Source organism: Jatropha curcas, chromosome 6, assembly GCF_041381405.1.
Source record: "Jatropha curcas cultivar XTBG-Jc1 chromosome 6, XTBG_Jcur_1.0, whole genome shotgun sequence".
NCBI classification, from domain to species: Eukaryota; Viridiplantae; Streptophyta; class Magnoliopsida; order Malpighiales; family Euphorbiaceae; genus Jatropha; species Jatropha curcas.
This window is the reverse complement of record NC_143156.1, coordinates 28,154,281-28,226,369: the sequence shown is the minus strand read 5'-3', so window position 1 is coordinate 28,226,369 and position 72,089 is coordinate 28,154,281. Positions and strand designations below refer to the sequence as shown.

Here is a 72,089-nt window from a genome sequence, read left to right as displayed (position 1 = left end):
TTTTTGAAGGTTTCACCATGGAAGAAGATCCTAAGGTTTGGACAAAAGGGTAAGCTAAGTCCTAGGTTCATTGGTCCATACGAGATTGTTGAACGCGTAGGACCATTAGCCTATCGCCTAGCATTACCTCCAACCTTAGATCGAATCCATAATGTATTTCATGTATCCATGTTGAGAAGATACAGATCAGACCCCTCACATGTGTTATCAGCAGACGAGATTGAAATTCAGCCGGATCTCACGTATGAAGAAGAACCAGTTCAGATCCTAGCCAAAGAAACTAAAGAATTGCGGAACAAGAAAATAGCATTGGTGAAAGTTCTTTGGAGGAATCATAAGACAGAAGAAGCAACTTGGGAAGCAGAAGAAACCATGCGACAACAATATCCGCATTTGTTTACAACAGGTAAACTTCGGGACGAAGTTTTTATTTAGAAGGGGAGAACTGTAACATCCTCTTGAGTTGAGTCGGGTTGAACCAAACCTGGTTGGGGTAGAATGGATGATAAGTGGACTTATTTGCATGGAAAGTTTAGGACTTGTTTGCCTCCAAACATATAGCTTGGGTAGTAAGTTGTAGCCTTTGTATACTTGAGGTACCAATTAGAGAGTTTACACAGCCAAATCACTTCTTCTAGAGTCTACCCGTTCCAATCATTTTCACTTTCCTATTTTCACGTTTTTCATTTTCTTCTTACGTTTCCCTTCCATTTCCTTGCACTTCTCATGCACGTTACGCAGTAAGTCCACTCCAAGTAAGTAGAATTCCTTGAAGTTATATGTTATTCACTCTTTAATTGAGTTATATTGGAGATGAGTTATGAGAATTCTTGTGTATAGGAGAAGAAAGTTCAAAAGTTGCAGAAAAGAGAAGCTAAAACAGAGCCCCAGCTTTGTGGCAAGACAGGTTTGATATCTCTTGTTTTTTTCCCATGTTCTTTGCATGAAAAATTGTGTGGAGTGTTGCTCATGAGATCATATGTTGCTTATTATGGAGTGAGAGGATTGAAAATGATGTGAAAACAGGGGATGGAATGAGTTTATGAACCAGAGTTTGCTGGAAATTTTACCAGCAACTTCATCTTGATTTTGACCCCAGTAAATGATGGAACTAGGAATTGTCATAGAAGAGTTATTTGTTCCTCTATGTGTTATCTTTATGTGGGCTTTTGAATCACTCAAGTTGAAGTTGTATATTGAGAGTTATGGCCAAAAGAACACAGACTGCACAATCTGGAAACACGTCGCGCGCCCGCGCGGTCTGGAAAGCAAGTCGCGCTCGCGACTTGCACATGCGCGGTCGCGACTTTGGCCAAAAACTCTCTGACTCTCAAATGGCACATTTCGCGCTCGCGAACTCCACAAGCGCGCTCGCGACTTCATCTCGCGCTCGCAACTTGTGCTGCGCGGTCGCGACTTGAGCCAGAAACCTCTCTGACTCTCGATTGCACTTCTCGCGCTCGCGAGGTTTGAAGACGCGCTCGCGACTTCTCCCTGGGAAGCATCTCGCGCTCGCGACTTGTTCCTGCGCGCTCGCGACTTGTGTTTTCATGCATTTTGGACTTCATTTTCTATACAATTACATTCCTTTGCTCAACATGCATGCATCCAATCATTGTAAAACAAAAATATAATATAAGAACATGGATTAAAACAACATGTAAGCATTTATATGGTGTGAAATCAAATTAATATGATGAACTATGACGTTGTGAAACCATTTATGTGCTATTGTGTTACATTGTTGACATCCTAATCTTAAGCTCCATTGAGGTTAGGTAGAAACCATGTAGATAAGGCTATGTCGCGACATAGAATAGCAGATCTGCGCCCCATACAGTTTGGAACTCCGGCTACAGGCCGTTGAGTAGATATGATTAAACCGTGCGGTGCAAATCCGGTTAGGGGCACCAAAACGGACAATATTGGCATAGGCGAATCCGGTTCGGGGCCTATAGCATACAATTTCATCCAGTTTCATACAGTTTATCTTATCACTTCGGTTTCACTATAACCTTATGGAGCCATACAGATATTTTAACTTGCTATTGCTCGAATCAGACAGTAAAATAAACAGTAAGAAAGATCATCAATGTGAATGAAATCCGTATGTTATGTGTGATTATATGTACTTACATAATTCTTTCTGCATATATGTGTGCTTAATTATGTCTTTCTATATTGAGATATCCACTGAGCTGTATTAGCTCAGCGAGTTACCTGTTTAACTCGCAGGTTTTGAGACTGGTCTATAGAGCGACAGTGTACAACTGCAGCAGTTCATCTGTAGAAGACACGGTCTTCAGGGTAGCTCCCTATTTTGATATGTATCTTTTATTATTCTTTCATGGCATGTACAGGGCACACAGTTGGGCCCATCTCATTTTGAACACTTGTATAATATATATAAATATTCAGTACACTAGTAATGTAAACTTCATCTGTAGATATATATATAAATATTCAGTATGATGATATCAGCATGTCTAATCATACAGTCAACCAGTGTTGTAGCATCTCGACTCGGTTTATTCGGGTTAACGGGTGGACCGGGAAGGGGTGTTACAATTTTATTTAGGAGAGAGATAAACATAGAAAAATGTATTTTTTATTAATACTCTTTTTTCTTTATGTTTGTATGATTTGATTTGATATATTTTTTAAAAATAAATTTTCAAGTAGAATAAGTTTCTAAATATAAATTTTTGAAATTATGTTACACATAAATATTCTGTCATTTAATTTTTTTTTTTTTTTTGTAGTTCTTTCTATGGAAAAAAATAATAAATGATAAAGTGGTGTATATAAGAATATTTAATTAATTTTTTTCTTCACTTTCTTTTTCTTATAGACGATTATCTAAGATAAAAAATAGTTACCTAATAGTTTTTATTATAAAAAAGAATATGTGATATTTTTCTTTTATAATACTCTTAGAAATAATTGGATTATGGCATCTTATACAATAATAAGAATAATAAATATTTAATTGATTTAATAGTTTATGTGAAATTTGATATTTCTTTTAATCTTCCCTTGAATATATTTGCGTGAAATATACACACACACACATTTAAACCATTTATCCCATATCGAATAACTAAGAATAGAGAGAGAAAGAGAATGGTAAGTAGAAAAGAATTCTACAATATACTTTGTCAATTCTATAGTTAGTTGGAGTCATTCAATATGTTCAAAAATATTATTATTAGATTAATTAATTAAATATTATATTAATTAATGGTCTAAGATTTCTTCAACAAAAGAGAACTTAATTATATCCCTTTGTAATTTTAGGGATATTTTCTAATTTTAAGGATATTAAAATATCAGGTAAAAGTGATTTAGGTTGATTTTAGTTTGCACAGATAAATTGAATTTTTTTTATTCGGTTTTTATTTTTAGTGAAAGGCTTAAATTGAACAACCTAAAAGTGCATGTAAAACCGATTGAACTAATTAAATTTTGAACTATATTTAATTTGAGGCTGTTTTCACTTTGAAAATTCACTTTAATTTTGATTTAATTCGGTATAGTTTTAAATTAAAGTGATTGTGTATTCACTACAAAAAAAACACCATTTTGCGACCGACCAATCGGTCGCAGAATGCCAAAAATCGATCGCTAATTTCACTTAGCGACCGATCTGAGACCGATAGATATCGGTCGCAAAATCGCTCGTCGCAAAGATTTTTGCGACCGATGTTTTCGTCGGTCGCAAATTAGCGACCGATAAAATCGGTCACAAAATTGAATAATTGGTCGCAAATTTTGGTCGTGTTTCATTTGGAAACTCTGTCGCAAATTGGTCGCAAAAAAATCTGTCGCAATTTTAAAATTCGGTCGCAAATTGTAAATTTAAAATTTTAATTTTTGGTAGCAAATCGGTTGGAAAATTAAAAAAATAAAAAAAATTAAATATTATTATGAAACCATAATTTTTTTCGCACCTGTGAAAATTGACATATATACATATATATCACACACGCAATTCAAGAACAATATAAAAATGTAATTTTTATTGTACTGAACAAAATATCAAAATACAGAAGAAAAAATAAAAAGGTCCAAAATCAAATCTACGCTGCTGCTCATCTGCACGATCCGATGTTGGATCGCCGGGAGGAGTACCTGCTGGATGTGCTGTAGTGCCAGGAGGGGTGACCAAGGTATCGTCTGCAGCATCGGGATCAGGAGCCGGTAGTGGCTGCTGCTGAGACGTTGAAACATTTCGGTCTGTAGCAGGCACAGGATCAGAGGAAGAAGTACCAGCACCGGGCTCACCGGACAGCCGCATCACATGCACTCTAAGTTCTGCAATCTATCTCTGCCGATCATCAAGTTGAGCCCGTAATTCAGTATAGTGCTTGTCAGTGTGCTCAGGCTGTGGTCCTGCGCTGGCTGTAGAAGCGTGAGCTGCTGAGCCACAGTAAAACTGTGATGCCTGAGACCCGATGCCATATACCTTCCTCTTCTTCTCGCCCCCTACAGCCTCGAGATAAAGTGCTACCTCGTCAATTCTTGACTCAACTTCAGATTCATCAGTCTGAGAAGAAACAAGATGCTCCCAAGCTGTAGTATAGTTCTCCTGAAAACAAAAAATTAATTAATCAATGCAATTGCAAGCTTTATTATATTGAACTTTGTACATCATCGCAACGAGTAGAGGGTAAATGTAAATATTATTCATTGTTACTTACATTGACGCTCAACGCACGTCTGTCGACAAACGTATTACGATCGTGGTCCTTTGTGTGAGTGTATGTAAACACCTCAATCGGGTTTGGCTCATGACCTAATTGTTTAGCCTGTAATGAATTTTTATGCATGATATATTAATATATATATAGTGTCCTTTCATTAAACATCAGTTTCATATAAAGGGATTAGTTCACTTACTAATAATCGAGCTGTCTCTATAGCAGATATTGATTCGCCTGTGTGTCGAGAAGGTCCTGCTCCATTACCGCCAGTCTCACTGCGCCTGTTTTGTGCAAATATCTCCCGCTTTCTCTTGAATGCAGGATCCTCCCAAGCCTTTTGTCAGCTCTCCCATATCTCCTGAGACACGCACTGCTGCTTCTTGCCGCTTCTTCTCATCCTATAGGTGAAGTCAGCATATCGATCAGTGCATATCTTCTCCCAGGCCACTTTCAAATGATAATAATAATAATAATAATAATAATAATAATAATAATAATAATAGTAACAATTTAATACAATAATAATAATAATAATAATAATAATAATAATAATAATAATAATAATAATAACAGTAACAATTTTAATAACAATAATAATAATAATAATAATACTAATAACAACAACAACAATAACAATATTATTTTTCAAATAATAACAATAACAATAATAATAATAATAATAATAATAATAATAATAATAACATTAACAACAACAATAATAATAATAATAATACTATAACAGTAACAATTTAATACAACAACAATAATAATAATAATAATAATAATAACAACAACATTAACAATAATAATAATAATAATAATAATAATAATAATAATAACAACAGTAACAATAATAATAAATTGCAAAAAACACATAAATCGCAAAAAGAAAAAAAATTCGAAAAAAAATAAATTGCAAAACTTATTACCTCAAAACGGTGGCGAACGGCGTTGAGGAGTGACCAGATCTGCAATGGAGCAGCGGTGGCGGCGTCAGGCGAGCTGGAGCGGTGTCAGGAGGGGTTGGAGCGGCGCTGCGGACGGGGGAGAGGAGAGGAGAAGGAGAAGAAAGAAAGAAGAAGAAAGAAGAAGGAGGGCGTCTGGCGTTTAAAGCCCTAAATTTTGCGACCGACGCATCGGTCGCAAATTTTAATTCTGCGACATCATTTTGCTTCGCGACAAAATTGCGACCGATTTGCGACTCAAACTATCGGTCGCAAATAATCGGTCGCAATTCTGTCGCCAATCGGTCTCAGAACTTATTCCTAATTTTAAAGCGCGTAATTTTGCGACGGAAATATATTTAGTCGCAAATCGGTCGCAAATTCGTAGTGCAAGGGTCGCAAACTGAAAACCAAACTCGCGGAAATTTTCAGCGCTAAAATCTGCGACTGTTTGTCTATAGGTCGCAAAGCGGTCGCAAAATTGCGACCGATTTTAGTCGGTCGCAATTTGGCGTTTTTTTTTTGTAGTGATTCTCACCTACCTAAAATTAGTTTCAAAAGTTATAACTGATTTTATTAAGTAAAGCCACTTGATTAAAGATTGTGAAGCAAAATTTCTTTATAATATCATTTATAATGATTTTCTTATTTGGCCAAACAAGTAAAAAATTAAAATTTTTGTGATTATTCATAGATCCTATGAAATATTAACGATTTTATTTGAATCTTATTTGGTCTAAATGAATTATATATAATTTAAATATAAATTTATATTTTTCTATATTTAGTATAAGTGAAAATTCACTGGAGTTTAGATTTTTTTATTTATTAAATCGATTATCTTTGAATTATTTTTTTTAAATTGATAAATTATTGGTTAAAAAATAAAGCTAATTTAATTATTAAGGATATATATTTTCTATTTAAATATAAATTCTATAGGATAAATTTATATAATATATAAGATATATATGGTAAGAACATAAAACTTTAAGAATTTTAATTTTGTTGGTTGAAAAAATAAAGATAACTTACGTTTGAATAAAAAAATTCATTAGTTTGAAAAAAAATAAGAATAAACATCATTGACTTTTGTGAATATAGTTTGTATTAGTTAATTGAAATCTGTATTCTCTTGACAATTAATACATGCAAAATGTTAGTTAATTTACTTTAGCAACGGATAAAAATTCTATTGCTAATCTGTATAAAAATACAAACGAGGGACAATGAGTTCCCAAAACGCCCCTATGAACTTTTGATTTAATTGGTTAATTAAAAATATCATCAAGGATAATTTAGTCACATTCTAATTATGAAAATTTAATTTTATTAGTTGAAAAATAAAAGTAGTTTAACTTTGATTAGTTGTGTTAATTTCCTATTTGAATCTAAATTCTATTATGAAGTTTAATCTAATTCTTAATAGAAGATTATCCAATTAATACTTTAATAATTTATTGGTTGATTCGGAATTTAATATCATTAATGTTAAATTATCCAATTTAATATTATAAATTCAATCTTATTCTAATTAGAATTTGTCCTTTAATATCATTCTAATTAGGATTTCGTTATATCATAACACTATATATATATATATATTTTTTTAGTTTTAATTACTTTTGACTATCAAGAATTTATTTCTTTTAACTATTAAGAATTATTATATAAAGCCTTTGTCAATTTAAAATTATTGAGTTTGTAATCATATTTTCTTCTTGTGGTAAGTACTCTTACATATTTTTAATTTTAATAATTGATTAAAAATATTATTAAGGATAATTTAGTCTTATTCTAATTAGAAAATTGTTAATTTTATTGATATTTTATTGTTTGATTAAAAATATCATTAAAAATAATTTAATCCTATTCTAATTAAAAAAATTTTAATTTTATTGATTGATTAAAATTATATAATAATTTTTAATTGGATTACTTATATTAGTTTCCTTAATCAGATTATTTTAATTAATTAACAAATCTTGTTTGTTTCGTTGGTTTCTACAAACAAGTTAGAAACGGAATACATTTCCGTTTGTAAAGTTATAACCTGAATTGATTTTTATTAATTAACAGAATTTTCTTCTTCTTCCGTTGCTAAACGTTGGGAAATGGATACACAAATAGTTTAGCAATGGAATTTTTATCCGTTGCTAAAGTTATAACCATAAATTGATTATCTGCATTGTATCTTTTTATATTTTCTTCCTTCTTTTATTTTATATTTTACTAGGACTGTAAAATTAATATTTGTTAAAATAATATCTTTTATTTTTTATTTTTTAATTTTAAGTATTTCGATAGAAGTAAGGTAACCATAGAAATTTCAATATTCAAATTATAATATAATAGTAAATCATAATTTTTTATATGTAGGAATTCTAAATTTTATTTGAGTTTTATTGATTGATTAACAATATCATTAATGTAATTTAGTCTAACCCTAATTAGAAAACTTTTAATTTCATTGATTGATTAAAATTATATAATAATTTTTAATTAGATTGGTTACAACTATTCAATTAAACATATAAAACTAGGAAATATAAAAATAGAAAACCGAAAATTTTTTTTATAACCTGACCTTAAAATAAAAATCAATTATCAAATAAAATTGAAGATTCAATTAAGAAGCACGAAGTATATGTCAAAATATTTTAACTCAATTGATAGAAAATTATATAAATTTATTTTATATTAATAAATTACTAAAAAATTTAAAATAGTTCAAATTAAACTATTAATAAAATAATTAATTCAAAAAAAATAAAAAAATTCAATTAAAAGAATTAAAAATCAGTACTTATTATTTAAATTTATTATTGTACTTCCAATAGTTGAAGATAAGACGTATGAGTAATATCTTAATTATGAATAATTTATGAATGATAATATAACTCGGTTAGGAATCTTATTAAAATACCAATTTACTATAGACTACCAATATAAATATTTAATACTTATAGAAAAAATCACCATAATAATTTTATTTTTCTTTGTCTATAGAGTTTATTATTATATGTCAAAAACTTTTCTTCTATCATTTTACTTTTTAATTTTAAAGATATTATTTTACCTGAGTTATGATTATTTTTACTTTCCATATCGTTTCAATCATAAAGTTTTATTTTGTCATTCAATTTTGATTTTTTTTTCAATATTCATTCATTTTGTCTACATATATATTATAATATTTACAATAAAAATATTGACTAAAAACACCTAATTAATATACTTATTTTTTTATTCAATAATTTATTATCATTTTTATTATATTATAGAAAAATCAATAAATTATATTTAGAAAAAATAAAAAAACGAGTAGGAACAATGAGTTCAACGTGCAAAGCACGTTCTTAATACTTGTGTTACTAAAGTTACAAAATTGATAATTGTTTGACTCCCAATAATTTAACTTATGATCCACGTGGAAACTAAAATGCGGCTCGGGGGGTGTGAAAATAGGTTGGCGTGTCGGGTTGGACACAAACTGTCTTAATACGTGATACGATTAAGGTCAATATAAATACGACCTGCTTAATAATCGTGTCAAATATTTAAACATAAGTACGACACAAAAATTAAACGAGTAACATAAACACGATACCTGTAACCCGTTTAATTAAATAGCTCATATATGAGCCAAAAAAGTCAATCAAATTTAATTAAATGGATCATATACGGATCAAAACACGACAATTATAATACGTATAGCCCACATAACCCTCTCTCTATATATATAAATTACATTTTTATCTTAAAATAAATAGTTAGACGGATTAGATGAGTCAATTCGTAGCACGATCCGCTTAAAACTTGTGTCATACGTGGATCACTCATTTATGACACGAATTTACTTGAACTCAACTTTAATCCGTTTAATTTTGATATTAAACAAATTGTATTCTCGCGTCATAGACCATGTCACACCCTGACGAGAGCATTTCACACTTCAGAAATGGAAAATTTTGAAGGCTTGAAATATCAACATTCATTAATATTTATGATTGGAGAAAATATGAGCCGTCAAAAAAGCCTGCCATAGACTTGTGCAAGTCTTTTTGGTGGGACTCTAATGGCTAACTTATCAAGGAGTTTAGGACTGGGGGCAAACAAAGACTTGAACAAGTCTTCAATAAAGCCATTCTCACCTGCAGGGTCTAAATACTTTTAAAAGTCTCTGAGGGTCTATGCAAATTGCACGTAATTTACAACTCTTTAGCAAAATGTTTGAAGACAAAAATGAAAAATTGATGTTAACTTCACTTCTTTGCTGGTTTTGCAATAGATTACAAACAAAAAGATATCCAATGTTAATTTCACTTCAATTAAATCATACTTGAAGAACAAAAAAGTGATCTCAAAACTGTAACAAACAAAAGCGATGGATATAGTCAGTGGCGGAGCCAGAATCGAAGACAAAGGGGACAAAAATTTTTTTTTTTTTCAGAAGTTAGGAAGCGCTAAATTAAAAAGTATTATATTTTAAGAAATAAAATTGAAAATTTTTAGAAATTTAGAGTTGAATTATTAAAAAAAAATTACTGAGGTGTCACCCCTGATATTCCGTCCTTTCGTCACTGAATATAATCATACTTTAATCCAAATCAATTAAGTCTAAACCTGAGCAACCAGCGAAAATGAGGATTAAACACAAAAGATTGTTAGATATCTTTTCTTTTTTTTTTTTTTTTTTTTCTTTCTTCTCTTTGCTTCAATTAAGGATTGTTCTTCTTCCTCAACAAGTACTTTCATGGAACTAGGCCTTTGCTAAAGCAAGTGAAATCCAAAACAAATGAGGGCAACTGAATTGCAATTTTTAACAGCTTAATTGCAATTGTTCTTCCTTCTGATTTGCTAAATTCATTTTGGGTCATGCCCACCCTACAAAGCCTCATATTTTTTTATTTGGTTTCACCTATTCCTCTGCATTTTATCATCTCTTAAACTGCAAATAAAAGCATGTTTAATTTAAACAATGTGACTTTCTGTAATGTCATCTTAAATAACTTTTTGAATGCTCTATCTCGTGTGTTAGCTGAAGTGTGTTAGACGATCAATGAATAGTGTTACACATTTGCTTGCAACTCAAGCCTATATTTGATCTACGAGAGTGGGGTCATGTCCCTCTCGATTTTATTTCCAATGTTGTAAGATTTGATTCAGTCCAATTTAAATTTCCTTTTTATCTTTCAAAACAAAAAAAAAAAAAAAAAAAAAAAAAAAAAAAAAAAAACAATGTAAAATATTAATATATTGAATCGGCAACTAATTTATTAACTTCAAAAACTTTGGAAGAATTTGATTTTATAATTAAAAGACATGGCCAATATATACGAGCTCAAAAATAAGTGAGTTTAATTATAAGTCCTTTGATTACTATTATTATTTTTCAATATGAGATTCACTTCTTAACCATTGATTTGGTTTCTTTACCTTTTTTTTTTTTTTTAATTTTTAGTATGATAAAAATAACTTTATACAAATATTACTTTATAATATTTAAAATGTAAATTGAAGTAAAATTCAAATATTTTACAAATTCTTATAATATGTGGAAAGAAAACACAGTAAATAAATAACTGTTGGCATTTCACTAAACTGGTTTCTGTCTCCCATGCCTATGAATTGTGAATTTCTCTAAGGGTCCATGAGATGTAAGTTGTTGGGAGTGCTTGTCTCATACCAAAATTCCAAAGGGACAGAGTTAGGTGCCCTAATTTATTTCCCAAGAACCAAACAGATTTGCCGGCATGGACTTAGTTTTGACCTTTGTCGATCAATCAGCGATCAGAAATCACCATAATCTTTCAAGATTTTTATATTCAACAATAAAGAATAGTACAAATTTTGGAAATTGATATTGCATTTTCTATAATTTTCCTGTCACTAGAAGGAATCGAAAATACTTTTTAACTTCATATTGTTTGTAATTTGCATGGGATGGGGCCAAAATGATAGCATTATTTTGTCCATTACTAAAGAAATTTAGTTAAAAAAAGTTGGATAAAGATTATATTCATATAAAAGTCTGGTTTTCCAAATCCAATCCTATAAGCTGGTTTGATTTTGGGTTTTATTTTATATTTTTAATTGATTATCTTTTAATTTGTTGTTGAGGTTTGATTTTAATATTAATTATTTATTATTTAAATATTCATAGAATTGGAATTAAATTAAAATAAAATTAATAATATCATAAATATGATTATTTTTATTCATATGGATCCATATGAGAATTTATAATACTTAATATTATTATTAATGAATTATATTTTTTAAAAAAATCCAATAATAGTAGCAAATGATTCTTTTTTATTCTCTAGAATATAATTTAAATTATCAAACCAAATAATAGGTAATTAATCACTTCCAATTTCAATTTATCAATTCTTTAATTGCAATAAATTTCATTTTATACCTTAATTATATGAGTAATTTCATTAGTTACAATTTAAAGAACAATGTTTTATCATGAATCTTTCTACATTGTTAATTAATTAAATTAATTAATTTTTCAATCTTGTAAATACAAATTAAGTGTAACACCCTCCGCCCAGTCCCGTAAGACCCGCCGACGGATGCCACATTCGGTGCCGGAGACACCGTCTTAACTTAACATACAAATCATAAAATTAGATTATGAATTAGAAGTAATTGAGTATTCACAAATTTAGCGAGTAATATGTTTTTTTTTTTTTTTTATAGATAATCATTTCATTTCGTTTTCATCTCTTTTTTTTTTTTTTTTTTTTTTGAAAAATAGATTGGGAAAAAATCCTACAGAAATACTGTAATAATTTCCCTTTAAAAACTGAGCTCGCCAAACATGTGAATACAAAATACTCCCAAATAAACTCCAAACTCCCAACATCTCCAAATAATCATCATAACATAACAAAACTTCTATATTTTCATAACTATATAAATCCTCAATAGCATTTTAATATTCATCAATTAATTGCATTCAGTATATATATCAAGTCTTAATAAACTAATCATACCAACTCTCTTGAAATATTTTATATTCAATTATTTAATGAATCTTATGCTTATCTCCGAATATATACACCAACATAATTGCTAATTACATGCTTAATTTATAATTCAAATAACACAATCTCCGAAAATATAATACTTATACATGCCATAATTCTTAATTACATAAATCTCAATCTACTACTACCACAATAGTCACTTTTGCTCTGATGCTACTCTTCTAGTCTTCAAGCAGCAACCACAGTCTTTAACCTGCGCGTGATAAAAATTAACGCTCTGAGTATAAAACTCAGTGGTGCTCATAATTCACATACTTACTAAAGTTGCAATGACAACTTACTTAAAACACAAATTACATAAAATCATTAAATTTCAATATACATTTACATTTATAGCAAAAGAAATATCAAATAAACTATTAATTAATAACATAAAGAATTTAATTCTTTCAACTCATAAATTCATTACTTGCACATTTATTATACCAATACATATACTATTTATTTTTAAAACCATGTACCAGAATATCATGCTTTGAAAATTCATTTGATAACATAATCATTAATTTCCACAGTAAGTTTACTAAAATAATATGATCTCATTCGTTTAATTGCCTTACAAATATTTTTCAAGGGGCTCACATACACTTAGGAGAAAGAGAATATAAACAGATTTGATCGTGACCTATGTTAGCGCCACCCTCATCACACAATCGTGGCCTATGAAAGTGCCACCCCCATCACACAATTGTGGCCTATGAAAGCACCACTCCCATCACACAAATAAGTGCGTCCGCCTATTTCTAAGGGCTGATAACCCTAGAGTATGATCATAGCTTCTTATCATAATGGCATCAAATACCGATCATGCTCATCATATATAATAAAATAAAATCTCGCATCAAATTCACGCCAAGTATATTAGAGCCCAAAATCCTTATTTTAATTCTTACTTCATAATACTTCTCATAAAACTTGTCTTATTCTTTAGTCTTCGTAAATTCATAATGTAAGCTTACTTTAGAACATAAGTAACTCATGAAAATTTCTTAACATAGAAAATTTCTTATCATATGAAATCATACATGTAAGCTTACTTTTGAACTTAAGTGACTCATGAAAACTTCATACTTAAACATAATTACTTAATATAGGAAATTTCTCATAAATTCCTTTTCTTTTAAAACTTTCTTAAAGTCATAATGAAATTTATCATAAGAAACTTCTTATCATATAAAATCATACTTTTCTTATTCAAAATTCAAAGCACATAGACCTTAAATACCCATTTTTTAAAAAAAAACTCTAACCATATGAAAGTTATCAAAATAATCATACTTATGGCATATATATATATATAGATAGCATACCATAACAAAAAATAAAATAATTAAGCCTTACCACCCTAGAGTGGTTTGGCCTCTTAATGAAAACCAAGGGGAGAAATTTCCTTCTCCAACCAAGCATACTAATATAACTCTTATGCACCAAGGTATCCATTTCTATCCTCATCATGCATTATCTAAACTAATTTCACACTTTATCCCAAAATTTTCAATAATTTTTCCCATTTATATCCATTTAAACATATCCACAATAACACTTTTCAAACTTATATCTTATTTTTTGTCAAATAAATCCTCAAACATACAAATAATCAAAAGAACCTCATCACACATGATTCATACATACATTTATCCAAATAAACCTATGATTCAAGGCATAGGAAATTTCCAGCATTAAAATAACCTTGACATTTGCTGTGTTTTTAAGACATAACTTGAGTTATAGGTCTCCAAATTGAACGAAATTAGATTCATTAGAAAGCGAAGACAAAATACTACAAATGTTATGAAGGGACCACAGGTCAGATCAATGCGTAAGATGGTAAAAAGAAGATAGGAACACAGACCAACAGTCCATACCCGATTCAGCAGAACTAAGTCCAATGTTTATTAAATTCCTACTTAACCAAACACTCAAATTAAACCAATCCAAAACCAGAGAAGTCTCAAGACACAGGGCATCAACGCTCGTGAAGAACTTAGAATATAATCTTGTCATTATAGTGGTCAAAATTGGCACTCAATTCAAAGATGCATGTGGCCCGGCATAACAGAGTCAGTTTGGGTTTTTCAGCCATAAGTTGAGCTATATATATCCAAATTGGACATAAGAGGATGGGTTGGAAAGCTAAGAAGTAGACCTACAACTTTTGTGAAGGACTCAGACACAAATAGAGAATAGAAAGGAGCAAAAAATTGTCCTAAATCTCACCCAATAACACATTTTTCCAAATTCAGCTTAATTTAACCATGAAAAGAACATGAAAGACATAGATACAAGGTAGAGGTTTCTACCACATATTAAATACTCATCAAACATCACCCAAGAGCATGTTATTGCAACCAAAGTTCAACAAATCAATCATTTCATACAAAATCCCAAAATATACACATGATAGCATATATGCACAAAATCAAAAATTAAAGTAAGGTAAGTGTGTTTACGAACACTAACCTTAAAAATAAGCTTTAGCAAGCTTAAATTAAAGCTTTCTAAGCTCTGACTTTGCCTTTACTCCATGGTAGAAGTTTCCCCAACCTTTGGCTTAAGTAGAGAATCTCCAAATTTCTTGAAAATAATCATCATAAATCACTTCTCAAGCTTAATTCTCTAAGATTAATTACTTAAATCAAGTTGGATGAGGTGAATTTGGTGGATTGAGCAAGTAGAAGTTGAAGAAAAACAAAGAGAAGAAGGAGAGGAAGTTGGCGTTGAAGAGAAGAAGAAGAAGAGAAAAATTGGTTGCTCAATTATTGGAGTTGATCTTTATAAAGCAACTAAGGGTGTTTTGGTCTTTTCTCACAATTGGATGGCTAAGATTAAGTCAAAAGTAATCTCATCTAATGGCTAAAAATATTCTCCAATTCAATTCCTTCAAAATATTATTTATCTCCACAAATTTCTCAAATTACTCCATAAAAATAATTCCTCAAATTTCCGAAATTAATAAAGCATCATAATTCACTATTTACTAATTATCTAAATTCTCCAAAAATATTCATTACTTACTTTCTACCCATAAAAATCATGCATACATACTCCAAAAATATTAAAGAAAATATAAAACATATATAGTAATTTTTCCGGACCAAAATAATACCGACTCTCGGACCGGTAGTACTATTCACAGACAGGTGGTACTATTTATAGACTAGTAAATCACTATCCATTCATAGTTAATTATACTCAATATCTTCCTCGGGTCTAAATAAAATATTATCCCCCTCTCTGTCGCACCATTCATGACCCGATAAAATAATATCATTTTAAGATTCGAAAATTTTGGGGCGTTACATTAAGCATCTCTCCAATAACTCTAAACACAAAAGATCAAAAAAATTATGACTTTTAACATCATATCTGTTGAACTAATTAATTGAATTAATAGTTGAATCATCCACACCAAAGCTATGGGATAAATTAGTGGAATTTTATTTTTTATATAGAAAGATAATTAATATTGATAAATATTTCTTTAAACTTAGGTTTTCCTTTTTTTTTTTTATTTCTCCAAATAATCTTGAAGCTTAATTTGGTATTGAGTTGTTAATCATTCTTAAACTGTGTTTTATATTTTCTGTCAAAAAAATTGACTTTTCTTTTAACTTCTCGCATGGTAAGTTCCCTTCTTCCTAAACATTACAAATAATTTGTCAACAATATATATAATTGTATTTTGAACAAACCCTAAAAGTATGTTTGAATGAGGGATAAACAATTTGAGTTTAGGGTTTTAATTCTAATCTCTGTTTACAAACGAGATGAAAGAAAATATTGAAAGAAGGAAAATAATGATGGATAATCAATTTTGTTTCAATGGTTATTTTTCATTCGGTGTTTTGTTTGAAAATGAGAAAGTTTTAGAGAAAAAAAATATTTATATTAAAAATTGCCAATTTTATTCTCATTTAAATAGTAGGGTATTTAAGAAGGGTTAAAGTTAGTTAATTGATTTGAGGTATTTGGATAATTTAATAAAAATAAGTGAGATTCTCATTTTTCTTCATTATTTTCTCTTCAAATTGGTGAAATTTAAAATACGTGGATCTGAGTGAAAATAAGTGAAATTAATATTTTCCTCCTCTTTTCTAAATAAGGGAAAATACCTTTAACTAGATAATTTACATAGTCATTTTCCTCCTTAAAAAAACAGTCTCATCCAAACAAGGGGTAAGTTAATAAGGTTGTATAATTCAAAAATTAGAATAGTTTTTTAATATTAAGGAGTATTTAACTTAAGAACATTAAAAATTGAAATTTATAATTATAATTATTGCATGAGCCTTTTGACAGATAGCCACTAATTAGTAGCTACCAAATGTTGACTATAGTCAAAGGCGGAGTTCCATAAGGACGGACCTAAGCGTGGTATTTAAACAAAATTATATTTTGATCCTTAAAAATATAAAACACTATATTTAACCCCTCTGAACTTTTAAAACATTTTATTTGACTCCTTAAAAAAATTGTCGTAACTATCATCATGGAACCAAATAGACACTAAATAACCTCATTATCCTAGTTGATTTATCACATGATTAACTAATTTTAAAATTTTAGTTTTATGAATGGCAAAGAAAAATATAAACACGTGGATGCTTATTCTAAATGTAAGATTATATTTTGTATGATTGTTCATTATATACATATTTTCAGTTAGTATTTAAAATTAATGTATGTCCCTGAAAATGGGAGATAAGAAAAAGGCAAAAGCTGGAACATTTATTAGGGAAAATGAGCATGACCCAACAATGGTACCAAGCCCCATTTCATCCCCCACATCTCCAATTATATGGAAGTTCAGGCCATGGTTAAACCTCCACCTATAAATTCTTATTTCTCTTCATTGGTAACTCATCGCCATCATCAAGCTCTTTTCATTCTTTTACCATTGTTTTTTAGCTCAAAAAAAATTCTCTCTCTAGTCTCTATCCGTCTCTCTCCTTGTTTCAACCGAAAAAGCTGAGAAACAACCCACAGAGTTAGAACAGCTTTCTTTCTTAATATACAGGAAACAGAATTTATCGCCGAGAGAGAAAATTACTATTTGGGTTTCAATTTGAATATTTCCTGGTAAGCTTCACCAATTCAAATTCTACAAATTTTTTATGGGTTGATCATCGTCCTCACCTTAGGCCTTCCTCTGAGTTTGGGCTCCGATGAGAAGATTTCCTGCAATAATGGGTAAGCGCCGGTTGGTCCCAAGAGGCAGAATCCTCTTCTCCTCGCTCGGATCATGGAATTGTCGTTCGAAGACCCAGTTCATAATTTTTGGTATAAATTCCAAATTTGAAAATTTTAGTTAAATAAGTTGATTTCGAATAAATAGTTAATTAAAAAGCAATGATAGGATCTTGGAATGCAAATATATAATTTCCTTAATTAATAGATATGATTGATCCATATATAAATTGAAATGGTATTGAGGAAGATGGGGATTGGCAGAATACTTCAAGAATAATTAAAATTACTTGCAACGGTGCTTGAAGAATATTATTTCAAAGAAAAATTATTGAACGATAATATAGTTAAACTATAAACCAAATGAAGTCGTGAATTAAATTCTCAGTGTAGTAAACATAGTATATAAGTTTAAGCAAGGGAGAACCTAGTATTTGATGGACAGTAGCTATTGCAGATAATTGATACCATTTTATATAAACTAATGTAATAATGGACTTACATATATTTTCAATGTTTTTATATGATTAGTGTCGGTTATATCTAGAAAGGGAATTTTTATGTCAAGACGGAGAAGAGTACATGAAGCTTTGATTGATACATAGTTAAAGTTGTAAATTGGTTAGAAGATGCTTTTCTTAAATTATAATTTAATTGAACCATGGATTCTTAATAGCTAGTCTAGAATTTAATAAATGTTTAAGGACGTTGTTGATATCCTAAGTAAAGAATGGTTGAGAATGTTATTGGAATCATTTGAAACTTGCTTTAATTCGTAAATTTATGGTTGAGATAGTTGGGTGATAATGTTGATGTTTAAGGAAGATGGGTAGCCCGACAGATAGGCTGTATGAATTGAGTAACTGTTTAGATGAATAAAAAATGGTTATAGCAGACGGGATAGTTGTTGTCAATTGCACAATGGATGAGCTTTGAGAATTTATTACTGAATTATAGTTTTAAGTAGGTGGTTTAGTTCAATTTCTAAGGAAAGTTTCGCCGAAATTTCGATAGAATTTAGGCTAATCATATTTAATAATCATGTTAATAGGTTTAGTTAGATTAATTCTTTAACTTGATATATTTAAAATAAACTCTTTATTTATTATTATTATTATTATTTACTTATTTATTTATTTTCCAAGAATCAATTATTATATTATATTGTTAATTAATACTCCTGTATTTATTTGAATTGATATATGAATGTTTATTTATGCTCTTGCATGATAGTGTTTAATTACTTAATATGCTTGCATTTAATTGCATTGTTTGATTATTTGTGTTGTGATATTGTTATGTCTTGTTTGTGTGGAATTGGGATGAAGTAGGTCACCATGGGTTTGTGAGAACGGTCTTCGATATCGTCAGCCAGATATGGAGAGATCAGCACCCTTGTGTGCATATCTGATGATATGATATGGATGATATGGAAAACCACAAGGTGGCCTCCTGTTGGTATGGAAAAGAAAAAAGGGTATAAAAAAAAAGGAGAGGGCTGGTCAAGTGAGGATTAGACTGGTCGGCTAGATATGGGAGATCGGCTCCCTGGTACACACGTCATGAGATAATGGGTCATATGGGAGGACGACTCATCGGGGGTTTCGGTGAGGCCACTGACTAATTTTCACGTGATGTGATTATGTGAAGTGATAATATTTTTGATTGTTGTTGTTATGCCATTTGTGTGATCGCTTGCTTGATCATATAACTAGTCAGATGACTAGATGGATATATTTACACATTCTTGTGAATCATGTGTTGTGCAATAATTATTATTCTTTATAAAACTTACATGTCATTGTTTAACTTTTTTAGAAAGTAGATTCTTCTTGTCCCGGTAAAGCTCTATTCCCTTCATCGCAGAGTTAGAAAAGAATTTTCTAATTTCATTAATTAATTAAATAGTTATATGTACGAGAACTTATTTATATTTTTTTTTTGAAAGCAAGAACTTATTTATATTTATATTTATTTGTTAGTAAATTCCACCTCTAGTCATGTATTAAAATAGGTATAATAATTTTATGAAACCATAAATGTTTTAATTATTTTCTATGTGTATGTATTAATCAGTAGCCCATATTATGAATGATAAGTATAATTATTAGGCTCGAACTATGTTTTATTTGAGATATTGGGCCAGGATTGTGTGATTATATATATATATATATATATATATATATATATATATATATATATATATATATATACACACGAATTTATATGGGCTTATTACTCCTAGGATTTTGCGCAGCGTGTATGAGTTTGGTAGTTTAGACTTACTACGGGCCTTAGGAGCCTTAAACTTACTTGGGCCCTAGTGCCGTTCTGGCTCATGATATCGGGTTGTGATAGTAACATGGATGCATTTAGTTATGTTAATATATTATTTACGTCTAATATAAACGTGTTTCATTAATCAGATACTTCTTGTATAAGTCTAATTAAATATATTTGAAATTATATATAAATAATCAACCTACTCATATAATCTTCATGTAAGATTTTCTCTTCACATTATTATAATATTCTAATAGAAATTTCCATGATGAATGATTTGGATTAGGGTTTCTTTAAGTAATCAAACTATTGTCTATGCAAAAATGGGACCTCATTCTAAATTATGGGAATTAATGCACAATTGCTGGATGATTAGGGTTCTTGGAGTCAAATTGTGAGATCACATTAGCAACTATTAGTATATACACGATGGAATTTCAGCAATCTATCAATATCATAAATTTGTTTAATGGGTTGAATAAATCTATTTCATACTATAGCTAGAATCATCAATTGAGACTATTGGTATGATGTCATTTGGCATCATATGAAAATCTTGAAGCATAACAGATAAGATTTTAAGGTACTCACATTTCAAAAAAAAAATAAATTAAATTACTCTTAAATATTATAATTAAGTGATTGGATAAGAACTTAGCTATAAAATCCCAACAGGAAGCACATGTTCACGGGTTGGCATCAAATTTTTTTACACGAATTTTTTTTTTCTTTTAGATCTTGATAGGCTTTTTTTATAGGGGGATGATTTTCAGATAAAGAATTATTTTAATAGTAGCTGCTTTAGGTATGAAACATTTAACTCTGTGTAAATATATAATGAAAGGATATGTTTCATTTCTACAAATCCCAACTGCTCGAAAATTTTCTATTTCAAATTTTTACCAATTTACAACTAAATTTTGATAAATCTAAAGATAATTATGGATTTATTCGACAAAATTAGTTATTTTAATATATGTTAGTTGTTTTGGTAGTGCATAACTGTTAGCTGTTTCAGTAACTTTTTTATATACAAAACGCTAAAAGCTAAATATTACACGGGTTAAGTTTTTATAAAACGCTATCTTAATATCTAAAAGTTAGTTCAAATGCTATTGGCAAACGCAACCTATATTTATAATTTTAATAAAGATTTAAAAAAAAAGATTCTATATTCCACGGTAAAGCTTTACAACTTTTTTTTTTTTTTTTTGTGAATAACAAAAAAGGAGCTTGAAATACACATTGCATAAAATACAAACTATATAAACATATAATTTTTAATCTAATTAAGAAGTATATATGTTTTGAATTTAATTAATTTGTCTTGAGACAATTTGGAATATCGGATTCCTTTCTTCCAATAGCTTAAAATCCCAAAATTCCAAAACATATTTGTTTGTTTATTATAGCTTAATTAAGTCAAGATTGGTTATATTAATAATTGGAAAGACCTAATAAAATAGAAGAAGCAACAGGGCATTATCAAAATCATTGACTAGACAAGACTATTCCTTCATTAAAAATACAAGTAGGGTTGTCGTCATGCATTCATGGATTCTTGCTGCAATCAACTTGTGAAAGAAGCAATTTAAATAAATTAAACATTATGCCTTGATTGCAAAAGAACAAAGAGATGGCTCAAATAGATTTCTTTTTTAACAAAAAATTAAAAAAGAAAAAAACATGACTATTATAAATCTATAATTGTGCCGACTGAGAGGAAGAAGGGGATTGAATAATATAATTTATTATTGAATTATTTGTATTTCTTTAAAATTTGTAATAATTTCTGCTAATTATATATCTGATTAATTTATAGTATGATTTTTCTTACTATGAAATTTATAGTATGGTTAATTCATAAATCAATTAATTTATCAGTTTATTAAAATAATAGATGGACATATCATAAATAGAGCTATTGCAACATAAGAGTGGAAAATAATTATAGAAAAAAATTAACAATTTCTCATTATTTTTCACTATTATTTTCTTTCCTTATTAGTTATGACTAGCAGGCTTATTTTTTTAAATTCCTTAGTATTTATTATTGATTTATCTATTCATTAAAAGCACATTTTAGACAGTAAAAAATAACACTAAAATTATACATTTCGTGTAATGCGTAGACACATAATTAGTTATTATTTGAAATTGTGGAATATAAAATATTATTGATTTATCCAATCTAACTTCAATCTAACTTCAAAGGCTTAGCCAGTGTAGCCCAAAACTTAACCATCCACAAACTCATACCAAGTTCCAAGAATTGGACTTTAGCCAGGTAGACCTGTCTTTGGTTTTTCCTTTCTCGGACTAAAATTCCATTATATTTAGAAAACGAATTTTTTAATATTTTTTAATTTTTTAAAAATATTTGTTTATATATCCATTTGAATTCAAGAAATATTAAAAATTAAAAATATTGATCCATAAATATAAAAAATTTTTCATTTTATTTATAAAACAATGAACTTTTCAATTTTTACTCCCTTAAATTTTGAAAATTTAGGTTTAGTGAAATCATCTTTTTTTTTCTTTTTTGTAACGAGTTTAATTCTATAACTATAAGTAAATATTTCAATGTCCTTTTTTATTATTTTAAATTTAATTGTCTATCAAACAGTTATTTTTATCGAAACACTTTTGTTTTCAATCGCTACTTAACTAAAAGCTAACAACTAACATTTAACAGCTACTAAAACAGCTAACAACAATTAAAATAACTAATTGATGCTAAAATAGCTAAATTTGCCGATCCTTAGTCTAATCTACGCGTCACGCTATCTATGAAGTTTTCGATTAATAGACCTTAATGATGGTTGAAGGAAATTTGGTTCGTGAATAATGAGGCAGTAAAACTTGTATAAGTCATTGGCTGGACTTTAAGATTAAAATTGCTTGGCTGGAATGACGACATATATCAATACATACATCATGGTTAACTTATTGGCTGGAGCAAATAAAGACTTATGAGAAGAAGAGGAAACTTCATTAATGAATAGAACCAGAAATAAAAAGAGATTCAACATAAGAAGAACATCTCGTGAGAAGAAATCTCAAACTAAATATGAAAACCAGTATAGAAACATCATAATATTGCTAAAGCATGAGAAGCTTTATTTACCGATCCCCTAACCTAATCAATAGTAACATGATCATTGTTGTTACACAACTCAAACACAATCTCTAGAACAAGATTTGATTGTCTTTTAATCAGAACATTATAGTGATTTGCAAAATAAACCTTTGCATGTAATAAGCATATGAAATCCTTATCAATATAATTGTCAATAAAGTATTAATACTAATAAATATAAATAGTTTAACAAATAACAAAAACTTAATAATTTAATAAATAATAAAAATTAATCAGAATACTTTTGTCCATTGAATTATTTTCCTGATATATCCTTATATAATACTTTTGACCAAATATAATTTTTTTCTTTACTTATAATGTGTGCACTTATTTTTTAATTTATATTTGTTTTGTTCATGAAATTTAAGATTAAACTTAAACTAACATAATATTTAAGATATATAATGTTAAAAGAAATTTGAACTCACCTTCAAAATCATCGTTTTACCTTATTATATATATACACGATGTAACACTTTACCATTAAACTAAAAAAAGAATTATTATTAGGCAGTTATAGTAATTAAATCATCGTTTTTCTTAATGTAATTGTCAATTCGATCGTAACTATTGTCAAAACCAACATTTTTCCCTCCCTTTGTTTTTCTTTTTCCATCTACTTCACAAGTGACATCCAGACATAGTTTGCTACGAATTTCTTAGTTTTTCTTAGTTTGTAGATTTTAAATATCATATTCATTAAAAAATTATGGTTTGGAGGAAAACGCAGCATAATGGTTAACTTATGAAAGAATTTAGAGACAAAGAAAGACTTGCATAAGTCTTCAGACAGTGACTGAAATTGACACAACACTTCAATCTAGTCGTTTTCAGGCTTAACTATTCACTTGTTGATTGACTTTTTTAATTAGAGGGTTATAAGTGAAAGGCAAATAAATTTCATCCTTTGCCCAAAGATAAGAATCAATACTCTAATAATATCCCTACGTGGTATATGGCGTAGGAAAAAACTTATTTAGACTCTATTTATGTTTCCATCTATAAATTAAACTAATAAAATTTAGTATTTTTATTGAAATGTGAGTATTTCTGATCATATATTTGAAAAAAAAAGTCAAAATAATTTTTAAAAAATCCATAATTTCATTTACTTGGTCTATAAATAAGTTCATGCACGTATGTAGACAACTTTTTTCCATATGGTGCATGCATGCAAGACTTGAAAAGTTCTTGCCTTGGATGTACTTTTATTTTATTTTTGTTTTAATGAGGTGTTCAAAAATATGAAAAATATTAGTCTAGCTTATTATTCTAAATTCTTTTTTTTAAAAAAAAAAAACCTTGAGAAAAAGATAGATAGTGCAGAAACAGAAACCAACATAATTTCTAAAAGATAAAATTTAAATTTCTTAATTATTCTTCATTAATCGTGAGATTTCAACTCCACCAATCTATATAATCCACTTTTGTTAAAAAATAAGTAGAGTAAATTATTCTAATTATTAAAAGAAATTATGAAACAAAGTATAGTGTAATTTATAATAACAATAAAAATAGAATAGAATTACAGTGGCTCTTGCACTAAGTGGTAGAAATTAAAGAGCGAATGTTTAAAATAATTTAAAAAAAAAAGAGAGAGAACATTATCATGATTCAAACAAAAAGGGAATCGTGTGGTCTATAAATAGGGAGTGATATATGCTGAAATTGATCATAATTAAATTTGGCAAACACAAAACATGGGTTTTGGTTGCTTACTGTGGCATTTTCAATTTCTCTGCCTCCTTCTATTTCACTTCCATTTTCAATCTCTTTCTTCAAATATTACAAATTCCCCTTTCTCAAATGTAGTTTGCCCGCTTGATCAAAGCAATGCCTTGCTCCAATTCAAAAACTCCTTCTCCATTAGCGGGAGTTATCATCCTTTTATTAATTCTTATCCCAAGACAGATTCATGGAAAAAGGGCACGGATTGTTGCTTCTTTTGGGATGGTGTCAGCTGTGACTTTAATACTGGCTATGTGATTGGGCTTAACCTTTCTAGCAGTATGCTTTACGGTAACTTCCATTCTAATAATTCTCTTTTCGCTCTTCATCATCTTCAAAAACTAGATCTCTCTTACAATAATTTCAGAGGCTCCATAATTCCATCTCAAATTGGCCATTTGTTGAGCTTCACACACCTCAATTTAAATCATTCAAACTTTGATAGCCAAATTCCATTAGAAATCGGTCAGCTATCCAATTTGGTTTCTATTGATCTTTCCCGGAACTTTCGTTTGACATTAGAAACAACTGGTAGTTTTGACAAGCTTATTCGAAACTTAACCAAGTTGCAAGAATTGGACCTAAGCGGTGCAGACCTGTCTTTCGTTTCTCCTAATTCCTTTATCAATTTATCTATTTCTTTGTCCCCCCTCAGACTCTCATCTTTTGGGTTGAGAGGGAAATTTCCAGACAGTATAATTCAGCTTCCACATCTCGAAGTCTTAGACTTAGTGTACAATGAAGGCCTCAGTGGCTCCTTTCCAACGTCAAATTGGAGTCTTTCACTTTACCATTTGTCTCTTTCTCACACTGAAATTCCAGTATATTTAAAAAATGAATTTTTCAAAAATCTAAATTTATTGGAATCAATGCAACTCGAAAGTTGCAATTTCATAGGGTCTAATCTTGCATTTTTTGGTATTTTATCAAAACTCACTAAGTTGTACCTATCAGAAAATAATTTCGTTGTTCAAATTCCATTAGAAATCGGTCAACTATCTAATTTGATTTCTCTTTTTCTTTCCTCGAACAATCTTTTAATACAAACAACTACTAGCTTTAACAAGGTTGTTCGAAACTTTACCAAGTTGCAAGAGTTGGACTTATGGGGTACAAGCCTCTCTTTGGTTTCACCTAATTCATTTATCAATTTATCTTCTTCTTTGTCATTTCTCATACTTTCATCTTCTGGATTAAGAGGAAAATTTCCAAATAATATAATTCAGCTTCCAAACCTTGAAGTCCTTGATTTCTCAAGGAATGAAGGTCTCACTAGCTCCACTTTTATATCAAATTGGAGTATCTCACTCAGCTGCTTGTCACTTTCTTCGACTAAAATTTCGATTTATTTAGAAAATGAATTCTTCAAGAATTTGAAGTTGTTGCAAGTACTGGAACTCAATAGTTGCAATTTTATAGGGTCTAATCTTGAATTGTTTGGTAATCTATCCAAACTCAATTTATTGGGACTTGCAGACAATAATTTCAGTGGCCCAATTCCATCCTCAATTGGAAAACTTGACAAACTCTATGGCTTGGACCTTTCATACAATAATTTTGGTGGCCCAATTCCTCCCTCATTTGCAAACCTTAGCCAGCTCTTCTATTTAAATATGGGAAGCAACAATATCAATGGTTCAATTCCATCTTTCATTGGAAACTGCAACCAACTCCAAGATTTGAGCCTTTCATACAATAATTTTAGTGGCCCAATTCCTCCCTCATTTGCAAACCTTAGCCAGCTCCATTCTTTATTAATGGAAAGCAACAATATCAATGGTCCAATTCCTTCAGATATTTACAGGCTCTCCAGCCTTGTGTACTTGAGTTTGTCTAATAACTTGCTCACTGGTCAAGTATGTCAATTCAAATATAATAATACATTAAAAGGTGTTGATCTGAGCCATAACAAGTTGTCTGGCACAGTTCCAAGCTCAATTTTCAATGAGGTGGACTTGGTGGTTCTCATTCTTTCATCAAATGAGAAATTGACAGGAGAAATTCCTTCTGCAGTTTGTGAGTCAAAATCACTCCAAATCCTTGACCTGTCGAGTAACAATTTCAGTAGTCCCATCACAATGTTTGGGAAACTTCAGCAGTAGCCTTTCAGTATTACATCTGGGTATGAACAACTTTAATGGAGTTCTCCCTCAAGTATTTTCAGAAAGCAGTAACGTGAGATATTTGAATTTCAATGGCAACCAACTGCAAGGGAAAATCCCAACGTCCATTTCCAATTGTAAAGATTTGGAAATTTTAGATATAGGCAACAATGAGATAGAGGACACATTCCCTTCTTTTCTACAAACTATTCAAAAGTTGCAGATTCTACAGCTACGATCCAATAGACTCCATGGTTTAGTGAAAAGCCACTCCATTGCCAACTATCCGTTTCCCAAGCTACGGATTTTGGACCTCTCCAACAACAATTTCAGCGGACCTTTGCCTTCATTTTATTTCAATAATTTCGATGCAATGATCAATGTTGATCAGAATATGACATACATGGGATCACCAAACTACTCCTCTTATGATTATTCTGTGAGCTTGACATTGAAAGGATTGGACATTGATTTGGAGAAAATCCAAACTCTTTTAACAACCATTAATTTGTCAGGTAATAACTTCACAGGAAAAATTCCCAAGTTGGTTGGAAAGCTTAAAGCACTTAAGCAGCTCAACATGTCTCATAATCATCTCACAGGCAATATTGAACCATCAATAGGAAATTTGACCAATCTGGAAACTTTAGACCTCTCTTCAAATAATCTTACTGGAAGGATTCCGATCCAATTGGCAACTGTGACATCCCTCGAAGTATTTCGTGTTTCGCATAATCAACTTGAAGGACTCATACCTACAGGCCCTCAGTTCAACACATTTGATAATAGCTCGTATGAAGGAAACACAAGACTGTGTGGATTTCCACTGCAAAAGGCATGTAATTCTGGTGAAAGGCAATGAGTGACGACCCCATCAGGCGAAGAAGATTCAAACTCTGATGAAAGTGGATTTGGATGGAAATCTGTTTTCACGGGATATGCATTTGGAGCAGTGTTTGGTCTCGCAATGGGATACCTTGTGTTCAGAACAAGAAAACCTGCTTGGTTGGTGAAGCTGATTGAAGGTGAAGGACATCCAAGGCTGAAAAGAAGTATCAACAACACCTGCATATCTTACCAAAGAAGAAGAAGAAGAAATTAGTGAATGGAATTGCTTTCTGAAGGTAAGTTTTAATATCTATCTTCAGATCTAATTAACAAGATTTTTATTTCATGATGAACTTTGGACTTTGTTAGGTAAATCAAATGATGAATAAGCAGATGGTGCATTTGCATGCGAAGTGGAAAGAAGAGATCTCTTCTGTTGCACCAGAATCAAATGCGCTACTTGGAACATCTACAACAAAGCTCTTTTCAATTTTTTAAGCTATAATTTCCTCTCTTTTTTTTTTTTTTGTTGTTTTTCTCTTCTTTTTTCTGTGTGTCTATATATGTAAAATAATTTTTTAAGCTATAATTTGTCACTTGAAATAAAATTCAAATTAACTAACTGATACCTACTTATGTTTAGCTTGATATAATTGTAAATTTGTAACAAAAGTCAAAAACTAACATTTTTCTCTTTTTTTTTTTTTTTTTTGAAATTCTAACAAAACAAATGTTGACTCATTAACTTAACTAGTTGCTTCTATGATGCTACTAATTATGCTATTCAAAGAAATTGCAATGCACGAAATTAAATTGTTCCATTTATAGCAAAGACACAATTTAAGAATTAGATTTAACTATATATATAATTTAAATTATATATAAAGGTGGAAAGAAGGGAGGAATAATGCGATTACCTACATCACCTTTAACGAAATTTAAAATGTTCTAAAATACCCTTAATGATGGCCAATTAAAAAATTACAGTTTATTAGTTGATTGGATATAATTTATTTTTTAATAAATATATATGATAAATAAGACATTTGAAATTTTTATATTTTATTTTTTGAATTTATTATTTATTTGATTTCATTTTGAATATAATTTAAAGTATTTTATTTAGGAGAGAGATAAACCTAGAAAAAATGTATTTTTTATTAATACTCTTTTGTCTTATGTTTGTATGATTTGATTTGATATATTTTTTAAAAATAAATTTTCAAGTAGAATAAGTTTTTAAATATAAAATTTTGAAATTATATTACATATAAATATTCTGTTATTTAATTTTTTTTTTTTTTGTTTTTGTAGTTCTTTCTATGGAAAAAATAATAAATGATAAAGTGGTGTATATGAGAATATTTAATTATTTTTTCCTTCACTTTCTTTTTCTTATAGTCGATTATCTAAGATATAAAATAGTTACCTAATATTTTTTGTTATTATAAAAAAGAATATGTGATATTTTTCTTTTATAATACTCTTAGAAATAATTGGATTATGGCAATAAAGGTAAAAAAATCTTATACAATAATAAGAATAATAAATATTTAATTGATTTAATAGTTTATGTGAAATTTGATATTTCTTTTAATCTTCCCTTGAATATATTTGTGTGAAATATTGTAATACCCCGAATTTTTATTTTCGAAACTTTTGAATTTTTATTAAATCAAAAATCAGAAATTTTAATCATGTGGACTGCAAGTATAAAATAGCCTCAATTCAAGCCCAAGTTTACGAAGTTGGGCTCAAGCCCAAAACACATTATCGAAATTTATCTTAAAAAAATCGAATATTATGATTATTAATATTAACATTAAGTAAATTGAAGAAATGTTATAGAACCTAACTAAAATAATCAAAATAAATTAAACCGGACTCGAAAATCAAATTGATTTTTCGAAAACCACACGAATAATCTGAAAACCAAATGAAAAACTTGCAAACCGAGCAAAAATCGAGCCGAATCATTGAATTAGACCAAACCGGTTTGAATCGAACCGGAATGGTCTAGAAGCTGCACGATTCTTCTTTCTTTCTTTTCTTTCCTTCTCTTCTTCTTCTTCTCCGCGTGACCCTCTCTTCCTCTCCTTCGATCTCCGTCCTCCGGCCACCAAATCCGGCAAATGAATACTCTAAAAACATCTACTCAACGCAAGGAAGAAGAATATGGCTTTGACTTGAATTGAAACTGCGTCTATTTTGAAGGGGAAGAGCTTGAAGTTTCGGCCACAGTAGCGACACCTTTCTCCGGCGATTCACGCCGTTTCAGGCAAGCCTAGAGCGCAAGGTGAGTACCAAATGACTCCTCTCTTCTTCCTCTTTCATTTGATGGCCTCCTCGTCGACTGTAATAGCCGGAATCGGAAAATCCAAAATGGGTATCACCGAACCTTTCCCGTCAATTTTCGGCCAAATAGTTCATACCCACCTTGATTTGAATACATATTAGTGATCCTCTCATCGAAACGAATAAAATGATATATTGTTTGTCAATTTTGGTGAAGATTTGACTTTTCCGGCCACCGTGTACGGCGGCAGCAGCGGTTCGGCGACCGGCCGGCGACACTCCGGTGAGACTTCAAAAGACAGAATGCTCTCCTCTTCGCGCGGATTACGGAAATAAAATCTGATTTTCAATCGGTACACTCTAAAGCTTAATTCGCAATTTTTGAATAAAGTTCGAATTAATTAATTAATGAACTTAATTAAGTATTTAAGTAAATTAAATTAAATATTGTTCAATATATTTCATGAATATTAATTATAACTATGAGGTTGGTACTGAAATATAAATTCCTAGCTAATAATAAATTTTAGGAATTTTATTAACAAATAAATAGTTATAGAACAATTAATTATAATGGACTGTGTGAATTGAATGAACGGATGAATGATGGTTATGGCGGATGGGATCAGTTAATGTGAATTGCCCGATGGATGGGCTATGTGTTGACATGTAGATTATGTAAAATTTGGATAGTCCAGTTTATAGAGGAAATGCTGCCGAATTTTCAGTAAAGCATTTAATGAAGAATTAAATTAGTTATATTATTAACAAGTAGTGACGACTAAAACTTTAGGTATTATAAAATATTATAATATCATTATTATTATTATTGATATAAAATATTCCTCACCGAAGAACTGGAAATTTTATCTAAATGTTATAAATTGGAATAAATAAATAAATAAGAAAACATTATAAATATACAATTTAGTTTGAAATGTGAGTAAAATGACTAGTAACCAAAACTAATAATTAAGAAGAGATACATTTCTCGAATTAGACATCTTATTTAGAATTTTCTTATTATTTTTAGATGTTTATAAAGTCCCGAAAGGTGAAGACAAAGAACTGTGAGTAGTATTAGATAATTCGCCTCATCCGCCTGCATTCATGCATTCACGGCTAAATGTTATCATGCATTATTGCCATATTGTGATGCACTATTTGTTGATATTAAATATTGCTTGATTACTTGTGCTGTGATATTATTGTGCCTTGTTTGTGTGGAATTGGGATGAAGTGGGTCACCATGGGTTTGTGAGACCGTTACCGTTATATAGATCCTGATTATGATTAGCCGGGTAAATGGGAGATCGGCGCCCCCATGTGCACCTACCGTTACCGTTACCGTTACCGTTAACCGCAGAGTAGCCTCTTTGGGCGCACCTGATGATCTAGATTTGATCGTTGCCCGCAGGGTGGCCTCCTGTTGTGTGCACCTGATGATCTAGATTTGAGGGAAACGACCGGGATGCCGCCTGTCGATATAAAAAAAAATAACAAAAAAAGAAGAGAAAGAAAAGAGAATGGAAAAATAATGAGAAGACCGGTCGTGTGAGGATTATACCGGTCAGCCGGAATGAGGGATTGGCTCCCTAGTGCACATGTGAGTGGATGGGCCATGTGTGACGACGGCTCATCTGGTTTCGGTGACTCCACTGACTAATTTCCACGTGATGTGATTATATGAAGGTGATAATAACTGTGATTGCTGTTGTATTGCCATTTGTGTGCCAAACTGCATGATCATATAACTAAAACGGGTGACCACATAAAAATATTTTAGCATTTGTATGATTGTGTGGGGTGAGAGGGTTATCTAATCCTGCTCACTGAGTCTAGTACTCACCCCCCCCCCCTCCAACCTCCCCAGGTAATAGATGAAAAGAAGAATCCTGGAGTCCAATCGAGCGAACGAGATACGGATCGATAGGAGTAATAATCATTGCAGTGAATATGTAAATGCAAAGAATAGTGAATTATGGAGTATATTTCCGCAATTGTATTCCAACTGGGTTGTAAATGAATAAATAGAGTATAGACATTTATTATTTGGATTTTACTTTGGATATAATTGTGAAATAAATTATTGGGCCTGAATCCACAATTGTGAATAGAATGCGAGTTTTAAATAGTACAGGCTTACTACGAGCTTCGGGGGCCTTCAACCTACCCAGGTCCTAGTGCCGGTCCAGTCCATGGAAATGGGTCGTGACAAAGTTGGTATCAGAGCATTAGGTTGGGCCTTAGGAATCAATTGCGGAACATAGGAAATGAAATATAGGACTCCTATGTTGGGATCGGTCGTAACCAACAAAGGAGGTATAGTCTGGATTGAATTCCATTTTAGTGCCGGTGGACGCATCGTGCACGAGGATGGAAGGAAATCTATATGAAACTTAGGATGAGAACTAAAGGTACATAAAAATAGTGAATTATAAAAAGGTCTGGGTAACTGACGTTTATAAAATAAAGATTTTGAGTTTTGTTAAATTCCCTCCATCGAGTTTGAAGCAGAAGATCAGTTGGAAATTGGTGTAATGGCCTGATCACCCAGTACACCTTTATCCGACAAGAGGCATTGCTTCAAAAATTATTTGAAATCATTTAGAAAAGAATTCGGAGTTTTAAAGACAATACGAAAGTGAATTTAATTGAACTATGATTTGAGAAAAATGTTTTATTATTTGCTTATTGGACATTGCTTTGAAGTTGTAATTAATTGTTTGGTTTTATTGTTTTGTCGGCATGTCAAAAAATTTATTTGATTTTAGAATTTTAAATTATTCACAATGATTGCATGTTTCATTTATTTTTATAATATTGTCTATCCCGAGGACTAAATTAGGCTTGCAGAAATTAATATTGATAAATTAATAATAAATGGTATGGAATATGAATTAGAATGAACATTTCAATGAAGATAGAGATTAAATTCTAGAAATGTTACTGTTAGGGAATAAAAAAAAGTGGAAATTATAATTTAAATTAAATTAAGTGTTAGAAAAAGGAGGATGTAGGACAAACAATCATACTAGACTAGAAATCCTCAATTAACCAAGGCGAAATTTAAGGATGTAAAAAGAGAATGTGTAAATTACTTAAGTGTCACATTAAGGAGAATAGAGACTTATTGGAAAAATTAAATAGAGTTAGACGTGAAAACAATAAGCTGTGTCTAAGTACAATAAAAGGTATTTGATTGGCCAAATCTCGGTATACAAAATTTAAATGGAGTAATTAAAGCAAAATAAAAGACAAAGGTAAATTAATTATGTGATTACATGTGAAGAAAATAATTTTAACTGGATAGGTCATATTGAGGTGAGGCAGAATAACTAAGCATAATAAAGAAGCAGGTAAAACTTCCTTTGAACAAATAGTATGAAGGGTACGATTTTGGGTGTTTTAATATAGAATTAAAAGTGGTTAGTAAATAATTGGACAAAAGTTTGAATTTAAAATTTGATTAGTATGGAAAAAATTTGACTAATGGTTAATAAAAGAAATTACAAACCATGAAATCATTATGAATCTATGATAATAAAATGAGCAATTAGATAGAATCGATAATAGACTTATGGAACTAATGTGTAACTAAGGGATAGTTGGTATAATCAAAAAAATTAATAAGGTGAAAGTTTAATTTGTAATACATTTATTAGACATTAGATAATTATGATCCTAGTACATGTAGGATACTTAAAGGGCTAGACTAAGTTCATAAATCTATTATAATAAAATGAATGTAGAAGATGATGAATAACTGTAAATCACAAATGGGAAATGAATGGGGAAAGCAACGTGGATGCTGTAGGAAAACTTAATAAATTAAGGAAATTGGATGTATCTAGGTAGAGAGTTATGTAGAAAAGACTAATATTATTTATTAATCTAAGTTAAGTATAAGCAAACTTATATAAAAATCTGCTTTAAAGAATTAAGTACAAAATTAGATCGAGGTGCTAAATAAAATAAAATAAAAAAATAAATAAAATTGGAAGAGGATGAGGGTCGACGATAACTCATCATGATTAAGTAGAGATTGAAAAATCAGAATAAGGACATCTAAGAAGCAATAACCTTAGGATGGAATTAAATTTTGTGTAAAATAATGGTTTTACACCATAGATTTATGTACCCATCATTAAACTCTTTTACGGATAAGACTTAAATGAGGTTGGGTACACTAAGAAGATATGGAAGATAAAAGAAAGATTAACATGAATCAAAAAGCTAAAGAATTTAGATAAGACTAAGGGGTGTTAAATAGAAGAAGAGTTGATAATATGTGTAATTAATTAGTTGTGGAATACTAGAATAAATAATTAGAAACAAATCGGGAAAGAGTAAAGTTCAGCTGTAAGAAAAATAATATTATAAATATAAATATAAATAATAAATCACAAATAAAGATAAATTATGGAAAAAAAAAATTTTAAGTGTGGATCAATTTACTTGATAGACTAGTAACAGCGAAAGGAACAATAATGATGGAGATTAGAATATTCTTGGTTTAAGGGGATCATTTAGGAATGAAATAGGTAACAGTAGACTTGAATTAGATGATTTGATGACTGTTCTCGTGGAGATAGACAATTCATTTTTGTTAAATACAAAAGGGTTTTTAGAAAATACACTGAGTAATGATTTTCAAACTTTATGAAAATATTTTATATTACCATTGATATTGGTTTTTAAAGGAAATGAAAGTGAAATGCAAATTTCTATGAAAAGAATTTCAAAGTTATATGTGAGTGACATGCCGATGCTTTTAAAAGTGAAAAAGGAAAGCTATTTTAAAATTTTTAAATAGTCAGTTACCCATAGAATGGTCAAGCTAGTCGGTAGTTGTTAACTCATTAGTCGAATTTTGGATTAAACGATGAATCTAACAAATCAAATGGATGGAATATAATGTGTATTGAGAATATTAATAAAGGAGAATGTGGAAATTACTTACAAACTCTTAGTTAGTACACTCATTTGATGAAATTCACATTATGAGACAGCTAGTGTTGTAGACTATTAATATAAATGAATTTATTGAAATAGAACCTAATATCTCGTTGATACTCAGAGATAGATACATTAAGAATTGAAATTTGAAGTATTATGCCTTTTAGATTATAATGAATTGTGAGACAGCAGAGCTAGAGGGACTCGATATTTAAATTTAAACTTTCAGGTAGCTTACTAGATTATAAGAAAATGATTCAGCTCTAGGGGACGTTTTGGAATTAAAAGAGATGTTAATAAATGAAATTTAAACATGCAGCAATTAATCTCTTCGGACTCTTCGATATATTTTAAAATTAATAAATTAAAATCTTTACATGAAATAGAAGAAATGAAACTAGTGAAATGAATCGTAAGGTAATTGATAAAAATTTTGACATGGAGGAAAGACCTAAACTAAGCTGAGGTCTAGATAATAACACCAGGTGGCCTTGTGCTAACCTGAGAAACTAGAGATGATAAGGTTAAATGGATAAATGTAAAGAATTAAATACACTTCAATAAGAAAAAGACTAATGAACTAAAGATAGGGATGGAAGATGAAACAATTAGCTTATGTACTATAAATGCTACTTAGGGCCTTGTTATTATTCCATAATTAAGGCATACACTGAAGTGCCATATAGAAACGAATAAATTACTTAGCTGACGCAAAATTTGAGAAAGGAAATAGAATGGTTGATGCCTATTTATTCGATGTAATATTTGGATGCTAAGGGAACATGAAGTTGGGACTTAAGAAATTTCATTGAAGACTTTTATATATTGATAGGTATTAGGTAAAAGGTAAATAGTTGAGGCAAATAATAAATGTTAGGTTGAAATATTGTTAATGAGATAAATGGGATAAATTACAATTAATGGAATAATTAAAAAAAAATATGCTTCAATATTCTTAGGATGAATTAATAAACAACATAAGTGAAATGAGAGGTTATTATGAAAGTATGAGAGGTTGTTATGAAAGTTAGCTTTTAATGATAAATGTTAGATAAGGAATGAGTGTTAGACGTAGGGATGACGATTAAATAGAAAGTGTGGAGATAACTAATAGTGCAGGGATGTCTTTAGTAAAAGAGCTATTAAATACTTGCGCTAGCATACGATATAAATATTATAAGAAGAATAGAACTTGTATAAAAAGAACTGATAGAGTGAGCTTGAATAACCCTGCGATATTATAGATAACGAAAGTTACAAGAGAATTTTTCTTAAAATTTTGGATTCAGGTAACAGTTTTTCATCTTAGATTAAGAAAAGATTTAGTCATAACATATGCACGTTAAATAAATCTATTTTGATTATAAATAAATTACATTTTAAATTGTTTTGCTTTTGGCAAATTATATATCTGGTTTTCATAAAGAAATGCGTAATAAACTTTAATATATATAGTAAACATTTTATTGAAAAGATGGGTTAATTATAAGATTTTTATTTAAAGAAAGATTTCTTAGCAACCGTCTGATGATAGTTTGGAGATTAATGTAATAAACCTTCTGATAAACTTCAGCTAGGTGGTACTATATAGATTGAACGAAATTTTATTCTAAATATGACGATTGACGGTAACATTCACTTCGTTTCCTCGATCTGTCTCCTTGGTTTTGGAAGCAATTTCTATAACTTTAAAATTTTCCATGCGTCCATTCTTATTCTTTCCCACTAGATTCAATTCGAGGACGAATTGTCTTAAGGGGGGGAGATTGTAATACCCCGAATTTTTATTTTCGAAACTTTTGAATTTTTATTAAATCAAAAATCAAAAATTTTAATCATGTGGACTGCAAGTATAAAATTGCCTCAATTCAAGCCCAAGTTTACGAAGTTGGGCTCAAGCCCAAAACACGTTATCGAAATTTATCTTAAAAAAATCGAATATTATGATTATTAATATTAACATTAAGTAAATTGAAGAAATGTTATAGAACCTAACTAAAATAATCAAAATAAATTAAACCAGACTCGAAAATCAAATTGATTTTTCGAAAACCACACGAATAATCTGAAAACCAAATGAAAAACTTGCAAACCGAGCAAAAATCGAGCCGAATCATTGAATTAGACTAAACCGGTTTGAATCGAACCGGAATGGTCTAGAAGCTGCACGATTCTTCTTTCTTTCTTTTCTTTCCTTCTCTTCTTCTTCTTCTTCTCTGCGTGACCCTCTCTTCCTCTCCTTCGATCTCCGTCCTCCGGCCACCAAATCCGGCAAATGAATACTCTAAAAACATCTACTCAACGCAAGGAAGAAGAATATGGCTTTGACTTGAATTGAAACTGCGTCTATTTTGAAGGGGAAGAGCTTGAAGTTTCGGCCACCGTAGCGACACCTTTCTCCGGCGATTCACGCCATTTCAGGCAAGCCTAGAGCGCAAGGTGAGTACCAAATGACTCCTCTCTTCTTCCTCTTTCATTTGATGGCCTCCTCGTCGACTGTAATAGCCGAAATCGAAAAACCAAAATGGGTATCACCGAACCTTTCCGGTCAATTTTCGGCCAAATAGTTCATACCCACCTTGATTTGAATACATATTAGTGATCCTCTCATCGAAACGAATAAAATGATATATTGTTTGTCAATTTTGGTGAAGATTTGACTTTTTCGGCCACCGTGTACGGCGGCGGCGGTGGTTCGGCGACCGGCTGGCGACACTCCGGCGAGACTTCAAAAGACAGAATGCTCTCCTCTTCGCGCGGATTACGGAAATAAAATCTGATTTTCAATCGGTACACACTAAAGCTTAATTCGCAATTTTTGAATAAAGTTCGAATTAATTAATTAATGAACTTAATTAAGTATTTAAGTAAATTAAATTAAATATTGTTCAATATATTTCATGAATATTAATTATAACTATGAGGTTGGTACTGAAATATAAATTCCTAGCTAATAATAAATTTTAGGAATTTTATTAACAAATAAATAGTTATAGAACAATTAATTATAATGGACTGTGTGAATTGAATGAACGGATGAATGATGGTTATGGCGGATGGGATCAGTTAATGTGAATTGCCCGATGGATGGGCTATGTGTTGACATGTAGATTATGTAAAATTTGGATAGTCCAGTTTATAGAGGAAATGCTGCCGAATTTTCAGTAAAGCATTTAATGAAGAATTAAATTAGTTATATTATTAACAAGTAGTGACGACTAAAACTTTAGGTATTATAAAATATTATAATATCATTATTATTATTATTGATATAAAATATTCCTCACCGAAGAACTAGAAATTTTATCTAAAGGTTATAAATTGGAATAAATAAATAAATAAGAAAACATTATAAATATACAATTTAGTTTGAAATGTGAGTAAAATGACTAGTAACCAAAACTAATAATTAAGAAGAGATACATTTCTCGAATTAGACATCTTATTTAGAATTTTCTTATTATTTTTAGATGTTTATAAAGTCCCGAAAGGTGAAGACAAAGAACTGTGAGTAGTGTTAGATAATTCGCCTCATCCGCCTGCATTCATGCATTCACGGCTAAATGTTATCATGCATTATTGCCATATTGTGATGCACTATTTGTTGATATTAAATATTGCTTGATTACTTGTGCTGTGATATTACTGTGCCTTGTTTGTGTGGAATTGGGATGAAGTGGGTCACCATGGGTTTGTGAGACCGTTACCGTTATATGGATCCTGATTATGATTAGCCGGGTAAATGGGAGATCGGCGCCCCCATGTGCACCTACCGTTACCGTTACCGTTACCGTTAACCGCAGAGTAGCCTCTTTGGGCGCACCTGATGATCTAGATTTGATCGTTGCCCACAGGGTGGCCTCCTGTTGTGTGCGCCTGATGATCTAGATTTGAGGGAGACGACCGGGATGCCGCCTGTCGGTATAAAAAAAATAAAAAAAAAAAAGAAGAGAAAGAAAAGAGAATGGAAAAATAATGAGAAGACCGGTCGTGTGAAGATTATACCGTGACGCCAGAATGGGGGATTGGCTCCCTGGTGCACATGTGAGTGGATGGGCCATGTGTGGGGACGGCTCATCGGGTTTCGGTGACTCCACTGACTAATTTCCACGTGATGTGATTATATGAAGGTGATAATAACTGTGATTGCTGTTGTATTGCCATTTGTGTGCCAAACTGCATGATCATATAACTAAACGGGTGACCACATAAAAATATTTTAGCATTTGTATGACTGTGTGGGGTGAGAGGGTTATCTAATCCTGCTCACTGAGTCTAGTACTCACCCCCCCCCCCCCCTCCAACCTCCCCAGGTAATAGATGAAAAGAAGAATCCTAGAGTCCAATCGAGCGAACGAGATACGGATCGATAGGAGTAATAATCATTGCAGTGAATATGTAAATGCAAAGAATAGTGAATTATGGAGTAGAGTTCCGCAATTGTATTCCAACTAGGTTGTAAATGAATAAATAGAGTATAGACATTTATTTTTTGGATTGTACTTTGGATATAATTGTGAAATAAATTATTGGGCCTGAATCCACAATTGTGAATAGAATGCGAGTTTTAAATAGTACAGGCTTACTACGGGCTTCGGGGGCCTTAAGCCCACCCAGGTCCTAGTGCCGGTCCAGTCCATGGAAATGGGTCGTGACAAATATATATACACACGTTTAAACCATTTATCTCATACCGGATATCTAAGAATAGAGAGAGAAAGAGAATGGTAAGTATAAAGGAATTGTAAAATATACTTTGTCAATTTTACACTTAGTTGGAGTTATTCAATATGTTCAAAAATATTATTCTTAGATTAATTAATTAATTATTATATTAATTAATGGCCTAAGATTTCTCCAGGAAAAGAGAACTTATATCCCTTTGCAATTTTAGGGATGTTTTCTAATTTTAAGGATATTAAAACATCGGGTAAAACTGATTTAAGTTGGTTTTAGTTTGCATGGATAAATTGAATTTTTTTATTCGATTTTTATTTTTAGTGAAAGGCTTAAATTGACCAACCTAAAAGTGTATGTAAAACTGATTGAACTAAATAGATTTTAAATTATATTTAATTTGAGGCTGTTTTCATTTTGAAAATTCATTTTAATTTTAATTTAATTCGGTGTGGTTTCAAATTAAGGTGATCGTGTATTTTCACCTACGTAAAATTAGTTTCAAAAGTTATCCCTCATTTTATTAAGTAAAACCACTTGATTAAAGATTGTGAAGCAAAATTTCTTTATAATATCATATATAATGATTTTCTTATTTGGCCAAACATATAAAAAATTAAAATTTTTTATTATTATTCATAAGTTCTACGAAATATTAACGATTTTATTTGAATTTTATTTGGACTAAATGAATTCTATATAATTTAAATATAAATTTATATTTTTTTATATTTAGTATAAGTGAAAATTCACTGGAGTTCAGATTTTTTATTTATTAAATTGATTATATTTAAATTAATTTTTTTAAATTAATAAATTTTAAACTTAAAAGGTATACAAATTATTAAAATAAATTATTTTAAATATAAATTACATAAACTCAGTTAGATTTAACTTGATTAAAATATTTAACTTATTTTTAACTATTTATGCATCTACAATAAAAAGATGAAGTTCTAACATTAAAAGATATACACAATATAAGAGAAAATTTCAAACTTAAAAGGTATACAAATTATTTGATTATATTTTTATTATAATTTAAAACAATTAAAAAAGAAAAAAAAGTAAATTCCTTTATAATATTATTATTTTCCTTATGTTTGTGTAAGTTGATTGGATTTTTTTTTTAAAAAAAATAAATTTTCAAATAGAATATATATAATTAAACCTTTCAAATTTTAAATTTTTAATTTCTAAAATTTATTTTTAAATAAATTGAACATATATGTGTGGGATGATCAACAGTTAAAAATTTTAAGTTTAAAAATATATATATATAATATTTTATTATTATATCTATGTATCTATTTATCTATTTATATTATATATAAAAATGGGAATGAGGGGAGGGTATAATGAGATTTGATATATTGTCCTTTTAAATTTTAAGATACTCTAAAAGAACCTTAGTCATGGTTAATTAAAAAATTTTCACATAGAAAAATATATATAATACCTCTATAATTTGATTAGGTGTTTTTTTTTATTTTTTTTAATAGATAAATACATATAGATAATTAAATATTTGAAAATTTAAAATTTTACTATTATTATCTTATTGTGTCCCATTATATTATATTTTATTATATTATTATATAAATTATTAATAATAATTTAATAATTTCAATTATTTATTATTATTATTTATTATTTATTATTTATATTTTTATTTAATATTATTGTAATTTATCTTCAACATTATTATTTTAAATGAATATGTGTAAATATAAGGCATTTGAAAATTTTTATTTTTTTGAATTTATTTTAAATAAATATATATAAATATTAAGATTTTAATTTATAAAAAGTATTGTTAAATTTCTTTAATTACAAATTGCACTCTAATTTAGTTGGTAAAAAAATAAGATAAAAAATTATTATTTTTATCTCAAATTTGATTAATTATAATTATATCTTATTAAATTCAAATCCTATTCTTTCTATTAAGGAATATAAAAAATTATTAATAATTTTTTTTAAATGATTTCATTATTTTGATTGGATAAAAAAATAAAAAAATATTATTATTTATAAATATTTAATTTGATGTATTATATTAGTTTCTTATTCTATTATTAAAGTATATTTATTTACTAAAATAGATTATAGTGAAAGTTATTAACAAAACATGATATTTAATTATAAAACGTAAAATAAAAGCTATATGATGATTTTTATAAATCAATTTGGTAGTTAAATAAAAAAATAAAAGCAACTACTGTATAATAAAAATTATATGAACCAGTAAGTTGACGAGAATATGAATGATATATTTTTTATTTAAATTGATATTTTAAAGTAAGAAATAAATATATCAAGTTTTTTAATGAGATATTACAGTTCAAGACATATAATTAAAAAAATTACTCTATATATAAAAATCACTATATTTATTGTAATCTAAATAGCAATTTATATTTTAATTATATAAATAGAAAAGCTAAACAGGTATAAAAAATCAGAATATGATTACAAATATAGTCAACATATATCGCACGTGATAAAAAGAACTAGTATATATAAAAGTAGCATTACTAATCCTATTCTATTTATGATATCAAAATATTATTTTTATTATATTAATATTATAAATTTAATCTCATTATGATTAGGAATTTGTCCTATCAGACCATTATATATATGTTTAATTTTAATTGCTTTTGATTATCAAGATCTATTGCTTTTGACTCTCAAGAATTGTTACATTAAACTTTTGCTAATTTGAAATTATTGAGTTTGCTGTTATAATCTTAACTCTCTTTATTTACAAATTAATAGAATAGTTTTTACTTAGTTCTTATAATTTAGATCTATAGATTTATGGATTAACTATGATTATTTAGTAATCATGAATAATTACAAGTTTACAAGTTTTTCCTCTTGAATCGCATTATCATAAAATATTTTAAAAAGATAGATCCTCTTTATTTATTTATCGATTAAAAGTATATAATAATTTTTAATTAAATTGATTATATTAGTTTCCTTCATCATATTATTTTTATTTTAATTAACAAATCTTTGTTTCAAGAGTTGACAAAGGGTTCTACAAATGTGTTAATTAGCAACTGAATTTTATTCGATTCTAAAGTTATAACATAAATTTATTTTTTCTTCCATTGCTGAGAATTGGTTCTACAAACAGGTTAGCAGCAGAATTTTATCCGTTGATGCTACTAATTATGCTATTCAAAGAAATTTAAAATGTTTTAAAATACTCTTAAAGATAATTAATAAAAAAATTACAATTTATTACTTAATAGGATATAATTTATTTTTAATAAATATATATAATAAATAAGACATTTAAAATTTTTATATTTTATTTTTCATACTTATTATTTATTTGAAATTTTTGCATATTCATGGCGTAAATAATATATTATTTATGCATGACTGAAACGATTCAAAAAATTATTTTCAAAGATTCTTGATTTAAAAAATTAATTATAAACTCTAACTAGTAAAATTAAGCCAAAAATATTTAATTAGTCCTAAAACAGATCTATAAATCAGTTTGAATTTTTAAAAAACCAAGTGAAAAACGTAAACCAATCAAAAACCAAGTCAAATCACTGAGTTCCTAGATTTTTTTTTCTTCTTTTCTTTCTTTCTTTCTTTCTTTCCTCTTCTTCTTCCTTGTTTTCTTCTGGCGGGGTGCAGCGACAGGCCCGTCGCCGACCACCTCGTCTCCCCCTTTCTCTTGTTTTTTTTTTCTTTTCCGGTCACCAGAGATGAATTCGACGGAGTTCGTTGCGCCGCCTTCTCCTTGCCGTCGTGCCTCAGCTCCTCTCTCCCTCTGTTTCCGTTCGAGCCGCAGCAGGGCCACCAGCCTCCAGCCGCTGCTTCAAGTTGAGTTCTCTCTTCACTGCGACTCAGGCGAGCACGGCGACTCAAGCAACAGCGGTTCCCTTCTCCTGGATAGACGGTGACGCTACTTCGTTAGCGGCGACTCTAGGTCCTGTCGATCCCGCTCCGGTCGAATAGAAGGCCGATCTTGCGCAACTAACGCCAAAAACGGACTCCTCGATGAAAACTGAGCCGGGTGGTGCGAGGAATGGTCGATTCTGGGCATCTACAACTTGCCGGCCACCGTTAACGGCGGCGGCGGCGGTCCGGCTACCAGCCAGCGATTCTCCGGTTGGTCCCAAGAGGCAGAATCCTCTTCCCCTCGCGTGGATCGTGGAATTGTTCAGTACACTCTAAGACCCAGTTCATAATTTTTGGTATAAATTCTAAATTTGAAAATTTTAGTTAAATAAGTTGATTTCGAATAAATAGTTAATTAAAAAGCAATCATAGGATCTTGGAATGCAAATATATAATTTCCTTAATTAATAGATATGATTGATCCATATATAAATTGAAATGGTATTGAGGAAGATGGGTATTGGCAGAATACTGCAAGAATAATTAAAATTACTTGCAACGGTGCTTAAAGAATATTATTTCAAAGAAAAATTATTGAAGGATAATATAGTTAAACTATAAATCAAATGAAGTCGTGAATTAAATTCTCAGTTCAGTAAACATAGTATATAAGTTTAAGCAAGAGAACCTGTATTCGATGGACAGTAGCTATTGCAGATAATTGATACCATTTTATATATAAACTAATGTAATGATCAATGTTTTTATATTGTTAATTAATACTCCTGAATTGATATATGAATGTTTATTTACGCCCTTGCATGATAGTGTTTAATTACATAATATGCTTGCATTTAATTGTATTGTTTGATTATTTGTGTTGTGCTATTGCTATGTCTTGTTCGTGTGGAATTGGGATGAAATGGGTCACCATGAGTTTGTAAGGGTGGTTTTCGATATCATCGGGCAGGTATGGAGAGATCAGCGCCCCGTGTGCATATCTGATGATATAATATTTTTTATTGCTGTTGTTATGTCATTTGTGTGATCGTTTGCTTGATTATATAATTAGTCGGATGACTAGATGGATATATTTACACATTCGTGTGAATGCATGTGTTGTGCAATAATTATTATTCTTTATAAAACTTACATGTCTTTGTTTAATTTTTTCAGGAAGTAGATTCTTCTTGTCCTGGTAAAGCTATGTTTCCTTCACCGCAGAGCTGCAAAAAAAATTTTCTAATTTCATTAATTAATTAAATAGTTATATGTATGAGAACTTATTTATATTTATATTTATTTGTTAGTGAATTCCACAGTTGTAGGATTTATGCACCTCTAGTCATGTATTAAAATAGGTATAATAATTTTATGAAACCATAAAAGTTTTAATTATTTTTCTAAGTGTATGTATTAATAAGTAGCCCATATTATGAATGATAAGTATTATTGTTAGGCTCAAATTATGTTTTATTCGAGATATTGAAATTGGGCCATATATATACACGAATTTATATGGGCTTATTACTCCTAGGATTTTGCGTGGCGAGTATGAGTTTGGTAGTTTAGGCTTACTACGGGCCTCAGGAGCCTTAAACTTACTGGGGTCCTAGTGCCGTTCCGGCTCATGGTATTGGGTTGTGACAGTAACATGGATGCATTAATATATTATTTACGTCTAATATAAACGTGTTTCATTAATCAGACACTTCTTATATAAGTCTAATTAAATATATTTGGAATTATATATAAATAATCAACCTACTCATATAATCATGTAAGATTTTCTCTTCACATTATTATAATATTCTAATAGAAATTTCCATGATGAATGATTTGGATTAGGGTTTCTTTAAGTAATCAAATTATTGTCTATGCAAAAATGGGACCTCATTCTAAATTATGGGAATTAATGCACAATTGCTGGATGATTAGGGTTCTTGGAGTCAAATTGTGAGATCACATTAGCAACTATTAGTATATACACGATGGAATTTCAGCAATCTATCAATATCATAAACATTTTTTAACATATTTTTTTTTTTTTTAAAATTTGTTTGAATTATGCTATTTAACATACTATAGCTAGAATCATCAATTGAGACTATTAGTATAATGTCATTTGGCATCATATGAAAATCTTGAAGCATAAGAGATAAGATTTTAAGGTACTCACAGTTGAAAAAAAAAAGATTTTAAATTACTCTTAAATATTATAATTAAGTGATTGGATAAGAACTTAGCTATAAAATCCCAACAGGAAGCACATGTTCACGGGTAGGCATGGCCGGTTGAATGAACTGCCGGTTCCGGTTCATTGATCCGCCGGTTCAAGATGTTTAAAATTTTGAATCGGAACCAACCCTTGAACCTCCGGTTCCGGTTCCGGCACGGTTCCGATGAACCGACGGTTCGAATTACTGTTCCGATTTGGTTCCGGTATTACACAAATTTTTAAAAAATAATAAAATTTTGATTCCGAATACATAAATAAATAATAATTTTAAAATATTTAGATTTTATTAACTAAATAAATTATTATAAAATTTTAAAAGAAAAACTTCTATTAACTTAGAACTATTATTACATTAAATTTACAAATTTTGCTAACTCACTAAGATAGAAAATTATAATTTTGTTTATTTTGGGCTTGAATTAAATTAAAATTGAAAAATTTTAATTTAATTGCCTACGTATCCTCTTGTAAATTAGAGGAAATCAAAGCCCACGTAGTTCTTTTTTTATTACAATGGAAAATAACCTCCCAATTATTACAATTAATTTTAGTTATCGGTGCCACTAGTCACCGTTAATGAGCCGGAATCATCATCGTCGCTTGAATTTTGTTGGTTTTGAGTTCTCAATGCCGCTCTAGTCCAATCGTCAACACATTCTTGCATTTCCACATTATTTGGCAATAATCTTGATCGTGTTGGATCTAAAATTTGTCCACTCGCACTAAAAGCTTGTTCCACTGTAACAGTAGAAATTGGACAAGCAATAATATCTTTTGCAATTGAAGCTAAGACTGGAAAGCGATTTGCATGCTTCTTCCACCAACCCAAAATGTCAAATTTTGTTGGGTCTTCATCCGCATCATCACCTAAAAACTCAAAATCTGTGCTAATATATGTCTCAATTTCTGTGTATGAATGTGGACTCTCCCTTGGTTTTTTTGAAACATTTTGCGTGAAAGTAAAATGTGTAGAATGAAATTTAGTGGATTGTGTAGTTTGTGGATGTGATACTTGAGGAAGGGGAGATACTAATTTAGAATACTCATCACACAATTGACGGATATACCTTAAAACATTATTAGTAAGAGAAAAATAATCTACTTCAATATTAAAAGATCCATAATAAAGACGAAAAAATTCTTCTAATGCGACTAACTTAAATCTAGGGCAAAGAAAAAATGCAACTAAATTTATATCCGGAATTTCAGTATAATATTTTAACCATTTAGTTTTCATCATTAAAATACATTCTTGTAAATCATCATCATTTTCATTTTCAATTATGGCACTACTTATGGCCAAACAATGAAATGAAAATAAATAGGAAGTATGATAATAAACACCACTAAAAATTCTTGTGCAATTTTCAAAAACTTGCAAAATATCTAATACTTTTTTACAAATAGTCCAATTGGTTGGATAAAGCTGCAAATGTGATGCATGCAATTGCATAAACGAAGAAAGAATATCTTTATATTCATAAGACTCATTTAATATTTTATAAGTTGAATTCTACCTTGTAGGAATATCTCTTGAAATTTTTTTTATATTTTTTTCCCAACGAGTGATAAAAATTTTTAAATTCTTTTTTAACATATCCATGTGTCCATAAATGATTTAAAGCATTTTTTATTGGACGTAAAAATACATTTAATGTTGTTAATGCATCTTGAACAACATAAATTTAAAATATGACATACACATCTAGTGTGAAAAAATTATCCACCAAATTTAGGTTGGCAAAGAAATTTTAATTCATTTATTGATGCTGTATTTGCACTAGCATTATCAAAACCAATTGTAAAAATTTTTTTAGTCAAACCATATTCTTCTAAAATAATATTTAACATGGTAAAAATATTATGGTCATCAAAAACTCTAAGTGCAATAATTCATTTTTGAATTTTCTATTCATTATCAATCCAATGGGAAGTAACACCCATATAAGAATTTGTTTGCCAAGCATCACACCAAATATCACAACAAATAGCAATTTTACCATTAAAATTTGCAAATACATTTTTTAAAATTTCTTTTTCTTTCAAATAAATAGATAAAATAGTCCTTTTAAGTGTATTCCTAGGTTTTTTTTTTTTTGCTAAAGGATTTAATGCTTTTTTACAATAGCTATTAAATCCAATTTTTTCACTAAATGAAAAAGATAATCGTTCCATACAAATCATTTTAGCCATTTCAATTTTATTAGTTTCATCACTATATTTAAATAGAGGAGTGTTAGGATCACCATACCTTGATGACGATAATTGAGTTTGAGTTACATCCATGATGTGATTTTAAATGCCTATTGAGAGTGCCATAGCCTCCTCCAAGCGTGAATGAATATTCTTTTTTGCAATAATTACATCAAACCGCATTGATTTCTCCGTTATCTTGAACAATTTTTTGTAAAATGCTTCTTGAAAATATCTGATTTTAGTGGTTTACCTATTGAAATATTAGGAGATGTAGCTTCTTCTTATGGTGGATGACGACGAATATAATGTTCCTCAACTAGAGTTTGATATTGAACTTCATCATTAAATTGTGGTGAAAAATTAATCAACGGATCGTTTAAATCAATTTCTTCCACGCTTTGAGCAACTCGCTTTCCCTTGGAGTTGAAGCTTTGTGAATTGTGTGTCATATTTTTGAATGGAATTGTGGAAAAAAAAATGAATAAATGGAATATGAAATTAATGGAGGTGACATGATATTCGTGTAAAAATCATCCCCCTATAAAAAAAGCCTATCAAGATCTAACCGAAACCGATATTTAAAATTATATATGGAAAAAAAATTCTATTGGCAAACACAACCTATATTTATAATTTTAATAACGATTTAAAAAAAAATTCTATATTCCACAGTAAAGGTTTGCAACTTCTTTTTTTTTTTTTTTTTTTTTTTTGCGAATAACAAAAAAAGGAGCGTGAAATACACATTGCATAAAATACAAACTATATAAACATATAATTTTTAATCTAATCAAGAAGTATATATGTTTTGGATTTAATTAATTTGTCTTAGGACAACTTGGAATATAGGATTCCTTTCTTCCAATAGCTTAAAATCCCCAAATTCCAAAACATATTTGTTGGTTTATTATAGCTTAATTAAGTCAAGATTGGTTATATTAATAATTGGAAAGACCTAATCAAATAGTAGAAGCAACAGTACGTTATCAAAATCATTGACTAGTGTCACGGTCCGTTTCCATGGGCCGGACCGGCACTAGGGCCCAGGTAAGTTTAAGACTCCCGAGGCCCGTAGTAAGTCCAACCAAAAACAAATTCAATTATATCAATGTAAATTCTAAGTACTTAGCCCATATTGCCATGCAAAAATAAACCTTATATTAGTATTATAATTCAGCCCCAAATTATAACATCTTAAACATTTACAAATCTTACAATACACCACATTTATAATATGGGCTCACAGAATTATTTCATCTATATTAATACACAGCTAAAGGTATATAATTCCTACAATTGCGGAGTCACTAACTGTTATACACAGATAAGTTTTCGGACATTTATCTATTTCATGAATTAATACTAAAATTAGAGAATTCTTTTCTAACAGTGAAGGAAGCAGAGTTTTAGCTGGGATTTAGGAAAAGTTACTTCCTGAAAGATTAAACAAAAGAGATGTGAGTTTATTAATGAATAAGAATTATTGCACAACACATGCATTCACACGAATATGTAAATAATTAAATCTAGCCATCCAACTAGTTATATGATCACGCAGGCAGTCACACAAATGGCACAACAACAGCATTCGCAATTATTAACATCTTCACATAATCACATCACATGGAAATTAGTCAGTGGCATCACCGAAACTCCAACGAGCCATCCTCACACATGGCTCACCCTCTTATATGTGTGCACCAGGAAGCCGATCCCCCATACATGGCCGACCGGTCTAATCCTCACTTGACCAGTCTCTCATTGTTTTTCCATTCTCTTTTCTTTTCCATACCAACAGGAGGCCACCTTGTGGTTTATCCATATTATCCATATCATATCATCAGATGCATACAGGGTGTCGATCTCCCATATGGCCAACGGTCTCGTGGACCGCCCTCACAAACCCATGGTGATCCACTTCATCCCAACTCCACACATACAAGGCATAACATTATCACAACACAATTAATCAAGTATTGCAATTAAATGCAAGCATATTAATCAATTAAACATCGTAATACAATGCACAATTAGACATCTCCATTCAAATGCAAATAAACAAATAAATAGTATTAACAATAAACAACAATAATAAAATAAATAATAACAATAATAAACAATAATGATGAAAATAGATAGATAATTAAATACAAATGAATACTAATGATAATAATAATATAAGTAGAGATAAAGAATTAATCTAATTAAACCTATTAATTATATTATTAATTAAGACTAGCCTAGGTTCCATCAAAATTTTGGCAGAACCTCTCCTAAAATTTGACTTTCTACCTGTTTAGATAATATCAAATAACACTAAATACTTTTCAATCAATACACACACAGCCCATCTATCGCGCAATTAAACAAATTTATTTCCCTTCCTCCATCCAAAGCAATCACATTAATATTTAATCGTCAATGCCAAACTTTAACTTACTATATAATGTTAAGAAAATAAATAAAAAAGCAAATTAGTGAAAATAGCTATTTGCTTAACATCAATTCTACTAGTTAAAACTATCCAACTGTATACTATTAACAATCATATACATCTATAACTTATATATTCCTTGTCATAATTAACTGGGGTCTCATGATTCAGTTTATTGACCTGTAAATCATTATCCTCATCAAACAAAACCATATGTACTAACTCATTTAACCGTGTATCAATTATAATTAAAAATTTTTACACATCAAAATAGTAAGAAAATCTTAAAAGTACACTCGTTATATATATTTGTCCTTCTAAAACAACACAAGATCTCAAGGTAGTTGCTGCCGATATACAAAAATTCAGAGTTCTCCTATGCTGAAATCATAGATTACCCACCAATTAACCAATCCCTTGCAAAAATTAAACTTACAACCCCATATGTACTATATCCAGCAATACTTTATAGGAATAATTAAAAATAGTTGCTGCCATTTCAAGAAAATTCTCAATTTTGTTCTATCTCAATCATTAAACCTTTACATTAACAACAAGTTATGAAAGACATAGTTCTACCACCAAATATGGACTTAACTCAACAAAAACTATAATCTTCTTTAGCTAGAGGCTGCCACTTTAAATTCAATACTCAATTCTAATCTAAAGCTACATGAATCACTTCAAAACACTCACTAGAATGTGTTTTAATTATAGTTAGTAAATAAAATCAAACCTTTTCCTAAAATTTGCATAAATAGAATATATAAGGATTTAATCCTTACTCTAGCTTGACTAATACATGAAATTCCATATCCTAGCACAAAGAATTCACAAAATATGCAAAAAGGAAGTTAAAGATGAACTTACCTAGCTGTAAAACGAGCTGAAAGTTGGAATTTTTCGGTTAAAATGACCGAAATTTGCTCTACTACCCAAGATCTGATTCTGCTGGCATTAGCTTGGCTAGAGCTGGAGAGAATCGTGGTCGGTGAGGTTGCTAGAGGGAATGGAAGAGCTCAACCGGCCGATCCTTGGCTGGTTTCGCTGGAGGAGCAGAGAAATGATGAGTCGACTGTCCCAAACGCAGCAAATCGCGATCGTAGCTCATCGTTTTGCTGCGCCAACCGGAAACAGAAGAGAGAATGCGAGAAAGGAAGAGACCGAAGCTTCATCGCTGATCGCTGGTATTGGAGTCGCTAGAAAATCGAGTGAGCTGCGACGTGATTTTCCGATCGGACGAAATCGCAGGTTCCCTGCGATAGCTGCGCTCGCCAAAGACGAAAGGACAGAGAGAGGAAGAGAGGCTGGAGCTGCGGTGAGGCGGCGGCTTGGCAAGGACGTGCGGCGAGGAGGCGCTGGTTCGGGTGGTCGGAAAAATGAGACCAAGGAGAGGGGGAGCCACTGGGGTCGGCGTTCCAGAGGGAAGGAAGAAGAAGAAAGAAAAAAAAAATGAGAAAGAAAATCTGAGATTCTAGACTATTCCGGTTCGATTCAAACCGGTTTGGTCCAAATCAGTAATTTGGCTCGATTTTTATTTGGTTTACGGATTTTCACCTGGTTTTCAAAAAATTCAAATTGGTTTTCGGGTTCGGTTTGATTTATTTTTAATTATTTTACTTAAGTTTCAGAACATTTCCTTATTTTACTCAATAATAATTAAAACAATAATAATAATGATATTTGATTTTAGGATAATTAATTTATATGGTAGTTATACCCTCATATATTTATAACAGATCAGTAGCTGGAGTTCCGTATTATTTCTCGAAAATTTTAAGTGTTCTCAAATCGAAATTTCTGATAATATATTTTTGGGTTTGGGGCCAATTGGCAAATTTAGGCTCGAATCAATCGAGACTGTATTATATTCGCAGCCCACACAGTTAAAATTTTTGATTTTTAATTTAATAAAAGTTTAAAAGTTTCGAAAATAAAAATTCGGGCATTTCAACTAGACAAGACTATTCCTTCATTAAAAATACAAGTAGGGTTGTCTTCATGCATTCATGGATTCTCGCTGCAATCAACTTGTAGAAGAAGCAATTTAAATAAATTAAACATTATGCCTTGATCGCAAACGAACAAAGAGATGGCTTAAATATTATAAATCTAATTATTATAAATCTATAATTGAATTATTTGTATTTCTTTAAAATTTGTAATAATTTCTGCTAATTATATATCTGATTAATTTATAGTATGATTTTTCTTACTCTGAAATTTATAGTATGGTTAATTCATAAATCAATTAATTTATCAGTATATTAAAATAATAGATGGACATATCATAAATAGAGCTATTGCAACACCCACCAAGGGAGTGGTTCCTCTAGAATTTTACTTTTTCAAATAAATTTATTTTCTTTATTTCATTATATCCAAACATAAGAGTGGAAAATAATTATGGAAAAAAAATTAACAATTTCTCATTATTTTTCACTATTATTTTCGTTCCTTATTAGTTATGACTAGCAGGTTTATTTTTTTTAATTCCTTAGTATTTATTATTGATTTATCTATTCATTAAAAGCACATTTTACACAATAAAAAATAAAACTAAAATTATACATTTGGTGTAAGGCGTAGACACATAATTAGTTATTATTTGAAATTGTAGAATATAAAATATTATTGATTTATCCAATCTAACTTCAATCTAACTTCAAAGGCTTAGCCAATGTAGCCCAAAACTTAACCATCCACAAACCTATACCAAGTTCCAAGAATTGGACTTCAGCCAGGTAGACCTGTCTTTGGTTTTTCCTTTCTCGGACTAAAATTCCATTATATTTAGAAAATGAATTTTTTAATATTTTTTTAATTTTTTAAAAATATTTATTTATATATCCATTTGAATTCAAGAAATAATAAAAATTAAAAATATTGATCCGTAAAATATCAAAAATTTTTAATTTTATTTATAAAACAGTGAACTTTTCAATTTTTACTCCCTTAAATTTTGAAAATTTAGATTCAGTGAAGTCATCTTTTTTTTTTCTTTTTTGTAATGAGTTTAATTCTATAACTATAAGTAAATATTTCAATGTCCTTTTTATTATTTTAAATTTAATTGTCTATCAAACAGTTATTTTTATCGAAGCACTTTTGTTTTCAATTGCTACTTAGTTAAAAAGCTAACAACTAACATTTAACAGCTACTAAAACAACTAACAACAATTAAAATAACTAATAACTACTAAAATAATTAAATTTACCGAAAAAATCCTTAGTCTATATCTATGCGTCACGCTATCTATGAATTTTTCGATTAATAGACCTTAATGATGGTTGAAGGAAATTTGGTTTGAATAATGAGGCAGGAAGACTTGTATAAGTCATTGGCTGGACTTTAAGATTAAAATTGCTTGGCTGGAATGAAAACATAGCATAATGTTTAACTTATTAAAGAATTGTGGGGCAAATAAAGACTTGCACAAGTCTTCAAAGAACGACTGATTTTGACACAATGATTCAATTTCGTCCTTCTCAATTCTAACAATTTGCTTGTTGATTGTCTTTTTTTTTTTTTTTAAAGAAGAAGAGGAAACTTCATTAATGAATAGAACCAGAAATAAAAAGAGATTCAACATAAAAAGAGCATCTCGTGAGAAGAAATCTCAAATTACATATGAAAACCAGTATAGAAACATGATAATATTGCTAAAGCATGAGAAGCTTTATTTACCTATCTCCAAACCTAATCAATAGTAACATGTTCACTGGTGTCACACAACTCAAACACAATCTCTAGAACAAGATCTGATTGTCTTTTATTCAGAGGATTATAGTGATTTGCAAAATAAACCTTTGCATGTAATAAGCATATGAAATCCTTATCAACATAATTCTCAATAGAGTACTAATACTAATAAATATAAATAGCTTAACAAATAACAAAAACTTAATAATTTAATAAATAATAAAAATTAATCAGAATACTTTTGTCCATTGAATTATTTTCCTGACATATCCTTATATAATAATTATTGAGATAACTATAAGAGAATGATGACCAAATATAATTTTTTTTCTTTACTTATAATGTGTGCACTTATTTTTTAATTTATATTTGTTTTGTTCATGAAATTTAAGATTAAACTTAAACTCACATAATAATATTTAAGATATATAATGTTAAAAGAAATTTGAACTCACCTTCAAAATCATCGTTTTACCTTATTATATATGCACGATGTCACTTTACCATTAAACTAAAAAAAGAATTATTATTAGGCAGTTATAGTAATTAAATCATCGTTTTTCTTAATGTAATTATCAATTCGATCGTAACTATTGTCAAAACCAACATTATTCTCTGCTTTTGTTTTTCTTTTTCCATCCACTTCACAACTGACATCCAGACATAGTTTAGCTACGAATTTCTTAGTTTGTAGATTTTAAATATCATATTTATTAAAAAATTATGGTTTGGAGGAAATATGATCGATGAATATTACATTTGCATGACCGTAACGAAAACGTAGCATAATGGTTAATTTATCAAAGAATTTAGAGGCAAAGAAAGACTTGCATAAGTCTTCGGATAGTGACTGAATTTGACACAACACTTCAATCTTGTCATTCTCAGGCTTAACTATTCACTTGTTGATTGACTTTTTTAATTAGAGGGTTATAAGTGATAGGCAAATAAATTTCATCCTTTGCCTGAAGATAAGGATCCATACTCTAATAATATTTGTACGTGCTACATGGCATAGAGAAAAACTTATTTATACTCTGTTTATATCTCCACCTATAAACTAAACTAATAAAATTTAATATTTTTTTATTTCTGTTCATACATTTGGTAAAAAAAGACGTCGAAACAATTTTTAAAAAATTCCCTAATTTCATTTGCTTGGTCTACAAATGAGGTCATGCACTGGATCTAGACAAAATTTTTCCATATGGTGCATGCATGCAAGACTTGAAAAGTTCTTGCCTTCTTAGATGTACTTTTATTTTATTTTGGTTTTAATTATGAGGTGTTCAAAAATACAAAAAAATATCAGTCTAGCTTATTATTCTGAATTCTCTTTTTTTTTTTTTTGAAAACTTTGAGGATTTTTCAAAAAAAAATGAAAAACTTTGAGAAAAAGATCGATAATGCAGAAACAGAAACCAACGTAATTTCTAAAAGATAAAATTTATAATCCATTTTTGTTAAAAATAATAAGAGTAAATTATTCTAACTATTAAAAAAAATTATGAAACAAAGTATAGTGTAATTTATAATAACAATAAAAATAGAATAGAATTACAGTGGCTCTTGCACTAAGTGATAGAAATTAAAGAGCGGATGTTTTAAAATAATTATATATAAAAAAAAGGAGACAGAACATTATCATGATTCAAACAAAAAGGGAATCATGTGGTCTATAAATAGGGAGTGATATATGCTGAAATTGATCATAATTAAATTTGGCAAACACAAAACATGGGTTTTGGTTGCTTACTGTGGCATTTTCAATTTCTCTGCCTCCTTCTATTTCACTTCCATTCTCAATCTCTTTCTTCAAATATTACAAATTCCCCTTTCTCAAATGTAGTTTGCCAGCTTGATCAAAGCAATGCCTTGCTCCAATTCAAAAACTCCTTCTCCATTAGGAGTTATGATCCTTCTATTAATTCTTATCCCAAGACAGATTCATGGAAAGAGGGCACGGATTGTTGCTTCTTTTGGGATGGTGTCAACTGTGACTTTAATACTGGCTATGTGATTGGGCTTAACCTTTCTAGCAGTATGCTTTACGGTAACTTCCATTCTAATAATTCTCTTTTCGCTCTTCATCATCTTCAAAAACTAGATCTCTCTTATAATAATTTCAAAGGCTCTATAATTCCATCTCAAATTGGCCATTTGTTGAGCTTGACACACCTTGATCTAAATAATTCAAACTTTGATGGCCAAATTCCATTAGAAATCGGTCAGCTATCCAATTTGGTTTCTCTTGATCTTTCCTGGAACTTTCGTTTGACATTAGAAACAACTGGTAGTTTTGACAAGCTTATTCGAAACTTAACCAAGTTGAAAGAATTGGACCTGAGCGGTGCAGACCTGTCCTTGGTTTCTTCTAATTCCTTTATCAATTTATCTACTTCTTTGTCATCCCTCAGACTCTCATCTTGTGGGTTGAGAGGGAGATTTCCAGATAGTATAATTCAGCTTCCACATCTCGAAGTCTTAGACTTAGCGTACAATGAAGGCCTCAATGGCTGTATTCCAACGTCAAATTGGAGTCTTTCACTCAGCCACTTGTCAGTTTCTCAGACTGAAATTCCGATTTATTTAGAAAATGAATTCTTCAAGAATCTGAAGTTGTTGCAAGTACTGGAACTCAATAGTTGCAATTTTATAGGGTCTAATCTTGAATTGTTTGGTAATTTATCCAAACTCATTGTATTGGAACTTAGAGACAATAATTTCAGTGGCCCAATTCCATCCTCAATTGGAAAACTTGAAAAACTCTGTCGCTTGGACCTTTCAAACAATAATTTTAGTGGCCCAATTCCTCGCTCATTTGCAAACCTTAGCCAGCTCATCTATTTATATATGAGAAGGAACAATATCAATGGTCCAATTCCATCTTTCATTGGAAACTTTAACCAACTCCAATATTTGTCCCTTTCACTCAATAATTTTAGTGGCCCAATTCCTCCCTCATTTGCAAACCTTAGCCAGCTCATCTATTTATATATGGGAGGCAACAATATCAATGGTCCAATTCCATCTTTCATTGGAAACTTTAACCAACTCCAATATTTGTCCCTTTCACTCAATAATTTTAGTGGCCCAATTCCTCCCTCATTTGCAAACCTTAGCCAGCTCATCTATTTATATATGGGAGGCAACAATATCAATGGTCCAATTCCATCTTTCATTGGAAACTTTAACCAACTCCAATATTTGTCCCTTTCATTCAATAATTTTAGTGCCCCAATTCCTCCCTCATTTGCAAACCTTAGTCAGCTCCTCTTTTTAGGTATGACAAGCAACAATATCAATGGTCCAATTCCTTCAGATATTTTCAGGCTCTCTAGCCTAGAGTACTTGATTTTGTCTAACAACTTGCTCACTGGTCAAGTATGTCAATTCAAATATAATAATACATTAAAATATGTTCATCTGAGCCATAACAAGTTGTCTGGCACAGTTCCAAGCTCAATTTTCAATCAGGTGGACTTGACGGTTCTCATTCTTTCATCAAATGAGAAATTGACAGGAGAAATTCCTTCTGCAGTTTGTGAGTTAAAATCACTCCAAATCCTTGACCTGTCGAGTAACAATTTCAGTGGTCCCGTTCCACAATGTTTGGGAAACTTCAGCAGTAGCCTTTCAGTATTACATCTGGGTGTGAACAACTTTAATGGAGTTCTCCCTCAAGTATTTTCAGAAGGCAGTAACGTGAGATATTTGAATTTCAATGGCAACCAACTGCAAGGGAAAATCCCAACATCCATTTCCAATTGTAAAGATTTGGAAATTTTAGATATGGGCAACAATGAGATAGAGGACACATTCCCTTCTTTTCTACAAACTCTTCAAAAGTTGCAGATTCTACAGCTACGATCCAATAGACTCCATGGTTTGGTGAAAAGCCACTCCATTGCCAACTATCCGTTTCCCAAGCTACGGATTTTTGACCTCTCCAACAACAATTTCAGTGGACCTTTGCTTTCATATTATTTCAATAATTTCGATGCGATGATCAATGTTGATCAGAATATGACATACATGGGATCATGGCACTACACCTCTTATGATTATTCTGTGAGGTTGACATGGAAAGGACTGGAAATTGAGTTGGTGAAAATCCAAACTCTTTTAACAACCATTAATTTGTCAGGTAATAACTTCACAGGGAAAATTCCCGAGTCAGTTGGAAAGCTTAAAGCACTTAAGCAGCTCAACATGTCTCACAATCATCTCACAGGCAATATTGAACCATCAATAGGAAATTTGACCAATCTGGAATCTTTAGACCTCTCTTCAAATAATCTTACTGGAAGGATTCCGATCCAATTGGCAACTTTGACATCCCTCGTAGTATTTTCTGTTTCGCATAATCAACTTGAAGGACCCATACCTACGGGCCCTCAGTTCAACACATTTGATAATAGCTCGTATGAAGGAAACACAAGACTGTGTGGATTTCCACTGCAAAAGGCTTGCAATTCTGGTGAAAGGCAACAAGTCACGACACCATCAGGCGAAGAAGATGCAAACTCTGATGAAAATGGATTTGGATGGAAATCTGTTTTCACGGGATATGCATTTGGAGCAGTGTTTGGTCTCGCAATGGGATACCTTGTGTTCAGAACAAGAAAACCTACGTTTTATTATCTGTCTTCATATCTAATTAACAAGATTTTTATTTCATGATGAACTTTGGACTTTGTTAGGTAAATCAAATGATGAATAAGCAGATGGTGCATTTGCATGCCAAGTGGAAAGAAGAGATCTCTTCTGTTGCTCCAGAATCAAATGCGCTACTTGGAACATCTACAACAAAGCTCTTTTAAATTTTTTTAATCTATAATTTCCTCTCTTTTTTATGTTGTTTTTCTCTTCTTTTTTTCTGTGTGTCTATATATGTAAAATAATTTTAAAGTCAGACTTGATTTGTCACTTGAAATAAAATTCAAATCATGTGAAAAAGAAAATCCACAATAAAGAAATCGTTATTTCTTGCCAGAGGAGACTAAAGCCACCTTGCTCTAAGGTTCCATGATTATGGAAGTTGTTGGGTTTGCTTGTCTCTTTCCAAAATTGCAGAAGGCACAGAGTTGGGTGTCCTAATTTAGTTCCCGAGAACCAAACAAATTTGCCAGCATAAACTTAGTATTTCCCTCTGTGTGATAAGAATCACTATAAATTTAATGTTAAATTATCCAATTTAATATTATAAATTCAATCTTATTCTAATTAGAAATTTGTCCTTTAATATCATTCTAATTAGGATTTCGTTATATCATAACAATATATATATATATATATATATAGTGTTTTAATTACTTTTGACTAGTAAGAATTATTACATAAAGGTTTTGTAAATTTGAAATTATTGAGTTTGCAATCATGTCTTCTTCTTGTGGTAAGTACTCTTACATATTTTTAATTTTAATAATTGATTAAAAATATTATTAAGGAATATTTAGTCTTATTCTAATTAGAAATTTGTTAATTTTGTTGATATTTTATTGGTTGATTAAAAATATCATTAAAAATAATTTAATCGTATTCTAATTAGAAAAATTTTAATTTTATTGACTGATTAAAATTATATAATAATTTTTAATTGGATTACTTATATTAGTTTCCTTAATTAGATTATTTTAATTAATTTGTTTCATTGATTTCTACAAACGGGTTAGAAACGGGATACTTTTCCATTTGTAAAGTTATAACCTGAATTGATTTTTATTAATTAACAGAATTTCATTCTTCTTCCGTTGCTAAGAGTTGGGAAATGGTTACACAAATAGTTTAGCAATGGAATTTTCATCCGTTGCTAAAGTTATAATCCTAAATTGAAAATCTATTTTGTATCTTTTTCTCCTTTTTTTCCTCCTTTTATTTTATATTTTATTAGGACTTTACCATTTGTTAAGATAATATCTTTTATTTTTTATTTTTTAATTTCAAATATTTCAATAGAAGTAAAGTAATCATAAAAATTTTAATATTCAAATTATAATATAATAGTAAATCATAATTTTTTATGTGTATAGAAATTTTAATTTTTATTTGTGTTTTATTGATTGATTAGCAATATCATTAATAATAATTTAGTCTCATTCTAATTAGAAAACTTTTAATTTCATTGATTAATTAAAATTATATAATATTTTTTAATTAGATTGGATAATTGTAATGACCCATTTTAGCGAGCCGGACAGACACTCAGACTTGGATGGGCTTAAGGCCCCGAAACTTGTAGCAAACCTATATCAATTAAACCCATATTCTAATCTTATATGTAGCTTCAGGCCCATTAACTTTAATACACAAAAAGTACAGTTCATATATTAATATATATTTTTATTATTCCTTTACAACCCATCTGAAATACAATTGCAGAACTCCATGATCTACGATCTTTTACATTTACATGGTTAACATAATTATTAACAATCTTCTATATTTAATTTCGACTCGGCTGGGTCCATAGGATTTTTCTTTCTTCCTATTACCTAAAAAAAAAAATAGAAGGCAGGAGTGAACGCCAAACTCAATGAGTAGAGTTAAATAACCCTCTCACCCCACATAATCATACAAATGTTAAATTTAATCAAGTTAATTACTCAACTAGCTATATGATCATGCAGTTATACACACATATGACATTACAACAGCAATCACAAATATTATCATCTTCACATAATCACATCACGTGAAAATTAGTCAGTGGCATCACCGAAATCGCCGATGAGCCGTCCTCCCACAAGGCCCATTCACTCATAATGTGTGCACCAGGGAGCCAATCCCCCATACCTGGCTGACCGGTCTAATCCTCACTTGACCAGCCCTCTCATTGTTTTTCCATTCTCTCTTTCTTTTCCATATCAACAGGAGAGCACCCTGTGGTTTTCCATATCATACATATCATATCATCAGGTGCACACGGGGCATCGATCTCCCAAACTCGGCCTGACAGTCAAATTCCATAATTCCATAATTTCATCATATTCAGGATCCATATTTCATATACCGTCCCCACAAACCATAGTGACCCACTTTATCCCAATTCCACACAAACAGGGCACAGCAATATCACAACACAAGTAATCAAGCAATTTTTAAATCGCAACAATAGTGCAACACAATATAGCAATTCAACAAGATAATGCATGATAACATTTAGCCGTGAATGCATAAATGCAAAGATGCAGGCGAATGATGCGAGTTATCTAATAACATTACTCACAGTTCTTTATTGTCCCTTAAAGGACTATTTCTACTACTGCACACTTCCAGCTTTTTGTCTTCACCTTTCGAGACTTTATACACATCTAAAATGATAAGAAATTTCTAAATAAGAGTTCTAATCTGAAAAACAAAAGTATCCCACATTTATTTATTAGTTTTGATTACTCGTTGCTTTATTTACTTATCAAACTAAACTTTATATTTATATATATAACGTTTCCTTATTTATTTACTTATTCAAATTTATAACCTTTAAACAAAATTTTTAATGAATATTTTATAATAATAATAACAATATTAAAACAATAATAATATTACTAGTAATAATAATAATACTAATAACAATGATAATAATACTTCGAGTTTTAGTTGTTACTACCCGTTAAGGATATAACTAATTTAATTCTATGTTAAGTGTCTCGCCGAAGATTCGACAGCATTTCCTCTATAAATTTGGCTATCCACCAATCAACTTATTGGATTATTTTTCAAGTCCACACAGCCCCTCCATCGGGCAATCAATCAACAAATTTCACCCACTTTATCCCAATTCCACACAAACAGGGCACAGCAATATCACAACACAAGTAATCAAGCAATTTTTAAATCGCAACAATAGTGCAACACAATATAGCAATTCAACAAGATAATGCATGATAACATTTAGCCGTGAATGCATAAATGCAAAGATGCAGGCGAATGATGCGAGTTATCTAATAACATTACTCACAGTTCTTTATTGTCCCTTAAAGGACTATTTCTACTACTGCACACTTCCAGCTTTTTGTCTTCACCTTTCGAGACTTTATACACATCTAAAATGATAAGAAAATTCTAAATAAGAGTTCTAATCTGAAAAACAAAAGTATCCCACATTTATTTATTAGTTTTGATTACTCGTTGCTTTATTTACTTATCAAACTAAACTTTATATTTATATATATAACGTTTCCTTATTTATTTACTTATTCAAATTTATAACCTTTAAACAAAATTTTTAATGAATATTTTATAATAATAATAGCAATATTAAAACAATAATAATATTACTAGTAATAATAATAATACTAATAACAATGATAATAATACTTCGAGTTTTAGTTGTTACTACCCGTTAAGGATATAACTAATTTAATTCTATGTTAAGTGTCTCGCCGAAGATTCAGCAGCATTTCCTCTATAAATTTGGCTATCCACCAATCAACTTATTGGATTATTTTTCAAGTCCACACAGCCCCTCCATCGGGCAATCAATCAACAAATTTCTCCCATCCTCCTTAAACTCAACATTAATAATACTTATAAATTTTTATTTTATTTATTATCATAATTTCCTAATAAATTAATTTGGTACTAGAATTATCTTTAATTAACCATATATTTTAATTAATCACTAAATCAACACTAAGATTAATTTAATTTAATTACTCGATATCACTAAAATTAGATTAATTACCAAAATTACTAAAATTAAATTAAGTAATCAAAATTACTAAAATTAAATTAATTAACCAAAATTAACAAAAAATTAATTTATACCCCAAACAAAATATTGTCGGAAGTTCGTTAGACCGGAAATGGAAACTATGCGTGCCGGAGAGACAACCGAATGTGGCTGGAGCACTAGCAACGGCAGGAAAGGGACCAGATCGACTGGTCATCAACCAACCTCGCCGGATCGAAGAGAAAGAGGGAGGAGACAGTCGTTGGGTCTACCGAAGCAGGAGCCGCTGCCGTGCTCACCGGAGTCGCGAGCAGCAGGAGGCGCGATGTCGGGCTGTGGCTGGAGTCGAGTGACGATCGAGGCTATGACTGCAGGCGGGTCGCGATCGAACTGAGAGGGAAGGAAGCGACCGTCGGCGCGATGGAGGCTCGTCGACTGACTCTGATGGAGGCGCGATCTGCTGCCGCTGCAAGTTTTCTCCAGAAATGGGGTCGCAGGCGCAGGGAAGAAGAAAGAAGAAGGAAAGAAAAAGAAAGAAAGAAGAAGAAGGAGAAGAAGAAGGTGGAGATGGTGGTGCTGCGTGGGTGGAGGCGCAGGTTTGGGGAGGAGAGGAGTGAGGCCAACGCTGGAAAAAGGGCAGAGAGGAGCTTCTAGAAGTGATTCGAATTTATTCGGTTCGATTGGGGATCGGTTCGATTTATTTGGATTATTTTAGTTAGATTCTGTAATGTTTCCTCCGTTTACTCAATAATAATAAAAACATTAGTAGCAATGATATTTGATTTTAGAATAATTAATTTATGTAGTAGTCATACATATATACATTTATAATCGATTGGTAGCTGGAGTTCCATTTTATTTCATCGAAAATTTTAAATGTTGCCAAATCGAAAATTTCGAATAATCAATTTTGGGCTGGAACCCAATTCGAAAATTTGGGCTCGAATTGAGACTATATCACATTTGCAGCCCACACGGCTAAAATTTTCGATTTTTAATTTAATAAAAATTTGAAAACTTCGAAAATAAAAATTCAGGGTATTTTAATAATATTATTCAATTAAACATATAAAACTAGGAAATATAAAAATAGAAAACCGAAAATTTTTTTTATAACCTGACCTTAAAATAAAAATCAATTATCAAATAAAGTTGAAGATTCAGTTAAGAAGCACAAAGTATATGTCAAAATATTTTAACTGAATTGATAGAAAATTATATAATTTTATTTTAGATTAATTTAAATTACTAAAAAATTTAAAATAGTTCAAATAAAACTATTAATAAAATAATTAATCTAAAAAATAATAAAAATAATTTGATTAAAAGAATTAAAAAATAGGTAGTTATTATTTAAATTTATTATTGTACTTCTAATAGTTGAAGATAAGACGTATGTATAATATCTTAATTATGAATAATTTATGAATTATAATATCACTCAAGTAGGAATCTTATTAAAATACCAATTTAATATAGACTATAATGTTTAATACTTATAGAAAAAATCACCATAATAATTTTATTTTTCTTTGGCTATGGAGTTCATTATTATATGTCAAAAACTTTTCTTCTATCATTTTACTTTTTAATTTGAAAGATATTATTTTACTTGAGTTATGATTATTTTTACTTTCCATATCATTTCAATCATAAATTTTTATTTTTTTCATTCAATTTTAATTTTTTTTTTCAATATTCATTCATTTTGTCTACATATATATTATAATATTTACAATAAAATATTGACTAAAAACACCTGATTAATATACTTATTTTTTATTCAATAATTTATTACTATTTTTATTATATTATAAAAAAATCAATAAATTATATTTAGAAAAAAAAAACGAGTAGGAACAATGACTTCTAATGTGCAAAGCACGTTCTTAATACTAGTATTACTAAAGTTACAAAATTGATAATTGTTTGACTCCCAATAATTTAACTTATGATCCACGTTGAAACTAAAATGTGGCTAGGGGTGTGAAAATAGGTTGACGTGTTGAGTTGGACACGAACCCTCCTAATACGTGATACAATTAGAATCAATACAAATACAATCAGCTTAATAATCATGTCAAATATTTAAACATAAGTACTACATAAAAAATTAAACGAGTAACATGAATACGACACATGTAACATGTTTAATTAAATAGCTCATATATGAGTAAAAAAAAGTCAATTAAATTTAATTAAATGGATCATATACGGGTCAAAAGACGACAATTATAATACCTATAACCCACATAACCCTCTGTGTGTGTGTGTGTGTGTGTGTGTAAATTACATTTTTATCTTAAAATAAATAGTTAGACAGATTAAATGAGTCAATTTATAGAATGATCCGCTTAAAACTTGTGTCATATGTGGATCACTCGTTTATGACACGAACTTATTTAAACTCAACTTTAATCCATTTAATTTTATTATTAAACAAATTGTATTTCCGTGTCACACCCATGTCACACGCTGACGGGAGCATTTCACGTTTCAGAAATGGAAAATTTTGTAGGCTTGAAATATCAACATTCATTAATATTTATGATCGGAGAAAATATGAGCCATCAACAAAGCCTGCCATAGACTTGTGCAAGTCCTTTTGGTGGGACTCTAATGGCTAACTTACCAAAGAGTTTAGGATTGGGGGCAAACAAAGACTTAAACAAGTCATTCTCACCTGCAGGGTCTAAATACTTTTGAAAGTCTTTGAGGGTCTATGCAAATTGCACGTAATTTACAAATCTTTCGCAAAATTTTTGAAGACAAAAGTGAAAAATTGATGTTAACTTCACATCTTTGCTGGTTTTGCAATAGATTACAAACAAAAAGATATCAAATGTTGATTTCACTTCAATTAAAGCATACTTGAAGAAGAAAAAACTGATCCTCAAACTGTAACAAATAAAAGCGATGGATATAGTCGGTGGTGGAGCCAGGATTGAAGACAAAGGGGATGAAAATTTTTTTTTTTTCAAAATTTAGGAGGCGTTAAATTAAAAAGTATTATATTTTAAGGAATGAAATTGAAAATTTTTAAAAATTTAGAGATGAATTATTAAAACAAAATTACTGAGGGGGCCACTCCTGACATCCCTTCTCTCTGTCAGAGAATATAGTTATACTTTACTCCAAATCAATTGATCTAAACCCGAGCAACTAGCGAAAATGAAGATTAAACACAAAAGATTGTTAGATATCTTTTCTTTTGGTTTCAAAGACTTTCTTCTTTCTTTCTTCTCTTTGCTTCAATTAAGGGTTGTTCTTCTTCCTCAACAAGTACTTTCATGGAACTCGGCCTTTTGCTAAAGCAAGTGAAATCCAAAACAAATGAGGGCAACTGAATTGCAATTGTTCTTCCTTCTGATTTGCTAAATTCATTTTGGGTCATGCCCGCCCTACAAAGCCTCATATTTTTTTATTTGGTTTCACCAATTCCTCTGCATTTGATCATCTCTTAAACTGCAAATAAAAGCATGCTTAATTTAAACAATGTGATTTTTTGTGATTGTAATGTCATCTCGAATAACTTTCTCAGTGTTCTATCTCGTGTGTTAGCTGAAGTGTGTTAGATGATCAACGAACATTGTTACACATTTGCTTGCAACTCATGTCTATATCTGATCTACGAGAGTGGAGTCATGTCCCACTCGATTTTTTTTTTCCAATGTTGTAAGAGTTAATTAAGTCCAATTTAAATTTCCATTTTATCTTTCAAAAAAAAAATTAAACAATGTGAAATATTATTATATTAAATCGGCCGCTAATTTATTAACTTCAAAAACTTTGGAAGAATTTAATTTTATAATTAAAAGACATGGCCAATATATACGAGCTCAAAAATAAGTGAGTTTAATTATAAGTCATTTAATTTCTATTATTATTTTTCAATCTGAGATTCACTTCTTAACCATTGATTTGGTTTGTTTACCCTTTTTTCAATTTTCAGTATGATAAAAAATAACTTTATACAAATATTACTTTATAATATTTAAACTGTAAATTGAATTAAAATTCAAATATTTTACAAATTCTTATAATATGTGAAAAGAAAACACACAGTAATTAAATAATTGTTGGCTTTTCGCTAAACTGGTTTAAGTCTCCCATCCCTATGAATTGTGAATTTCTTCTCTAAGGGTCCATGAGATATAAGTTGTTGGGATTTCTTCTCTCATACTAAAATTATAAAGGGACAGAGTTAAGTGCCCTAATTTATTTCTCAAGAACCAAACAGATTTGTCGGCATGGGCTTAATTTTGACCTTTGTCGATCAATCAGTGACCAGAAATCACCATAACCTTTCAAGATTTTTATATTCAACAACAAAGAATAGTACAAATTTTGGAAAATGATACTGCATTTTCTATAATTTTCCTGTCACTTGAAGGAATCGAAAATACTTTTTTATCTTCATATTGTTTGTAAATTGCATGTTGATGGGGCCAAAACGATAGCTTTATTTTGTCCATTACTAAAAAATTTTAGTTAAAAAAAGTTGGATAAAGATTATATTCATACAAAATATATAAAAGTCTGGTTTTCCAAATCCAATCCTATAAGCTGGTTTGAAAAATTAAAATTAAAATCTAATCCAAAAATTAAAATTTGGATTTTTTTTTTGTCCCTTCTTTGTAAGATTTATTGCTGAATGAAAATGTGACATTTGATTTTATTTAGTTAGAGACTTTATATATTGATTTAGAGGTTTGGATTTTCAAACCAATGGAGCCTACTAGTGTTGCCTCCATTGATGTTATGACATATAGTGGTGAAAACTCATATGTGTTTGTCACATATTACAAATTTTAAAAAAAGTAATACAGGTGGAGAGAATTCGAGAAGTTATTATTTTATTGTCTTAATCAATTAATGGATTAGTTATTACTACGAAGATTTATATAAAATTTTTTGCTAATATGAATATTTATATCTTTTATCAAAATCATGATAAAATCTAACATTATTCAATAAATTTTTTTTTATTAAAAGATTAAATAAATGTATTTGCTGAAAGCAAAATTTTATATTTGATCCATATGAGAATTTATAATACTTAATATTATTATTAATGAATTATATATATTTTTTAAAAAATACAATAATAGTAGCAAATGGTTCTTTTTTCTTCTCTAGAAAATTATTAAACCAAATAATAGGTAATTAATCACTTCCAATTTCAATTTATCAATTCTTTAATTGCAATAAATTTCATTTTATACCTTAATTATCTGAGAAATTTCATTATTTAGTTACAATTTAAAGAACCATTTTTTATCATAAATCTTTCTACATTGTTAATTAATTGAATCAATTAATTATTCAATCTTGTAAATACAAATTAAGCATCTCTCCAATAACTCTAAACACAAAAGGTCAAAATAATTATGACTTTTAACATCATATCTGTTAAATTAATTGAATTAATAGTTGAATCATCCACAACAAAGCTATGGTATATATTAGTGGAATTTTATTTTAAAAAATGTCATTTTTTTAAAAATGACATTTTTATATTTTCTCTGAAAAAATTGACTTTTCTTTTATCTTCTCGCATGGTAAGTTCCCTTCATCCTAAACATTACAAAATAATTTGTCAACAATATATATAATTGTATTTTGAACAAACACTAAAAGCATATTTGAATGAGGGATAAACAATTAGGGTTTAGGGTTTTAACTCTAATCTCTGTTTACAGACGAGATGAAAGAAATATTGAAAGAAGGAAAATAACGATAGATTATCAATTTTGTTTCAATGGTTATTTTCTATTCCGTGTTTGGATCGTTTGGATAGAATAAAGGACAGAAAATAAATTTATTTTCTTTTATTTGGAAATGACAAAGTTTTAGAAAAAAAAATATTTATATTAAAAATTGCCAATTTTATTCTCATTTAAATAGCAGGGTATTTAAGAAGGGTAAAAGTTAGTTAATTGATTTGTGGTATTTAGATCATTTAATAAAAATAAGTGAGATTTTCACTTTTCTTTATTATTTTATCTTTAAATTGGAGAAATTTAAAACATGTGGATCTGAGTGAAAAATAAGTGAAATAAATATTTTCTCCTCTTTTCTAAATAAGGAAAAATACCTTTGACTAGATAATTTACATAGTTATCAAACAAATGGTAAGTTAATAAGGTTGTATAATTCAAAAATTAGAATAGTGTTTTAATATTAATGAGTGTTTCACTTAAAAACTTTAAAAATTGAAATTTATAATTATAATTATTGCATGAGCCTTTTGACAGATAGCCACTAATTAGTAGCTACCAAATGTTGACTATAATCAAAGGCGGAGTTCCATAAGGAAGACTAAGGTGCGTGGTATTTAAACAAAATTATATTTTGATCCTTAAATATAAAAAACTATATTTAACCCCTCTAAAATTTTAAAAAAATTTATTTGACTCCTAAAAAAAATTGTCGTAACTAATCATGGAACCAAATAGACACTAAATAACCTCATTATCATAGTTGATTTATCACATGATTAACTAATTTTAAAATTTTAGTTTTATGAATGGCAAAGAAAAATATAAACATGTGTGATGCTTATTCTAAATGTAAGATATATTTTGTATGATTGTTCATTATATACATATTTTCAGTTAGTATTTGAAATTAATGTATGTCCCTGAAAATGGGAGATAAGAAAAAGGCAAAAGCTGGAACATTTATTAGGGAAAATGAGCATGACCCAACAATGGTACCAAGCCCCATTTCATCCCCCACATCTCCAATTCTGTCTCATATCCTCAATCTCTCTCGCCCTCTATACTGCCTTCTTCTCCCCAAAACCCCTTGCGCTCCGTTTCCCCACTCCAAAACGGAACAACCCACAACCCGAAACCAGACTCGATACCGGACCCACTAACATCGCCCACATCCTTATGGGAATAGGCGGATCAGCAGCCACATGGAACGATCGCGTCCGATACAGCTCTCTCTGGTGGGACACAAAGAAAACGCGAGGCTTCGTTTGGCTAGACAAAATGCCGAAAAACAAGAACAACAGAAAATCCGAAATATCGGAACCACCGTACAGGCTTTCGTCTCCAGACTGGACCCGGTTCAGATTCTCCAGCTCGAGATCAGCGGTCAGGATCGCTAGAATAATAAGCGATAGCTTTAAATCGAGGCTGCCAAATGTGAGGTGGTTCGTGATGGGAGATGATGGTACAGTGTATTTCACTGATAACTTAGTTTCGGTGTTAGCGAAATATGATCATAATCGGATGTGGTATATCGGAGGGAATTCTGAGAGTGTAGAGCAAGATTTGATGCACGCGTACGATATGGCTTTTGGCGGTGGAGGATTTGCGATCAGTTATCCACTGGCGGAGAAATTAGTCAACATATTAGACGGTTGTCTTGATCGGTACTATTATTTCTACGGTTCTGATCAAAGGATCTGGCGTGTATAAGTGAAATCGGCGTGCCGCTTACTTTAGAGCGCGGATTCCACCAGGTACGTGTGTAGGTTATTTGTACAGTTGGCTTTGTTTGGAGTTTTCTTTTTCACACGTGGCAGATAGGTCAGTCAACAGAGTTTGCCTCTCGCCTGACCGTGTTTGACGGTTATGTGAGTTGTGGCCACGTGTAACGTTACACTATTTGGTAAAGACAAAAAATTTAGAAAATTAATAAATTTCCTTATTTAGGAAATTATTAAATTTAATATCATTGGATTCCTGAATAATTAAGAAAGATAAAATTGACAGAATGTCGGGATTATATTTAATATTATTGGATTCTTAAAAAATCATTTCTTTTAAGTTAGTTTAAGACTTAATTAATTTTGCAGGACTGCTCATAATAATGAAGTTCACTTAAAAAATCTGCATAACTTAAAAGCTGTGCACTATGTATTTCAAGATGCAATAAAATTAATCAATGTGGTGAATTTTTTTGTTGAAACTATTTATGCAATTGTTTATTTTCCATCAAAAATAATCTTTATTTTAAATGTTGATGTTCATATGACTAACGCACTTCTATCTCTGTATTGATAAACTTATTATAATTTGAAAATAATGTCTTGTTCTATGATAAATATGAAACTATAAAGTGAACGTTAGATTTAGATCTTACTATTGTCAGTTTCTTAGCATTTATATATGTAATACTATAATTTCTAATGACTCTTAGTGAACAAAATAGCTTAGAATCAATGTTCTCCTTGTTAAAAATTCAGATGAGTCGATATCAGTAGATGTAGAAATAGTTTTAAAATTCTTTGATTTGTCCTAAGCTGTAGTTAAAAATTAACCTGCATTCTTTCAAATTTATGAAGCTCAGTGACATACAATTCTCTTCTTACAATTAAATGAAAATCAATATGAAATTAACTTGTATGTACAGTATAAATGTTGAAGAAAGAGAAATGCAAGTGGAGATGCACTTAATTAACAGTCTCTCTTTTTCCAGTCATCCTTGGAATAAGATAACCTATATTAGCTTATTTGTTTTTTAAAGGGAAGATAATGTACCTTACACACAAACATACATTTAACTTTTGTGACCATGTCTCTTGTCTTTTGCACCACAGGAAATATATAAGTTGGCCTCTCTGTGGGTCTGGAAAATTTCTATTTCATATATTTACTAATTCATAACTAAATTTTGATAAATCTAAAGACAATTATGGGCTCGCTCAGCAAAATTAGTTGTTTTGATAGCTGTTAGTTATTTTGGTAACGCTTAACTGTTAGCTTTTTAAATAGTTTTTCATATACAAAACGCTAAAAGCTAAATATTATACGGATTAACTTTTTATAAAATATTATCTTAATCTCTAAAAGTTAGTTCAAATGCTATTGGCAAACGCAACCTATATTTATAATTTTAATAACGATTTAAAAAAAAAGATTCTATATTCCACTGTAAAGGTTTGCAACTTTTTTTTTTTTTTTTTTTTTTTTTTTTTGTGAATAACGAAAACGGAGCGTGAAATACACATTGGAAATCCTTTCTTCCAATAGCTTAAAATCCCAAAATTCCAAAATATATTTGTTTGTTTATTATAGCTTAATTAAGTCAAGATTGGTTA

General features: G+C 29.9%; 1 protein-coding gene, 3 long non-coding RNA genes and 1 pseudogene across 4 annotated transcripts; 3 read left to right on the top strand and 2 right to left on the bottom strand.

Annotated features, from left to right (window-relative positions):
- The first annotated feature begins 24,962 nt into the window (after positions 1-24,962).
- On the top strand, positions 24,963-28,256 carry LOC149495866 (uncharacterized; annotated as a pseudogene).
- A 15,170-nt stretch (positions 28,257-43,426) lies between these two features.
- LOC149495865 (uncharacterized) lies at positions 43,427-45,192 on the top strand. Its single transcript, XR_016321129.1, has 2 exons — positions 43,427-44,141; positions 44,962-45,192. It is a non-coding gene; the product is annotated as an uncharacterized LOC149495865 (long non-coding RNA).
- A 4,169-nt stretch (positions 45,193-49,361) lies between these two features.
- LOC149495864 (uncharacterized) lies at positions 49,362-52,072 on the bottom strand. Its single transcript, XR_016321130.1, has 2 exons — positions 51,525-52,072; positions 49,362-49,654 (listed from the first exon to the last, which is right to left on the bottom strand). It is a non-coding gene; the product is annotated as an uncharacterized LOC149495864 (long non-coding RNA).
- A 3,657-nt stretch (positions 52,073-55,729) lies between these two features.
- Positions 55,730-59,352, top strand: LOC149495863 (uncharacterized). The gene has a single exon (XM_089722313.1). It carries the CDS (start codon positions 56,095-56,097, stop codon positions 59,038-59,040), a length of 2,946 nt encoding a protein of 981 aa, XP_089578439.1. The 5' UTR covers positions 55,730-56,094; the 3' UTR covers positions 59,041-59,352.
- A 1,305-nt stretch (positions 59,353-60,657) lies between these two features.
- On the bottom strand, positions 60,658-63,701 carry LOC149495862 (uncharacterized). The gene is made up of 3 exons (XR_016321128.1): positions 63,127-63,701; positions 61,586-62,402; positions 60,658-60,851 (listed from the first exon to the last, which is right to left on the bottom strand). It is a non-coding gene; the product is annotated as an uncharacterized LOC149495862 (long non-coding RNA).
- Positions 63,702-72,089: the final 8,388 nt, after the last annotated feature.

Bases quoted from the DNA above. Each gene is read 5' to 3' on its own strand.
- LOC149495863 (XM_089722313.1), top strand. From the start codon at position 56,095: ATGGGTTTTGGTTGCTTACTGTGGCATTTTCAATTTCTCTGCCTCCTT.